The sequence below is a fragment of the Amblyomma mixtum genome, chromosome 8 (assembly GCF_055824585.1).
Source record: "Amblyomma mixtum isolate Tamu chromosome 8, ASM5582458v1, whole genome shotgun sequence".
Taxonomy (NCBI): domain Eukaryota; kingdom Metazoa; phylum Arthropoda; class Arachnida; order Ixodida; family Ixodidae; genus Amblyomma; species Amblyomma mixtum.
Window position 1 is genome coordinate 77,159,701 of NC_143019.1, and position 64,663 is coordinate 77,224,363.

The 64,663-nt window shown below is 48.1% G+C and overlaps 4 protein-coding genes across 4 annotated transcripts; all 4 read right to left on the bottom strand.

Annotated features, from left to right (window-relative positions):
* Positions 1 to 2,344: 2,344 nt before the first annotated feature.
* Positions 2,345 to 14,076, bottom strand: LOC149333088 (uncharacterized). The gene is made up of 7 exons (XM_089557635.1): positions 13,715 to 14,076; positions 12,374 to 12,509; positions 8,059 to 8,286; positions 6,639 to 6,689; positions 5,848 to 6,186; positions 4,249 to 4,932; positions 2,345 to 3,409 (listed from the first exon to the last, which is right to left on the bottom strand). Exons 1-7 carry the CDS (start codon positions 14,074 to 14,076, stop codon positions 2,345 to 2,347), a joined length of 2,865 nt encoding a protein of 954 aa, XP_089413761.1.
* Positions 14,077 to 18,494: 4,418 nt separating this feature from the next.
* On the bottom strand, positions 18,495 to 34,159 carry LOC149333089 (deoxyribonuclease-2-alpha-like). The gene is made up of 7 exons (XM_089555985.1): positions 33,878 to 34,159; positions 26,982 to 27,204; positions 24,813 to 24,894; positions 23,407 to 23,571; positions 22,190 to 22,387; positions 19,944 to 20,248; positions 18,495 to 18,696 (listed from the first exon to the last, which is right to left on the bottom strand). The coding sequence occupies exons 1-7, from the start codon at positions 34,117 to 34,119 to the stop codon at positions 18,568 to 18,570; spliced, it is 1,344 nt and encodes a 447-aa protein (XP_089412111.1). The 5' UTR covers positions 34,120 to 34,159; the 3' UTR covers positions 18,495 to 18,567.
* A 9,533-nt stretch (positions 34,160 to 43,692) lies between these two features.
* LOC149333090 (uncharacterized) lies at positions 43,693 to 47,788 on the bottom strand. The gene is made up of 3 exons (XM_089557636.1): positions 47,030 to 47,788; positions 46,002 to 46,246; positions 43,693 to 44,053 (listed from the first exon to the last, which is right to left on the bottom strand). The coding sequence occupies exons 1-3, from the start codon at positions 47,786 to 47,788 to the stop codon at positions 43,693 to 43,695; spliced, it is 1,365 nt and encodes a 454-aa protein (XP_089413762.1).
* Positions 47,789 to 54,612: 6,824 nt separating this feature from the next.
* LOC149333091 (uncharacterized) lies at positions 54,613 to 55,880 on the bottom strand. Its single transcript, XM_089557638.1, has 2 exons — positions 55,642 to 55,880; positions 54,613 to 54,973 (listed from the first exon to the last, which is right to left on the bottom strand). Exons 1-2 carry the CDS (start codon positions 55,878 to 55,880, stop codon positions 54,613 to 54,615), a joined length of 600 nt encoding a protein of 199 aa, XP_089413764.1.
* Positions 55,881 to 64,663: the final 8,783 nt, after the last annotated feature.

A 64,663-nucleotide genomic window follows, 5' to 3' on the forward strand; every position in this document is an offset into this window, starting at 1 on the left:
AGAAGCTGCATTCAGTAGAGCGGACTCTCACTGGTTAGGGGATGGGGTTATGGCGTTGTTTTTCTGGCAGGAATATGCAGCATGTGGGGCTTATTCCCCCACGCACATGCGAATGAGGAAGACTATTTTCTGCCTAGGGTATCTGAGAGAAAGGGAGATAAAACTTTGTTGGACGTTCATGTATGCGGAGCCTTTAGTTCAGGGATCCGCTGGCTTGCGCCGGTGTTCAGACCCCTTGAAGGGTCGGACGTTGGTTCTTCAGACTACTGATGGTCAGGGCTACGTTCCACTGCTAGTGTGATGTCAGTGACGATATCAGTGGGTTTTCTACCGCAACTTCGCGAAATATGGAACATCGTGGGCTTGGCGCCGCACTGGGACCTGTGTGGCGATATCTGGAAAGGTGGATGAGGCTCTACAAGTACAGGTGTTGGTCTGTATTCACCTCCTGAATGTGGCTTCTTCTGTGGTGAATTGAATATTGTGAGGCGGATATTTCCTGCGGTCCAGTCTAACGATTTGTAGCCATCCACCATAGTTTGGTGGTAGAAGGGCGAAGTACGGGCAAGGTTCCACTCGGTTTGTTAGCTGGCGAACTAGATCGTTTGCCTCCCCATTGCCTTCAAGCCCTTCATGGCGGGGGTCCACGTAATGCTATGTTAGTGGTATAGAGTGGGTTTAGAACTATTCCTGTCATATAACATTGACATGCTCGCTTCGAATCGTTTACTATATCTGATTACATCTAAACACACAGGTAAAGGCGTGCAAGTGCCTTTGCAATTTTCTTCCTGAACCTTCAAACGCCATGCACTAAAGACAGCGTGCGAGTTTCTTCATAGTTATATGGTTGCAACCGAGAGATTTTTGTGTTAATATTTCTTTGTCTTTAGTTTTCTACCCAAATATTGTTTCTCAAGCCTTGTTTCCTCGATTTCTATCCCTACCAGGCCAAAATCTTTCCAAACTCATTTCTAGTCTTTTCTGATTCCTAGATCTTTATTTATGTACCGTATGGCATAAATTACGGAGAAATTTTCTGCTTGGGCGTGCACCAAACACTCTCTAATCGCTCACCATAGGTATATGCCATTCCTTAAGAGGCAACAAGAACCTTGAAAAGGGCATAACTCTCGTAAAGAGGCCAATTGAGCGCGAGTATCTTGCACAAGACAGCCTAGTTATCTAACAGTAGCTGCTAATCTATAATGCAAAGGAGCTTAAAGCGGTAGGAAGCCTATGCTTCAAACTACGTCTAAGATGCCATGGGCGAACCGTGGGGCATCAGCAGACGTATATGTATTATGTCACAGTCACATGGAACCTACTTGCCTAAGAGCCAATTTTGTGTGAAGGAAAGGCTCATATGTTTCCAAAATGCTTCGAGACTTAGATTATAATGGGTTTATTTTTTCGTCGCTAAGATGGCACACATTCCACAAGAATATAAGTGTGCAACTCAGCCCAAATGTGCATTATTTCGGTGTTTTTTATTATTCGGTAACAAACGAAAACCGAAATCCGCCCGGTATTGCTAGCCAAATATTAGCAACTTAGAAGGCACAAGTGCTTGTTTTTTTGCTCACAGAGCACCAAATAAGGGACGAAAGACGATATAACACGACCAGCTTTCGTCCAGTGTTTGGTGCGCTGTCAACAAAAATGAACACGCACCAACTTGCAAAAATTTCTGCTTCACTGAGCCAATCTGGTAATAAGGACGACCGCTACATCAACTGGGTGTATGTTTCGAAATGTGTAGGCCTTTAGACACAATCGCCTGAAGGTGAAAATGAGTCCGTTGTTAGGGTGCAGGAACCTTGGCCCGAGTTACACAACTGAGCGAGACGAAAGGTACGTCTTACTAGGCAACCTTGACATAAATGCTTTATTGCAGCCGAAACCAAGCTTAAAAAAGCGAACGAAAATTCGCATGTCATTAAAAAATTGTACGCACAAAACCTTAATTACGCGCAAACTCACCGCCCTCGGTCCCTGTTGCAGACAACGGACAATACGTGCGTAGCGATACAGAGCGAATGCCCTTCACTTAAATAACCACATTCAATAGCACGCGTAAATGCACAACGTTAGTCCACAAGGCCACAAGGATAACTTAGGGCATGAGTTGCGCAGGAATAACTTGAGTTCATTATTGCAGTTTCAACGAATGCAGGCAGTTCATTATTGCCGTTTCAACGACTGCAGGAAGAACAGGATGCCAATGTCTCATAAGATATCCCAAGAATCGCAACAATGACATTTGAAATTCTTCGTAGTGGAAGTTGAGAAACGAAGTTGAAGAAATGACACCAAGGAATCCGTCGTGACATGGTAGCGCTATTTATGTCAGCTCGCACTTATTAATAGGGTTCATCGGTGTTCCATGTTGGCAGTCGAAGGTACGAGCAAACTCGGGCATATGCACCAGCGGCAGGTTGCACGCCCAGGGTGGGGTCTTTCCCGCTCCCCTGCCTCTGCACTTCATGAAGCACAGCGCCATGAACAAGAGCTGCCTGCCGGTAAACTCCTCGAGGCCTGGAAGCCGCTTGCTATCACTGCCTTCGTCAGCGACGTGAGCGTCGTACGCGTCTACTAGAGCTCCAAAGGAGACTGCTTCGGCCATAGTCATGAAGACGTTCTGCTCCTCTATTAACGCAGTCGCCAGAAGACAGCCTTCAAGCTTGGTAATCCAGGAGCGCGATGCCTCAAGAGCCCGGTATGCTTCAATGAATAGTTGTCCCAGCACCCTGGCGACTTCGGCTCCCAGTCCTCCGTAGTTGGCGGCGGGTATCAGTTGATAGTCGTAGAGCGGGAACGAGAGGGAGTATGGCATCAAAATGAAGTCGCCTCTCGAGTACAGTGCGGCAGACATGTGAAGCGTGGAAATGCCGACCGACATTGCAGTGGCTTTGACGTCGCTGATGTAATCGCCGTCACCACTTGTCGTTGCGAAATAACTCGTCGCCTTGCGCAAGTTGGTGACCAGAGAATCTTCTGTCATGTCCGGTGACGAACTAGTGACGCGGTCCGTTACGTTACTAATCCCGCCATTGCCGGAAGCACCCGGCGATGTTTTCGAGGGTGGTAGGCGGCCTTCGCTGCCGCCGAATGCTTCGAAGGCAGTGTCCAGGGACGTCCAGTTGGAGACGACCGTGACGTGTTCGTCGAGAGTGTTCCATTGGGCCACTCGCTTCCTGAAGGATTCTCGCACGGCAAGTGTGAGGAGGCCTGCGCTGTACCTCGTGGTGGATCTTAGCGAGTGGCGGCTGTAGCTCGAGAAGACGACGGGACCCGAGACGGCGTACGCCTGCCCCAAGCAGAAGGCAGTGTGCAAGGAAAGAGCGCGTCGGGAGTCGCCGTCATAGAAGTTGACGATGAGCGCTTGGTTGGCGAAGAGAGCGGCGACCTGCAGTGGTTTGGAGAGCGACCGTAGCTGTACATATTTTTCATATTGTAGAACTTTTGTTATCTGACTAATATGAAGTCAGATTTATACTCAAGAGAGCGTTTATCGGGTTTGATTTTTTTCACGTGTCTGACGGAATTTAAGTTTGGCAAGAGAACAAACGCGGGTTATTGACATCCTAGTCGAAATCAGCAAGAAGAAATAGGCTTCGGAAGGACACGTGATGCGAAGGCAAGATAACAGGCTGTATTTCAAGAGAAGGCAGGCGTAGCAAGGAGCAGCAGAAGGTTAGGTAGATGGATAAGATAAAGAAGTTTGCGGGGATACGGTGGCCGCAGCTGGCACAGGACAGGGTTATTTGAAGAGGTATGTGAGAGGCCTTTGTCCTGCAGTGGGAGTAGTCAGGCTGATGAATATGATGATGAAGTTTGTATGCTTCGGATGAAAATGTAGTTCAGAGCAAGAGCCCGCATTTCACATCTCATCATTCATTCATTCATTCATTCATTCATTCATTCATTCATTCATTCATTCATTCATTCATTCATTCATTCATTCATTCATTCATTCATTCATTCATTCATTTCTTTGGTTTTTAGTCTGCGTTACCCTGTATTCCGATCAGGGACAAAACAGCACCACTAACCAGACTTTCCAAATTTGCCATAGTTCATTGGAGAGTTGCTGAAGCTCGCAACATAATGAGCATAGGAAGGAGCAAACAATGAGCCCCACACACATGCAACTTAGTCGGAATGTCAGCTAATTCTCGGCATCGCACAAGGAACAGCAATGTTAATCGCATCATTCATTCAGAAATCAATTATCAGCTGCCTCACCTGGACGGTGTACCAGGAGATGAAAAGATGTGTCCTTGCGTCCCCCAGGCGCTCCCACAGGTGCAGGAATGATTGCACGTACTGCGGGTTTGCTGTGACCATCTCTAAGTGCGCAACTTGTCCGCTGTTGTTAAGGCCCAACATTGCCAGAGTCGTCTCCCAGACGCCGCGAGACAGCCCAAGTTCAGGCGCGTCCACAATCTCTGGTACAGCTACGGGCGGCACGTCCGGTTTGTAGTAGGAACGCCTGAGCGTCGTCGCCGTCTGCTCTTCAACAGCACCGACTTCTTGGAAAGTCACTTCGTCGGCGCCGCTACCAACGCTGCTGATTCCCGGATCCAGCATACTCTCACGGAGGACAGCGAAATAGGTCTGCTTCTTCGACGAAGGCCTGGGATTGGTCGTCTTGTTCAGGACCTCGATGATAGTTCTTCCGGAATTGACGAGCAGGCGGGGATGCGGCGACCAGAGTGGAACGAGGCGGAACAAGACGTCCCAGCCTAGGCGTAGAGATGTGGCCAGGATGGTGTGGAGCACGTTGACCTTGGCTGGACGTCGGGGCCATGTGATTCCGACTTCCTTCAGGGCATCTCTAACGGTTGGCAGGTCGTCGCGACTCCCTATGAGTAGGCTGCTGCAACTGCGGTACACAGCCGCGCCTCGTTCTTCGCTGTTCTGACCAATCTGCGATAGAGGAAGGCGGTATGAGAGAATGAGACCTCGAATACTTTCGGTGTCCGGCAACCAGTGGTTGCTTAGGCTAACAGAATAAATACGCAAGGAAAGAAAACAGCTTCAGGCGGTAACGTGCCGAGTGTGGACATGAGGAAGTAGGCTGGTATAGGATGGCTATGCTTGACACCGCAAAGCGTTAATCGGACGTCAATACAAGATGCATTTATGGAATGGGTCCGTAATATATTTTGACTAGCTGGTGATGGGAGTGATAAGAAAACGATCCGGTGCTCACACAAGCGAAGAAAAAACAATGTTCTTTTGTACAGGCGACGAAATGGCAGTTGAACCAAGTCCTCCACGTAACACATTTTCTCATCATAGCTTTGAGGTGTGCTTCTTTCAGTCGGCGAAAAAAGATCCATTTTCCAAATAACGCACCACATCTGTGAAGCCTGGGAGGGAGAAATTAAACGCGAACGAGCGTGCTGTAACCAAAGATGCGCGCTATATCTCAAGGACATTCCCGATAAGGTGCTGTTTGGTGCAGCTATCTCAGTTGAACGCTCTTTCAATGCTATGACCAAGGTTAAGTTGCTTGCGGCTGATTTCGGAATGAAGTTTCTCGTGATTAATAGCTGGGTATTGGAAGATAGGCTCCACGCAATGCGTGAAACAATTGTTCTTGTGATTACCTATAAGGGACATGGCACGTACCGGCGAAGGGGGAATGGCCAGGCTTCGGTGAGGAGGGCGAAGGGAAAAGAAACTGGTTGCAAGCTAATGAATGTGCTTCGTGCAATCAAATAACGATGAGCGATAGCTGCACGTATACTGCACTACGTTATATTTCACATCCGAGAGCGCTGATGCGCCGCATCACGACTCAGTTTGACTGAGCGCGTAGGTTGAGTGGCGACACACCTTGGGCACGTAGACCATCGTCTGCAGGCGCCCCATAGTCTGCATCGCCTGGGCGACCAGGAGCTCGCGGACGCTGAGCGTGTGTCCAGAGGACCAACCGTCGCACACGAAACGTGTGAAGCTGTCACACGGCTGCACGGACCGGTTGAGAGAGCCGCTCAGGCGCAAGCCGTACTCTCGACACTCCAGCGATAGGCACAGGTTGACGGTGGGATGGTTACGGCGCCTCAGAAGGCCTGCCATAAAGGCCACGCCTACCAGCGTAGCCACGAGCAAGGCAACGGCGATCAGCAGCACGAACGTCCTCGGGCATCGGACGAATTCATTTGCATGGTCTGTCTGCAGTCCCAAGATTGGTGGATTGAACCCTTTCGCTGAGAATTTTCATTCATTCATTCATTCATTCATTCATTCATTCATTCATTCATTCATTCATTCATTCATTCATTCATTCATTCATTCATTCATTCATTCATTCATTCATTCATTCATTCAGTGCCTTAGCAGGCAGTAACAGCAGCGAAAAACGGTACAAAACAACATACTAAGACGCAACTAGCTCCGTCGCGTATGAAACGAAATACAGCAACAAAAATAAAGACGCATTAGAATATACAAACAACCGACTTAAATACATTAAGTTACCCTACATAAGTCGAGCGTATAATACACAGTATATAAAATTAGTCGTGTCAGCTGGTAAGCATGGTAATGAAACAAGAAATGTTTAGTTTAGCAACGTCAATGACCCGACTTGTATAGTCATTTAAGCGCCGCCTTAAGTGCCTTACCTTCACGTCTATGTTGGGCCAACTGAAGTCCAGAGGGCACATGTCTTCTTCCTGTCGTGAGTGCATGAATCAGTTCAAAGAACAGTAAATCAATAGCAAATATATTAGTGACGCATTGTTTGATGAGATAGCCTTTATTAGTCGTGTCACACATCCGTAGCAGCACAGAACGGTAATTGTGTATACGTAACGCAGGAGCAAAAACTGTAAGCAAATTTTTCCACAAAAGGCAGACTGGCAAGAGACATAAAAGCGCAATACGCTGGAGCTTCAGAATATGTTTGGCGGAATTAGGCTAGCAATGGACATAAAAACATAACCGATAAAGAAACGGTGCTGAGCTGGCTAATGGTGATAAAGTGTGTCTAGTTATTTAAAGCGATTGTGTAGGAAATAAAGAAAAATTCGAATAAACTAAGCATGCTTAACTGGGCTGGACATCCGTTGCATATACATTAAGGATGGCCACCTTTAAGACTAAATGGTTGATAGTTGTATTTGTAGCGCAGTGAGTACTGTTGACTGATCATCATCATCATCATCATCAGCCTGACTACACCCACTGCAGGGCAAAGGCATCTCCCATGTCTCTCCAATTAACCCTGTCCTTTGTCAGTTGCAGCCACTGTATCCCCGCAAACTTCTTAATCTCATCCGCTAAAAAAAAGGAGGGCACAGGTTATACTGCTTAAACACATTAGAGTGAAAAAGCAGAAAACAAGCTGTAATGAAAGTTAATAAAGAAACATTCTGAAACAAATTGAACGAAACGAAATTTGCCAAAGAAACCGGAGATTACATTCATGATAAAAAAGTTCAAAAGTCCATTGCGCAAAGAATGCAAATCAGATGACCCGAAAATCGAAAGCGAAAAAGTGCGCACGTAAATTGCGAATGATCTGTTAAAAAGGAGAGCAGATTTGTTCCGGCGTTTACTTAGTTTTGATCTGTGAGAACACCGCTGACAAACACTTAGGGGGAGACTTAATTATCATTACATGCGACAATTTCGACAGCATATAGCGCCTCTGTACGAATGTTACTGTAGTGTCAATATGCCACACAATACATAAATGCACTGCACGCAGATGGGCGCACTATCCGTTTGCGGGGATTTCCCACAACTCGCAAAGGCCCTGCTCTGGCCCCATGCCATAGGATAGCTTGGTACGTCTACACAAGCCTCGACCACCGTGACCCTCCGCTGACCACTTGGTGATCGACATCAGGCGTCTCTCAGCCAATGGGACTTAAGTGACGCAAGATGGTCGCATTTTTTTTTCGCCGATGACGCTTCTATTGCTATGACAAAGAAACTACTCGGAATTATGTTAGCGTAACAAAAAGGATATACACAGTTGACAACTAAAAGAAATCGCTATCGCGTACTCGTGGCTAACGACACTCCGGCCCTCCTTACAATAATCTTCCTAAGCTGATCAGGGTTTGGAGCTTTGCTTCCTTGACTGGAGCTTCTCTCAGCATCGCTCGACGGTTTGGTCGGAGAGAGCGTCGAGCTAGCTTCAACTGCCGCGGATGCTCCGTCATGCGGCTCCTTGACCGAAGACGACGGCGTTCTCTTCTGGCCGGACTCAGGGAGCGGGCCGGAAGGAGCGGACGCTGAGGCCGCTTCGTTGTGCTGTTTAGTCTGCGAAAGGCGTTAAGGGAGTATATACAGCTATCTTTTAAGGCGAAAGCCTTTAATGCCTCATCGTTGTCGGCAGGAGCTTGCCGACAGAAGGTTGTCAGCAGAGGTGTCACGCTTTTCGGTTGGTCGAAATGGTTATGACGTCAGAGTGCGCGGATTTCAAGTAACGAGGTCACCCATCGATGCCTGACGCCCCCTTTTGGAGCAGACGACAACTAATAAGATAGTTGTCGTCTGCTCCGACAGGGGGCTTAAGGCGTCCGTGGGTGAGCACATTACATACCTCATTACTGCGAACAGAGCCATGAATACAACCGAACTCATCGAATCAGAGAGAGAGTCGTGCTAAAGAAGCAGTCAAAGCCGGCAGTCAAAGTGTGTAGTTGTAGTGTGTAGTGAAATAAAGCACTAGTACAGCACAAACACTCTCGCAGTCAATGACAAACTGTGCGCCAGGGAATGCTTTCGCCTTGCAGCACTTTAGAGAGCCCAAGTGGCCCCTGAATGATGCTTGGTTTATTGGGGTTTAACGTCCCGAAGCAACTGAGGCTATGAGGGACGCCGTAGTGAAGGGCTCCGGAAATTTCGACCACCTGGGGTTCTTTAACGTGCACTGACATCGCACAGCACGTGAGTAATTGGTAAACATAGATTACCAGGTCGTATTCTCCTATCACCTCTAAAGGATTTAAAATATAACTTTTTTCGCGTGCTGTCTCGGTTTAAACAACCCAACGATGATTATGACGTCAAAGTTTGCTTACAGGCCACGCGAGACATGAAAAAACTGCGATATAATCACTGCTGCGTGGTTTATAATCACTACTGTGCTAAAGCCAGCCTGCCTTAAGAGCTAGAATGACAAAGAACGTAGAAGCAATGATATCGCAGATTTTTCATGCTTCTAGTGAGCTTTAAGGACACTCACGCCACAGACATCGTTATGCTGTTGAAACCGAAAAACCATGACAGAAGAATCCGATTACAAATTATATACTGGCTGTAGGCGAATACCACATGGCGATTCATGCATTATAGTGTCTTCCGCATCATTGTAGAGAAGAAAACGTGCCACCAAAAATTCAGGCTGGCACTTTGTCGACCTAAAGTGCTGGAGGCGAAAGCCTTTGCGTTTGGGAGGCATCCGTCTAATTCGAAGCCGTTCTGCAAACACTCTCCAGCGTCGTAAACAAGGACAACTACATATGCGTTCGCAGGAAGTAGCGTAGCCATTTGCAAGCTCGACTGCGGAACAGAAGGATGGTGGTTCGAATCCTATCGTTCACCAAGATATTTTTCTGGTCTGACTAGAAAAGCGTGACACCTCTGCTGACAACCTTCTGCTGACAACCTTCTGTCGACAACGATGAGGCATTAAAGGTATTCCGCCTTAAAAATTAGGAGTTAGTACAGCAAGAATGAAACTGTGCCAACAAAGCGTGTGCCTCGAGGCTGAGGTTCGCTAAACACGACGCATTCTTTGGTTTGCTTCAGCAGGTCTGTGACCGCTTTAGGAAGTCACGTAATGGTGACCACACTCTGGAAAGCATCGAAAGGAAGACAATGATTGAACCGATTGAAACTCTTCATTGGGCTGACTTGCACCCGCAAAGAACTGCGCAAATAGGTGGCGGCGATAGCAACAAGTGTGCCGGGCAGTCGTCGAAGAACAAGAACAGCACTGATCTCGGCTGCACTCAACTGAAAGCTGACAGAGAACCTCCGAGACAATGCGCCGAAAGTATCTAGACCATATGGAATGATGCAGAAGCAGTGGGGCGTGACTGAGATTATTCGAGACAAACCTAGCCGCATCTCGCGTTCCAGACAAAGTGATAAAGCCACGCGCAGGCGCCACTGAGCATGAAAAAATAAATATTACAAAAATTCCTTCCAGTAAATCTGGTTGGTTGATTGGTTGGTTTATAGGGTTTAACGTCCCAAAGCGACGAAGGCTATGAGAGACGCCGTAGTGGAGGGTTCCGGAAATTTCGACCACCTGTGGTTCTTTAACGTGCACTGACATCGCACAGTACACGGGCCTCTAGAATTTCTCCTCGAAAGAAATTCAACCGCCGCGGCGGGGATCGAACCCGCGTCTTTCGGGTCAGCAGCCGAGCACCATAACCACTGAGCCACCGCGGCGGCCGTCTCCAGTAAATCTAACCTTGCGGTGATGTCGCGACCCTTACACGGGGTTCATCTCGTAAGGATTCAAAGAGTATTCGAACGAATGAATAAATTTACGGACGAATGAATGAATGAATGAATGAATGAAGGAAGGAAGGAAGGAAGGAAGGAAGTAACATATTCACTCATCAGCTTTTGCAACGGAAGCTTGAGCATGTACTTCGTCTAAAGTGAACGGAGTTGAAGCCTTTCGTGCTAGTACATTCCCGTGTTCACCGGATGTTCAAACATAATGTACAGCCTTTGAAAAAAGTAACCAGGCAGCATGGTTTGCTTCTCATTGGAATGGTAGAGCCCTTATGACTTCCCTAAAGATCAAAATGTTCTTTGAAGGTGAGGACATGGGCTCTCCTTACCATACAGAGATCTAGAGCTTGAGGGCTGGCACAATAGCTTCAATATACGACGGAGGAACAAACCGCATAGCCTGGTTACTTTTGGCAAAGACTACCTGATGTGTCTACGGACCACAAAGGGTCGTGTTGACCGGTAAGCTAGAGGGCAGCTTCCAGTGCGTGCTATCCATGGTCACGTGACCAAGGCGGGTTAAAGAATAGGTGCATTCATGGGGTGATGACGATATTGATTAATGGTTAAAATTTAGTGACTCAAGAGCATACGGGGTGCGGAAAAATTCGTGGTATCCCTTCATCACATCAGAGGGGAGCGAAATATCTGGGAGCTTATAGATGGGAGAACCGATTGGCATTGGTACCGATGCACTGAGCACACAACGATGGCAGTAATATCTACAAAAAACATACCTCCCTCAGAAAGAGGAGCGCTGTGCATATTATTCTGGCCTGCCAAAGCCTCGACGAGGACACAGTGCAGCGCCAGAAGGCAACGACACAACCCGAGTGGAATGGAAAGTGCTGTGTTTATTATTATGCAAACTTACGTTAACGTGCAACATAAAACGTTAACGCACAACATAAAAACGATGTTTATGCTATCCTACGTAAATAGCAATACTAAGCGCGAGCACTGTGGATTGTTATGCGCGTTATGAACTTGTATATTGTGCACTGAGGCTTTCTCAGGTTTTCTTCACCGCAGATTAGTGCGCAGTCGAGCCCGGATATATCGAAACCGGATACTTCGAATTATGGCTATAACGAACACAGATTATCCTCTGCAAATTCTTGTGTGAAAGTATAGTAAAGCAGCGCTGTATATGTTGCACCCCTGCGAGTGACACTTCTCCTTATGGCGCTTTTCGATCACTTTTCGCGCGTGGAGGTAGGCTGCGCAGCTTGGGCAACCGCTTGAAATACTGGTTGATTGGTTTATGGGGTTTAACTTCCCAAAGCGACTCAGGCTATGAGAGACGCCGTATTGAAGGGCTCGGAAATTTCGACCACCAGGGGTTCTGAAAATACTGGAGCGTTGAAATCGCATGACGACTTGAACGTGGAGTGTACTTGAGACTGGTCTTCGGTCTGACAAGGGACGTGAGCACGATTACGAAAGAATTATCTCAGTCCTCTTTGCTTCATTTACTTTACATCACGTGCCATAAAAAAAATTCGCTATGTTCAGATATCGTAATCGCATTTAACTCAAGTTTTAATATATTTTCTTCCACAGCTGAACGTGCGACGTCACGACGTTTTCGACCATTTGGGATTTGCTCGACATCTCAAAGCCAAGAACTACGCCGGTTTCTCCGCTGAACAGGAGCTTAACGCTTTCGTGTGGAACATGACTAGAACAAATGATGAGAACCACACAGCCGCGACAGGCGAAGGCTACAGTGCCTATATACCGGCTAGCTGTCAAGGCCACATTCCTAGTTACGCGCTAATGGGATGCTGATGACCTATAAGGCGACAGTGAACACGGCATGAGTATGGTGTGGTGGCTGACTGAATCAGGCACCACTTAACGTTCTCACCTTGGCGGGCGGTGTAGGTAGCTCAGCTTGGGACACATCTTGCTGCGTCTCGAGAGGCTTGACTTGTTCCTGGTCGACCGCACGGCGTGGCTTACCAGGCTCCTTGACTGTGCCCTCGGAAACTGATTTCTTGGCCCTGCATGTAAAAGAAGAAATGTTGAATTTCCAGGTCAAGTAGGGCTAGTGAGACTGTTTATACAGCCCCTTACTCCTCAAGTCACCGACCAGTGGAAAATGCCGCCACGCGCGACGACTCACAACTGGCATGAATACAAGCTACAAACCTGCTCTCGGGAGAGACTCACTGTTGCAAGGTTTCTAACACTCTCCTTGCAGATGTGAGTTCTCAGTTACGTGGCAAAAAAAAAATGGTTCGTTCTTTGGGCGTGTGTGTCTACCTAAAGTTCGACACGATGTTCACTTTGAGGCGGCGATGAAACTGTTGAGAGGACTAGCCCGCTAAGCACGGAGTAAGCGCTGTATCCAGAAAGGCAATGAACCGTTCTATGAGAGGAGAAACTGAACGACACTTCATCTCAACGCTATAGCTTCTACGTTCTGCACTAGTAGTGAAAACTGTTCCCTGTAAAATAATACCGTGAGGTTTGTCATCCCCCTCCCCTTCTCGGTGCGATGATGCAACTGCTGTAACTAAGATTATAGCCGCGTTCGTCCACAGGCTACAACATCACTCTCTAGTGAATGGAATACAAGGTAAACTTGAATTTGTAATCACAGATGACGCATCGCTGAGGGGTGGAGACTACGGGCCACATGGCTAATGCCAGCAAGAAAGAGAACTGAACATTGGTTTTAAGGAAAGGAACTAGCGTACTAAGTGCCTCACTTCTCAACGAATATCTTAATCGTGCCGTGAAGCAGAAAAGGAAGGTGGGAGTGAATAATAAAGGGAGAAAGAGGCGCTATAGAGAGGTCATCAAATAAATTCGACCACCTGGGCCCCTTTAACGTGCACCGACATCCCACAGCACACGGGCGCCGTTTTGCGTTTCCGGCCTCTGCGGTCAGGTTCGAACTCGCGTACTCCGGCTTGGTAGACGAGTGCTCTAATCACTGAGCCACCGCAGCGGTTACCGCAAGGTTGAGATTCTGCTATAGCAGCAAGAAAAGGTGGCATTTTTGCGGTAAACCTTAATGTGGGGACAGAAACGGTTGCGTCTCTCAGGCAGGAGAAACAGCCTCACGCTGTTATCCCTGGAAAGAATGAGAAAATGTGCAAAACAATCGGCCAAGGTTTGTGTACCTCTTCGGTTCGCCGGAACAGCACTTGGAAGGCCAATTTTCTAAGGATGCAGCAAGCGCAAGCGACAAGCGACTTGCCGTTTCCTGTCCTGTAGGTGGACGACTTCACCGCGGACATCGCAAGAGGTCGCCACGGGCGGTAGCTCGGGACCCGCGTTCTGCTGCAAGCCTTGGCCATCTTGAACGGGCTCCTCTGGGGCTGGTTCGAGGCGTTCCTGGCTTTTCTCCGCTTTCTTCCGATGTCGCCCAGACGACCGCGACGACTGCGAGGGCCTGCGGGCCTTGTTGCTCGAGCGTCGGCTGGACTGAGAAGTGTCCTTCTCGGCTGGGACGTTCCCCGCCACGGGGATAGAGGTCGCGGTGGCGAAGGAAGTGCCGCTGCTGCTCGACAGCTTGCCAGTAGAAGAGGCCGCCGTGATGTCTGAGCCCTGCTTTTTCATGACGGCTGAGGCAATGAGCAGTGCAGCACTGGTCCTTGGTAAGGCGGGCTGAACGCTAGAGGAAGTCAATGGTGCCGCACCGTTACTATGAAGGCTCGAATTGGAACGGGCGTGGCGGGGGCTCGAGGGCAAAGCGTGGCTCGTGATCGAACCGTGCAGTGCGCGGACAGTCGAAAAAGAAGTTGGTTGAAACATGGCATAAAGAAGTTCCGGCCGAAAACCTAAAAGGAAACTTATTTTTCGCCTCATGTGCGAGCCTACGCCACCCCCGGGATGGACAGAATAAACGGCAAATTATGAGGAATTCAGATAACACGACACTCAAGAAAGTTACTGAGGTTTTCAATTCATGCTTGGAATTTGGACCAACACCGTACAGCTGGAGGATAGCTGAAGTTCGGTTTATTCCAAAACTCAAGGAGCCCATTAATACGGGGAATCTTACGCTGATTTCCCTTACGCCATCCGTTGGGAAATTCTTTGAGAGAGTGATTAACGCCTGAGTTTAAAGGTAGCTCGGTATAGAGGGCGTTTTTGGGTTCAGAGCACACGTCTAAATTCAGGACATTATGATGCAACTTCAGAAGGAAGTGCTAGAACATCCGAACAAGGAGCAACTCAGATGAATCCTTGCGCTAGAACCTAGGGCTGCGTTAGTCAATTTGAGCCAACACAGTATTCTATTCTGTCCAGAACGCATTGGCTGTGGTAGACTGTGGTAACTGTATAATGAACAGATATTTTCTGCCCTTACATAAGTTGTCTAACCGTTAATTTTGTGCATGTAAGAAAAATATCGGTTATGAATGAGCAGTAAACATAGTTTGAATTGTGCGCGCAAAACAATTACACGTGGTGACGTCACTCGACAACTAATTGAACTGACAAGTTAACACTTTGTCCATGGATGGTGCTACTTAAAAAATGAATTTGAACAGCGGATCACTAAAAAAATAAAGCATGATTCATTTAGGGAATTTATAGAAAAATTACGAAGTGGCGTCTCTGGATAAGTGTCAAAAATATAAATTTTGCTTTTAGTCTACAGATAGCAGTGGATAAACGTTATTTACAAGTTTTTTTTGAAGCAGGGACAACTGCCCTCTGACAAGTAAATAATGCAGTTGTTTTATTTTTTCGCACTTTTTAAACATTTGCCCATATTCTGGTTTGTTACTGTTCAAACGTTTTTATTTTTATGTTCGGTGCTCCATTATTTTGTTTTCTGTGACGGTTCGCAAAAATTTTTTCATGCAGCTTTGACGCCCCCGATACTCTAGTGTACGTTTTCTTGTCTATAGTTGAGACGCATTAATATTGTCTAAATTTTCCTGAAAGCCCGCAGCATCGGGAAGGCTGATTATGCGCTCCTTGATAGCTAGATGTGTAGCTATGCAGTCTTTCAGAACATGTTTACTGTTTTCTGCGCTGCTTTTACTGCTTCTAAATACTTTATTGGTTGAACGAGACGTTCAATCCTACGGGTTCCCGTTCTTCCTCGGGGAGTGGCCCTCGGTCCAGGGCTGTAGTGGACTCTACGGTGCAGTACTCGGAGGAGGAAATGACTTTATTGTAGAGAAGGGGAGAGGGAAGCCAGGCCAGGGGAGGCTAGGTCGGGATCCAAGAGGTCGCAACGGCCGAAACCTTCGGTCATGGAGGAAAGAAAAATTTTCCTTTCTCCGTGCCTTCGGCGATCATTCCGCTAAACTTGTAGCGCCACCAAAATTCTGAGCGTCATCTGTGTAGAATGAGTGAAATTAGTACTTGGAGCGTATTCCGGTAGGTGACATCGCACGTTACGCGGCAAACTCAAACGTTTGAGGTGACGTTTCCAACGCTCGCCTTAACCGCTTTCGCAGCTCAGTTAGGTAAGGTGGGCAGAATGTTTTACAACTACCTTCTGTGTACATCCCCTGCTTACATGATGTTACGTGTATAACGGGTGTTTCCCCGTACACTTTCGAGTGGTCCTAAAAACCGGGTCTTCGAAATAGAAAGATTATCTTTTCAAAAAAAAAAAAAAAAACTATCAGCGGCAGACGTCAGCTAATATAAAGATAATCTTAATTAGGCATCTAATTAATTAAAATAACTACTTAAATTTTAATGAAGTTTGGCCGGTAATTCCTACGGGGAGTTCGATGCGATGTGCAAGACGATGCTATTATGAGTTTTTGACACGAAGAAAGTGCCGATCTCTAAATCTTTGAAGCGGCATTATATGCGTCTCTTGTTTGCCGCTAAAAACCGGAACTGAGCGCACGAAGCGTGTAGGAAGCTGGGTGGAAACGCAATATCCGTTGATGAAGCGTTACAACGGCGGCGGTGCCAAATTCGAACTTTCCGCACCATTGTACCACCGCACACACCTTTCTTTGCACCGTATCTCATAAAAACAGCGACAAGATACTTGTCGACGATTATCATTTTTCTTGCTCTAAATGTCGAAGCAAAAGAATGTGCACCACGTGCTACATTATCGCAAGCAATTCGAACTGCAGCCGTCGAAGATAAGAATCTCTGTCCTCAAGGCATTGTTGGATATAAAGGCGCTAATAAACAAACCCTGAAGATAAGGCGTCTACATCACCTACGATTATCTCGGACATAATAGAGACAGTGCACCTGCAATCTTTCCTGAGAAATCTTGTTGCATGTGGCGTGACGTACAAAATGATAAGAAGCATGCTAGCGGCCTTGAGCAAGGACAATTGCAAAGGTTCGCGGAAGTGTATCGGCGAGTACTTCAAGGAAAGCAAGGTGGTATGCTTCTTTGTCGAGTGTTGTGTCGCCATTACAAAGCGTTCGAGGACGCATCTAAAGCCAAAGTAGGCTGCATGGAACTGTACGGCGATAATGAATATGGTTTGAAGGACGAGAAGCTGACCTCAGTCACGACGTCCAGAGTATATATGTATCTGCTGCTTGCTGGGGCACATTGTGGGACTGCGGCGCTTCGTGATCGAAGACTATACTCGACTAATCTCTAGGTCATAGTGGCATTCGTGGTGGTGAACGTCATTGATTACAGGCCCGCGAGCTGCGTGTTCACACCAGAGTGGACATTTCGTGAAGTGTCAGCGATGAAAACGGCACCGTGAACTTTATCCGGTCTTGCGAGAAGCATTGTGACCGCATGAACCACGCGGAGCTGATACACCCCGAATATCCAGGGCAGGCACACACTATCAAGAGCCGCTGCCATATAACGACCGCCGCGATGTTTAGAAAGATTGTGGAAAGTGGTTAACAGCTTTTACTCTATGGAATCAGTATATTAACTCCTTGGTTTCCCTTATGTGGCTCATGTGGTTCCATTTCCTACCGACACGGAGATGAATTTGGGAGTTATCGGTCCCACTAGGTTTGCCGCAGAGAAAGTTACATGTATAAAACAGCTCTCTTACTAAAAAGCATTGCTGACTATGCAAAAGACGAACGACATCACTGACATTGCCTTTGTAAGTTACTCGGGGGGGGGGGGGGGGGGGGGGGGGGGGATGAAGGTTAATGAATAAGGACTGAAAGCATAATGGCGTTAAAAACTTAGTATAAATTAAGCTATCGTAACAAGAGCATTATGGCAAGCGAGTGAAAGACTATGATAGGTAACGAGCCATTGGTTAAAGGAAGGGAATGCTCTATTTGAGACAGGTAGTGACAGTAGATCCGGTTTATGAGAGGTAACTATATAGCTCAGGGATTAGAAATGGGGCGCACTGCATCTGAACAGGTGCTCTCAGGTTATGAACATCACCTTACACGTATCCCTTAAGACGAAAGTATATAATAGTTGAATGTTCTCAGTGCTCATCTCTTGGGCAGAAAATTGAGGGGCTAACGAAAAGACGTGAACTTGAATTGAGGACCACGCATCAAGCTATGGGAAGGAAAATTGTTGGTACAATGCTAAGGGACAGGAAGAGTGCTATCCTACTTCAAGCCAAGGAGGAGGAATGGGCATGGACAGAATGTTTAATGCGAAGGCAAGGAAAACGATTGGCCCTTAAGTTAACGGAGTCTATTCCAAGTGGGAACAAGTGTAGCAGGGCACGACAGATAGTACATAGCCTCGAATTCTGGGCAAGCGCTTCTAGTTCTCTTGATTGCCCCGTTGTGCATCTATTTGTGCATTCAGAAATAGTGCGTTGACATCTGTGACGTAAGAAAGAAAGATTGTGACCGAGCGGCTGGAGAACAGAACGTGAGAGGCCTCTAGGCTTAGCGGCACTGGCTGGGTACTGTCCCGAATTCCTCGTAATAGTGAGTGAGGCGGGCAATTGAGATGGCGTATTTGCGGATGCCCCGGGTTGGCGCAGTACAAGAGAAACTGGAGATCAGTGGAGGGAGGCTTTCTGCTTCAGTGGGCGTAGATGCGCTGACAGTCATTGCAAAATAACACACGAGGACGACCCGGGTAGGTTTGTGCCTCAACACCATTTATTCATTTCATTCTCGATGGCTGTTTCGGAAAAGATTTTTTTCGGAACATCAGGCTGCAGCGGCCGCTGCCGCCGTCCTCGGACACGTGTCGTGAGAGACGACGCTTCCTAGAAGCAAACTATGCAGCATGGTGTTGCGGAAGCAGAGTGTTTCGCCGCCTCTCGGTAGTTGAGATTGCTGCACAGAACACAGAACAGAACAGCGGAAAAATGATGAAAATGCAACGGGCGGCATACCGTCACATGCTTAAATTCCTATGCTCATTCAACCCGCCCTGTATAGCGCTTGAAGTTACCGTTCATCCTCAGCTGCCAAGGTTAAGAGTTTTAACCTATTCATATAACTTTTCTGCATTTATTGTAATTAACAAGTGTACCGTAGTTTGTAAATTTTATTCACATACTAGTTTTGTGCTCATGATGTACGTCTCAAATGTCCGTTATATCGCCAGCTGGCCACGCCTCTCCTTGAGCTGCGCATAGAGTACATAAAACTTGAGAAAAATGAATTATAAAAGACCTAACGACGGTGCAAATAAACAGCAGACTGTCAGAGAATAAGTAAAGTGTCATGGTCTGGATTTTACCAAGGCAATGGTGGTCTTCCCGTTGTTTCAGTTTTTTTTTCCGATAAACATAATACCCCCCCCCCCCCCCCCCTCCCCCTTTCGTTACTACATAACAAGAAAAACCGTTGAAGCTGCACCGTGATTTTCAAGATGCGTGAATTCACCCTGAACAATGTTGAATTGGGTCTCGACCGCTTTCAGTGGTAGAGCCGCGTTGGGGATGTAATGTTAGACAAATATTAGCGCTAACGGCTTCACAGCCGAAAGCCGTAACAGAAGCGCACAGTGGGTGATAATAGATCTGGCACACACATTCTGAGCGAAAGATCGTTTGTAGCTGCATCACCGAAGTAATTTCCTGCCTCCGTTTACTTTATGAGTTTTTACGAGAGCGGCATCGCTACGAATGGGTGGGACACACGAAACTAAGACAGTCAGAATGGTTAAGCGCAGCAAATGGGAATAACCGCTCCTGTTTATTTTCATCAAGTTGTCCGGGGTCAATCCAAGCATCGCAGCTCCAGTAAAAATTAAGCTCCAGCTAGCCTAATTCCAAGCATTTCTTCATGTTTCAGGTTCACTGCTAAATTCCACCGATAGAAAAGGACATGAAAGAATGTAGTAAATGATGTCCCTTCGTGTGCGGACATCTTGCAAAAAGGCGTGACTCATTTACTTGTGCAGTTATAGTGGATTGCTGGGATTGACACTGCCGTAGTAGACACCAACGTCAAAAGAATTTCAGGGAAAGATAAAATGATGCGCCACTGGGGAACCGACACTGCCGTAATGAGCCATGCGAATTGTTTACGCATAGAGACATCTCTGGGTAACAGACAGCATTATGTTCACTCACCATGCGGTTTAGTGAGCCGACGCACACATATCCCTGGTCCTCCCCGTCTCGGTCCCGAGATGGCGCTTCTTGAGAAGGAGGCAGGCCGGGCAGAGAGACGGCCCACTTGCTGTGGTCCTCCGAGTTGTCGAAGGCGAGCGAGGCGTTACCCTCGGCCTGGTCGAAGCGCATCTGCAGTACGTCCAGTACCCGGGGCCCGGCCTCACCGTTGCAGGCCGGCGGGAGCCTGCCACCCCGGCCGTTGCGCCACGTCGAAGCCAGCACGTCCGTCCGTAGCGTCACCCCCAAAGCAGCCTCGTACACGTCTGCGGAAGCGGTATATGTATTATTGTATTAATATGTAGAACGCTGCGAGCAGAGCTCTTTCATTACAAAAAAAATCGAATATTCTCACAAGCCCCATTTGTTGACTACAAAGGGTCTGATTGGACGATAATTCGGAGTTTTGCTGACTGCTGTGATGCTTGTGGGTAGTAACGTAAACTGCGTCCAAGTCACAAACTCTCACATGGTTCACGATCGCAGTAGTGCCTAGCGATGAAATTTATGGAACGGATGCGGCAAAACAAACTGATAGCGCGACAGGTTATTTGGAAGCTCATACTGCCAGTACATTCCGTAAAGATGAGTTGAGTCCACAAACCATGTTACCTCTTTTATGAAAGTTTCCGTGCATACTTCGCTCCAAGTGAAAGCCTTCTCTGAGGCTGCTGCGTGTACCCGGCTCATTGCCACGAGTGACGTCAGTATCGTAATACTGATTCGCTGGTCAGTGCACTTTGGGCAACCTTCGAACGGGTCGCCTCGTGCCTTCTATATGCCCTCATTTTACAAACAAACAGAAGGTGGTGAGCAGAGCAGGAAAGCCATATATCGTCATCATCATCCTGAATACGCCCAGTGCAGGGCAAAGGCCTCTCCAATGTCTCCCCATTTTTGACAATTGCGGCCATCTTATCCCCGCAAACTTCTTAATATCATGCGGCCACCAAACGTTCTGCCGCCCCCTGCTACGCCTGCCTCCTCTTGGAATCCACTCCGTTACCTTTAAGGACCAGCGGTTATCAGCCGCATGTGACAGGGAGCATGTTATGTAAAACACAGCTGAACGGCTGTACTTTGTTATGCTTCATTCCTTTTTAGTCTTTTTGCGAGGATGACGTCAACCGTGACGAAAGCGACAGGAGGCGGTGGAAGCAAACGACCAATCACCGGCATGACTGGTCTGGATGCCTTGTCGCGTGTAGCCGCAATACTTTCGCCGCATTCAGTCCGGCCGTGTCACAGGAACCACGTTGCGCCAATTCGGAGCACAGCCACCGCATAGTTTCTTTCCCGAGACAGAAGTAGACGTCACGTCAGGCACGTCAGATCACGTGAAGCGCGTCAGGTACGTCATCCATCAGTGTCTGCACTGGTTGGCACGGGCGTGGGACAAGTTTAAGCGAGCAACTGGTATTGTGGAGCTATTTCTGACACGACCAGCATGACGTCACCGCCCGCGATCTGCTTCCCCGGAAGCAGCGACCAATGGCAGAAGAAGAAGCGAAATGAAATGTTGCGAAATACGGTCTGAGATCGCAATTATCGTCATCCTCTCGTTGAGGGATGTTAAGTGTCAAGCCTCCGAGGCGTCGTGGTTGTAAGGTATGTACTTCTCTCGATACAACTACCGTATTTTCGGCACTGTAGTCTGCACCTGGCATATAAGTACACATCAACGGATTTCAGCTGTAAATGAGTTTTTTTTGCATTGTACGCATGGATAATGCATTTGATAAGCAAAATTTGCATTACCAAGGAGTAAAACTGTAGTCTTTCAGTTCGAAGTCAGATCGCAACCGTTATTCAAAATAAACTGCGCTGTCCCTGGCGTTACATGAACATTTATGCGTTACCGTCTCTACTGATTTATTTAATTTGCCGAAGTGTTCCGCATGTGCTCACGAATACAAACACTGAAAAGCAGCCACTCTAAGTAAAGCGAGCAGCATTCGCTTGTATATCAAAACTGACTACATATGGGAACTACGTCCGCTGTGTGACTTAGCACGGCAAAAAGTCGAAGGCGCAGTCGGGCTACGAATATTTTTAACTTTGACAGCAGCGCTTGGCTTTTTTTGGTTTTGACAAACGACTTAAAAAACTTTATTCTTGTAGTGCCCGCATGAAATTTCAGCTTTTAAGCATGTATACACCCCGGAAACTACGATACATTGAATGATATGTCTTTATCGTGTACCGACCCTGTTCGAAGTGTCCGTTCTTGGCGAAGCTGACGAAGGTGGTGTTTTCCGCTGTCCTCAGCTTGGCCGTCAGCAGCCACGGCTCGGTGTTGATGAAGTGCTTCTGCAGGAGCAGCGCCAGTTGAGGGTGCTGGGTGAGCAAGCTCTGCGGGGCGTAGCTGTCGTAGATGTGGGGGTGCTGTAGCCGAAGGTGCATTGCTGCGAAAGACAGTAGCCCGCGAATGATAATGGACAGCGTCTAGAGCAGTTGCCTGTGTATGCAGTTGCAGTATCGGCAGTCTTTACGTTTTCTGTGTAGGGGCTTTAGTACAGAGCTTCTATTCAGCTCCCCTCCCCGTTACCTCTCTCCCTATTCTTCTGGAACCTCGCCTGGAACGCGTGGCACAATTGGAAAGTAAATGAAGTAAAAAAATTGACGAATAGTATAGTCGGTAATGAGAGCGTGTTACGCTGCTGGCCACCCCCGGGGTCTTCCCGGTCTTCCCGTGGCAGCCTCTTTTAAAGTGGCTTTTCGCTCTTCTACTTCAACAACCGGTTACGCTAACGACGATGCGGAATGCGCGAACGGGAGCCTAAAAGCTGCGCTCTAAAAAGAATGCTTGCGCTGAGACGCCGATAACAAGTGGTGATTCTAAGCGGACATGACTTAACGCCACGCCGTCGCTGTATGCTTGCAAGTGACAACGAAAGCAGCGCATAAATTTTTCTTTAGTGACAGCCTTCCTTCAGTATGCATGAGACGAAAACATTCGCCAGCGCGCAGGCATTTCTGCAGTGGGGTAATCTAGGCGTAGGAAGAGGCAAATCAGCCTAAAATTAACAAGGACTATTGAAGAAAGGCAAGCACACGCGCTGACTACTATGAACTGAAAACGGTGCGCATGTTTGTGTGTGAAAAAGGGCGTGTGTGTGAAAAGCGCGTGTGTTTCTCTTTCTTCAGTCGTCCGTGTTGCGCTGCTTTGCCTCTTCCTAATGAACCAGTAGCCCAAACTGTCGCTCTTCATCAATCTAGGCGTAGCACGAATTACGCTGCTAGTTTGTCTTTAGGGGTAGGTTATGAGGCACATTCTCCGCTGTCGCTGCCACACCTGTGCACCCGTGGGGACACGGAGCTGTCTAGGAGTGCCATTTGGGTGACACCTTTGCAGCGACCGATACTGGTGAGGAGTGGCCACCCACCTACGCGTGTCCTAGGAATGGGCAAATGGCCTACGTACCGATCGTGTCCAGCTCTCCGGTGGGGAAGGAGACGCACAGCGCCACCTGTCCGTACTCGAGGCCCGTGTCAGGGTACGCGTAACGGCCGCCATGCAGGGAGCCCGGGAACTCGGGGACGCTATGCACCAGCCACGCGCCCGATGCCTCGTCGAACAGGATCACGCCTGCGGAGGATGTGCAACGTAGACACAAATATCAGGAAAGCATTGTCATCTGGCGGGCAGTAATTGTAAGAGTGACATTACACCACACGGCGTTTCTGACGTTCCGGTGCATGGTAGTGCAGTTGTTTTATTTAACGAACCGGACATAAGAGGAGAAATTTTTTGAGAAAGAGCAAGACGTATCAGTGTCCCCCGCCAGAGGGACCCTGATCAGCTGGTTTGCGAGGACCGCCTGGATGGATGGAAGGTAGGAGCGTCTTCTTTGAAACAGTGGTGGTAGTTTCCACCGTTCTCGGCTTTTTTATTTAGTTTTGTTTAACTGTAGTGTAAACTGTTATTAAAATTCGCCATTTTCTTTCAATACTTTCTCCTACACTTCTAATCTTATGTCACTTGGCAGAATCAATAATGCAGAGGAATGGGAGACCATACTCAGAAGTGCCGACCTTAGCATACAACGATACACTACCCGCCTGGCAGCAGAAGCTGCGCGACTATACCGTTGCTAGTCTTCCAGCTGCGACGCTGCCCCTCCCCGGACGCCTGCGTGCGGACCCGGAGGGGCACGGGTCTTCTTCTGGCGGAAATAAAGTTTCTTCACTCACTCACTCCCTGCTTTTGTGTCACCAATCTTACAATCGCTTTTTGCTAACCCCACCGCAGATTTATTTACATGACCATTGTTACCTCTATACCGTAGGGCCGCAGGACGAGTGACTGGGCCTGGATCGACATCCGATCGAAGCCAACCACACCCTCTACGGCAGATGCAAAAAAAGACTTCTTTATATTTGCGTATGAAGCCACCCCACAATTGCCTTTGCAAAGAACAAGAACAAACCTCCTTGGTCAGCTTAGTGAACCCCCTCTCTCTCCAGCGCTTGTGCGCCTCTACCTTTAGCGATTTCAACTCTCCTGTCCCAACATTTGATATCGTTATCATTACTCTGGGTTGACCGTGGACCGGCGGACTTCTAGCCCGCACGCTGATTGTAGGAAATATTTTTGTCGGTCTTATTCGACTTGCTCGTATCAGTGGCGTCAGGTTCTTAAACGCGATTAGTTGTAACAACTGCTGGCCTAGTTTTGCTGTCGCCCCTAATGTATGAAACCGAGAAACGCAAGCATGCTTTGCTGCGCATAGGCTCCGATTGTTTTGTTTTTGTTTATAAAACGCGACGCGCCCTGTAGCATTGTCGCTGATCAGGTCTTCGGTCAGGAAGTTTTTGTGAGTAATTTACCCTTTGTGTGGCCGTAGGTGTCGACAGTGGTGCTCTCACTGTTGTCCGGGGGTTGGTCGTTGAACGCCACGTAGGCCAAGTTCTGTGAAGGAAAGAAAATGGTGTAAAGCTTGTCCTTTAACATAATACTTTTCGGGAAGAATTGTGATTGCACATTCAAATTTCCCACGGTTCATTAGCACAATACTAAAACGTTACTAAAGCCCACTTTTTTTTCCGCCCTGTATTTAACCAAGCGTAGGAATAGCTTTTTTTGCCTTTCCCGCATTAACTACTACAATATAAGCTCAGTGCATTTAGTTGAACATTTTGTACAGGCTGCAATGTTACCAACACCCCTTCCAGTATTTTCCGAGGTGACCTACTTGGCAACAGTTTTCGGGCAGCCTTAACTCCTCTGGCATGTTGTGCGCCTGTGTAACCGTATACATGGAGCTCACAAATTGGGATTCAGACCAGCTCTCTAAAACCTGGTACTCACTTAAAAAAGAATAAATAGGTTCCTATTTGTAGGAACCTATTTATAGGAAAATAGGTTTAGCATCTGTTTACTCCTTTTAAAATTCCTTGTCTAAGGAGTGAAATGCCCTCTTCGGCAGAGTAAATTGCCCACGCAATCTCTCTACTAGTGAAGGGAGTTGTAGGATGACGCTAGATTCATCGCTTGCATGATGCAGCAGATATATATGGCGACCTGTGATCTGTCTCTGTCGAAAATTACGCCTGTCACTAAATCCTCTGAACGTTAAAATGATCACTCCTTCTGAGTGACAACAAGGAAGTGATCTAGCTCTACAAAGGCTTTCAATAAGTGCCTATGAGTTATGGCATGCATTTGCATTCCGTAAGTTTGAAAAGAGACTGTCTCCTAACAGTTGCAGTTTCTGTGAAATACTGACAGCTCTATCACTAAGATGGAAGATTTTGTTCCATTGGAGGACGACGTTCATGTTTTAGTGCGTCTGTTTCAAAACATCGATCCTCCGAGGCAATAGGCTTTGCAGAAACGAGTGACCCTTTGCTCAAACAAAAGGCTTGCGCGAACTCCTTGTAAATTTACGTGATTCGCCACGAAACATCAATCTCAATTGAATACTTTGTTTTGCTGAGGTACAGCACTCTAAACAGAGAGGATTAAAAGGGGAGTTAAGCAGTGTTTTAGTGCACTCCCCTTTATAGAAAGGGAACTGAACACTGAAACCACAGCGTTCAGAACACTAGGGGCTATAGAAACGGAGCCCGTGTCCACAAGACCGGAGGTCCATTTCAAAAATGTTATCCGCCTTAATAACTACACAACGACATTGGGTAATCACGATCATATGCTGGCTCCAGTTTCAGCTTGTAAGAGCGGACAAGGATAAAGCTTTTTAATAGCTTTGGGAAGACTGTACTTTGGTCCTTTAGAAAACGATGGAGCTTACTGCTTTACTGTAGATGCTCTTGAAGTGCTCCAATCTTCGTTTATCTGGCAGCCTGTGAACTTAGCTCAGCACAGATGATGTTACAGAAACATCCTAATGTAGATATAGAAAGCAATTCTCGATGCATCCCCTAACGTATGACTGCGGCATGACGATGAAAATATAGTTTGAAAATAACAAACGTGTTTCTCAATAGCTATTCGATTTTTAAAGACTGCTGACACCCCGAATGTCTTTACATAAGGGAATGGAAGGAATACGTCATCGCTTCTGTAGTACTTTCCGCCTAGGCAGTAGCTATACTAATTAGGAGCGCGAAAGTTCAAGCATGCCTACAGTTTTTCTGCACACGCTCGCAGTTCGGTTTCTGTTCTCTGACCAGAAAAGCCAATAAATTAATCTTCAAATGGGACTGCCTCTTGCTAATTGTTGCCAGCAGCTGAACTTTCCTTTGCACAAAAAGGATACATGTTCAAGGCCGCCGCGGTGGCTGAGTGGTTATGGCGCTCGCCTGCTAACCCGAAAAACGCGCGTTCAATCCCGGCCGTGGCGGTCTAATTTCAATAGAGGCGAAATTCTAGAGTCCCGTGTACTGTGGGATGTCAGTGCACCTTAAAGAACCCCAGGTGGTCGAAATTTCCGGTGCCCTTCACTACGGCGTCCCTCATAGCCTTAGTCGCTTTGGGACGTTAAATCCCCATAAACCCATAAAACCCATAAACATAGGTTCAAGAACCTGTCTCACCGAGCCGGACTTGTTCGTCACGTATAGTGGGGCCAGGGTGTTGGCGAGTGCGCCGCCTTCTTGAGTCACTGAGTGAGTGGACAGAGGCCACTTGGAGGTCGACGCCGGTGTCCGCGCGTCCACGTAAAAGTACTCATCCCCTCCTCGCACTGTGTTCGACACCTTGTTGAACACTACCGAGGCCGCCTGGGAGGCCTCTTTGGGCATCTTGTACATGAAGAACCTGCGACGCATGTGTGCGAAACCACGTGGTTGACAATGCAACAAAGTTCTATCAGACTTGCCCTTTTACGGCAAGAAGTGAGGCTAATAGTTGTTTGCCTACTTCTCTTCCCTTCCAAGGGAGAGATAGTGAGCGAGAGAATATGTGCGGATGGATATGTCATGCACTGGGTGCAACTGCTTCGGAAATTCATGCCCACAACTTGCTTCACACGTTCACATAATCATGGGTAACCGGTGCGTCACATCATTTATGTTTGAGTTTTGACAACGAATACTGTGTCACACGATGAAGCCATTGGTCAGCTTTTATTGTGAGGTCTGAAAGGAGGGCCTCACAAAAAACACTGACCAACTGCTTTATCAAGTGACACAGTATTCTAGGCCACGCAACGTGAATAAATGAAGCGACTCACCGGTGACCCACGGCGCAGTGAACGAGTTAAAGGATGAGGTGCACCGCTCAAACGCACTAGAAGAAGAGGGGTCAAGGCAGAGAGCAAAGAGTTAGCATGTACAAAATTAAGCTTATGCTAGTTGTATGGTTTTCTTTTTATAAGGAGTGATAAAAAATATGCATAAAAATTACCAAGTAAGAGCAATATCAAAGACAAGATAGCCCATTCATGAACCTGAAAGACGCGGGTTTGATCCCGGCCGCGGCGGTCGAATTTCGATGGAGGCGAAACTCTAGGGGCCCGTGCACTGTGCGATGTCAGTGCACGTTAAAGAACCCCAGGTGGTTGAAATTTCCGGATCCCTGCTCTATACGGCGTCCCCCATAGCCTGAGTCGCTTTGGGACGCTAAACCTCTATACAACAAACCTAAACTGAACCCGTAATCGATTACTATCCTTTCCCTTATGCTGCAGCCATAAAAGAAATCCGCCTTATCTCACGTCAGCATCATCGAGGAAACGGTAATGGATTACCAGGCTCCCGTACATGCCATCGCGTATGCCTAGTAGATTATTTTTTCATTTGTATCGTAAGAACCACCGATTATAATGGTTTCGGTTAGTCACCGCTGATGTGAATTTATTGGCGCAAAGGTTTCAGAAATGTGTCTGTATTCGCGCACAAAATGCAAGAAAAGCGCTGTCTCTGATTTTTTGATGCTGAGATACATACGCACATGATGCACCCTGGCCATACCAGTTGGCTGTTGGTTGGTTGGTTTATAGAGTTTGACATACCAAAGTGACTCAGGCTATGAGGAACGCCGTCTTGGAGGGCTCCAGAAAATTTCTGCCATCTGGAGTTCTTCAACGTGGAATGACATCGCGCAGTACGCGAGCCAGCAGCATTTTGCCTCCATCGAAGGGTGGCCGCCGCGGCCAGGATTGAACCAGCGTCTTCCATATCGCCTGTAGGTGCATGTCGGCATGGCAGACCCCAGAAACAGCTGGAACAGGCACTCAACAAGAGCGTTTCTTGTTGGAGACCAAGGATTGGACATGTACCAGGTGTAAGGTGAAATACATTGAGAGGATAACCTTACGAAATCATCCATGACCTGCGGAAGGTGCGAGCTCAAGGGGAAAGTCACCTTCAGATAGATATCCTGTATGTTTCTGCGCAGTAGCGAGTTTCTAACATAATTCCCTCAGCACACTGATCCTACAATGTGCCACTTGTCCATATATTATACGGCGGTCTTGAGTGACCCTGTGAGACAGGTATTTAAAAGAAGGAAAGCACGAAAGAAAGCACGAAAGAACGAAGGAAGTGGTGGAAAAGAAAACACGAATAAATAAGAGATAATTCTCAGCGCAAACACGCCCGTATACGGGGGGATGCTCGTTGTCGTTATCGACAGCCTGGCAACTGCTGCTTCCTCTCGGCTTCGCAAATCGAAGTACTCCCAGCGCTCTTTGCTCCCAGCTTGTCTTCCTTCGCGCACTCCGTGTCGAGATGGCGGGTCCATTTCAACCGCACGTGCCCGCCCTCACTTGCTGGGATGCCGGGGGACGTAGCGGGAGCAGCAAAAAAAATGCAAATGCTTCTAGACGAGAGGAAAGGCAAAGCAATTTTTCACACTTTCGGCTGACACCCGAACCGTGGCATGGAAGAAAATATCTAGTATAAAGTAGAAATTAGCTTTGGTTCAATATGGCTGAGCCTAGCAAGACGAACGAAAGCTCTGTGAAGTAGAGGTCATCAGATTCCGCTTGACGCCGACGATATCGTCGAAACACTAGTTCCGGCACATTGACCATGCATGGTTTTGTGTGAAGGTAAGCACACGACACACGCTTTCAAGCATCGAACGGCGCGTTGCGCGATTTCCGGCAGTTGCCATAGTGCCGTCGGCTCCGCAGACGCAGCTGTGGCGAGGCGCAGCGAGTCACGTGATTCGGTAAACACAAAACAGAAAGGAGTAAAAAGGGAATAAACTGTCCTCTAGCTCACACTCTTTTACAAGGGCGCCATCGGCTCAACGCGCGCAGCTCTGGCGAAACGTGGCGAGTCACGTGGCATGACGTCAGAGCCAAGCCTCCGCTCCTCCTGGCTTGAAGGTCAAATTTCATATCCACATGACCTCAGCTTTGTACCGGAGGAGTAGAGCTTTCGCTCTTAAAGAAGGTACACAGAATAACGCGCCGCTGTGAAGAGCTCCGGAGTTATATTTGTCCGCGGGGCTCTTTAAAGCGCGCTGACATCGAACCGCTAAGGTAAGTTTTTGCTTTTAGCCTCCACCGAAATGTGAACCGCCGCCGCTGCATTGATTGTTTCGGGGGCAAGCAGGTACAGGAGATGGAACTTGAGGCCTTACAAAGCAAGGCTTCTATTTTACTCAGCGTCCGTGTTCGTACCATATTACTCTCGCAGGTGCACCACGCGATAACCGCGGGGACGGCAGCAATGCCCCCATAAGTTAGATGCAAGCTCAGGGCGCCCCCTAAAGGCTTGGAAGAAAGAGTAGACCGTTACTGCTCTGCTATTTTTCTCATGTCCAATATCTATAAACGGAAAATGCACTCTTAATAAGTATTATAGCTCACACAGCCATCCCATTAATAGGCCACCATAGCCAGGGAGACGAAATTCGTCTTAGCAGTTAATCAGTATTGCATACCGCCCTCCACCTCCATACAAGCGCGTCAGCTGAGCTATAAGGAGAACAACTTACTCGAAAGTAGGGCGTGAAATTGTCTTTTTTTTGTGAGGCACAAGAAAAATGTTATAATTATGTTCATTTGAAATCTGTGGTTAGGAAGAAAGAAATGTAGTCTGGGTGGCTTGAATGGTCCGCACCTGCGGTTATGTGGGTGGTGACGAAAAGAGAGCAACCGGGCATTAACAAACAAGAGGGGTGATACAAAGCAAGTGATTGAACATAACAAGAATGCTGCATGCATCGCTGGTGCGGGTACACACATCGCATTGTAGCGAACAATATTTGATGATGATGATGACGGTCGTACATCTATCGCTCAAAAATGCAAGGGTCTTGACGCAGTGAAACCAAGTAGGCGTGGGAAAGCATGCGTTTAGTCTCATGGGCTCAAAGTTTTGCTTTGCTGGGTCGTCGGCACATATGGCGACGATATTAGACTCAGGTTAAGTTCTGATCGAGGTTAAGGCGATATATGTTTGCGCCGCAGGTGGGGGAAGTTCATGAAGACGACGATGTGAAATGCACACCGCGAGAGTGTGTTGGAGTGTAACACGGGGCGTGATCGGTTGCGGCGATAGCATAGTGCTCTCGTGCAGTGGCCAGTGAAGCTGATCTTTTCGTGCAGCCATGGCTTCCAATCCCTGTCGCGGCGATATATGTTTTATTTATTTATTTATTCATTCATTCAAGGTCCAGCCTATAGGGATGGCCCGGTTTTTACAGCTAAGGTCTTGACGTGGAGCTTTTGCTCTAAAACAGGAGGTTCTTGGCGGGAGCGATTTAAGACGCGCGATCCCGTATACAATCCAAAGCAAAAGAGTGTAGGGATCAAGTCCTCTGACCTCAACTGCAAGAAAGTAAAGTCGTCTTATGACGATGGTTGTGACAATAATGATAAAATTCGGGGGGGGGGGGGGGGGGGGGGGGGGAGGGGCGGCACTTTGTTGACCTAAAGTGCAGTGAGGCGAAAGCCTTTAGCGTTGTGTTGCTGCTTGTGTCACTGATGTGTGGCTAAGATGTTAATTGAGTACAAAGTTATTTGTGAATCTTGAATGCTGGAGACACTGGAAGGCGTTTGGGAGGCATCCGTCTGATTCGACGCCTTTCTGTAAACACTCTCCAGCGTCCTAGACAAGGAGAACTACATATGCATTGGCAGGAAGTAGGAAGTAGGTTGGAATCCCATCGTGCACAAAGATTTTTCTTCTGGTCGGACCAGAGAAAGCGTGACACGTCTGCTGTCAACCTTCTGCTACCAACCTTCTGTCGACAACGATGAGGCATTAATGGCTTTCGCCTTAATAATAATGATTATAATGAGGATTATGCAGGATATCGCAGTGATGGGGCTTAGGCAAGAACTGCCCAAAGATGCTACAGTTCTTTCAGCGGCAAAGAGGCACCGGAAGATGACTAACCGCGGCTCTTGAGGGCGTAGTACGGAGTGCGTATTTACTCTGAGCTCACGTGTCCGTTCCGATAAGCGGGCTACCTCATTTCAGCACAGCCGCGTTTCTATAAACGTCACCCACGTGTTTAGAGACACTCGTCTGGTGTCGAAAGCCGTTTACGTTGGGCGCGGAGATAACTGGGCCCTCAGATTCAAGCCACTCTCGAGATGGCTGCAGTGGTCGCGTATGTTACAAGGTGGTACTCCGTGGCTTATGCGTGTACATTTATACGAACAAAACAAAACCACTGCGCTCATAAACGTGCTGATAATAAACCATCACACGCCTCCAACCCAAACTTCTTAATTTGAAAGACGCTAGACACAGCCTCCAGTCATCCCTAAAGGAGGAGCCGAGCTGACTTCGAAGAGTTGTGTTCTCAAATTAGAACGTTTTGTTTGAAGAAGTCTCATAGTGTATTTCAAGTCAGCAAATGAAACCAGCCAGGTAATTCTGCCCAAATGCTTAATTTTCTGTCTAAACGTGCTGCTACGATATTATGTCGTAGCTGGAATGCCTAGCGGTTAGTGTGGCGTTTTTAAGCCATTGTGTAAAGCTGAAACTCGGGCGAGTTGGTTCGCATTCATTGTAGGGGAACAGCCGCTGGAGTGCTATTCCGCTACAGTGAGTGTTTAAGCCATTCCTTACTCCCTGTCTCTTATAGCCTTCATCCAGAATTATTGCTTCCAACTTTGGTTATGCGCAGTAACACACAGCTGCTCTCTAACACCAACCAAAGCTCGTTTTTGGCCACTATGGCCCCGAAAGCAAAATATGCTGTTTCTGGTGGCACACTGTTTGTGCGCTCAATGAGCGAAGTCTGCCGCAAACTGCCAGCTTTTGATTAGTAGTGTTAGTTTAGGAGGCAGAAAAGAATGGAAAAAAGTGGCCACATAGCGTGTTACAATGCGCCTACCGATGCTAAGCGAGTCCAATCATAAAACGCACTTCTCTCATAGAGTACAACTTAATCTTATGTTTGCGTAAGAGATGCATTCTAAAGGTTACGTTTTTGAGAATGCATCTTTCTGGCCTCCGTGCATAAATGCTAAGACGAACAAAAGCGTCCAATCCCATTTGAATAGGCCTGATTTTTGAAATTATTCACTGCCTGAAAATGTGATTGTCGGTGCATGTTTTATCCGAAAGTCCAAAACGACTTCAATTAAACGCCGCCATATTAATGCTCTCATTTGTAGCACGAAGGCTGCGGAAGATTCATTTATTTCCGAAGTACTTTCCGGGCTTGTGCACACAGCTTTAGGTTTGAATTTGTACCAATTCTAAAGGTACCAAAAGCATGCCAGATGGTGTCAAACACAGCACACGATTTTAAAGTCGTACCTTATACTAATCACTGTGCTCAACGATCCACACTACTTTCAACCCAGTGTCCGTATGTGGACCTGACGTGGCGTATAAATAAGTAGAACGGAAGTGCGATTATGTTCCGAAAATCGTAACCAATAGGAAGCAAGAAAAAGTGCGTTGACTCAACTTGTGTTAAGGCTTGGACGACTACATAAACGGACAGGCGCGTACTTCTCTAAAGATAGATCAGGAAGTGCTCAGCAACATGAAATAATGCTCGTCCGCTGGCATACAGAAACAGATTTTTCGCCCTACTTTATGTCCGACCGACGCACCGACGTGGTTTCGTTCATTAAAGTTTCTTACTATTCGATATTGTTTGCAGCCAAGCAACCTACTGATATCTGAGTACGAGCAAGCCAGCGCATTCAACAATAATGGCATAGCCTGTAAAATGTATGGCTCCCCACCCATGGAGTGGCAGAAAGACTAGAGGCAGCAAGACTATAGAGCAAGGCTAAAGGAAGAGCCCATAGCAGAAACTGGTAAAGGCCTTTTATTGTGCGATAAGCGAACCCCTCCACACTCAGACAAAGAACGCATGCGGAACCGAGAAGCTGAGTTCTTGATTATATTTCTCCGCGGTGGCTGTGTGTTTGCGGCTTCGCTAATCTCAAGGAAGCCTGTAAACATTTTTGCGTTTCGCTTCGATGAACACTTCAGAAATGCACTCTTTATGTATTCGAGTATCTAAAACGACGGTAGAAACTTTGGGAAGTATCCGCACTCACCATTCGACGTCCTGATTTTGTTCATCCTTGCAGGACATACTCTGCGTAGCTGGCGCTACTAGCAACGTGAACAGTAGCGAGAACACCGGCCATGAAAGAAGCGACATCCGTGCACTCTTTGGCCGACCGCTGGCGTCCATCGTGCCGCTGGCGCAGAGGAGGACGCGCGCTGGCTCTTTCGGGTTACTTTGCGAGCACGGTTTATCGTGCGGCGACTTCGCGGTCGGCTCGCGATAGAACATCGAGTGTCCCCGCGCCCAAGTCGTGCCAGACTGGGGGCAGCCGGAGAGGGCGGAGTGATAATGCTGCACCAGATGGGGCTTTCCCCGCTAGCACTCGAGATTCCGCCGCTTGAAGAGAGAGTGCGCGAGATTACATCAGAGTGGGCCCCGCCGCTGTGGCACATTTATTAAGGCGCTCGGCTGCTTAGCCACAGGACACGGGTTCGACCCTCACGACGGCCGCGTTTCGATGGAGGCGAAACGCAAAGCGCCCGTGTACTTTTCGATATCAGTGCACGGTAAAGAGCTGAAGGTGCTTTGAGAAACAGATTCACACAGCGCAACGGAACGAGGATAACAAGGAACACGAAACACAGGACGGGCGCTGTTTCTTAAAGCATGAACCAACTAGCCCGTACCAGAATCTTCTTAGAACTGAAGGTGGTCGAAATTATTCCAGAGCCCTCTAAAACGGCGTCCCTCATAGCTCACGTTGTTTTGGGACGTTAAGCTCCACTCACCCTATAACTTATACCATACACAGTATACGATGCATCAGAGTTGAGTTGCCGCCTTTGAAGATAATGTCGCGTGGCGGTGACGACAGTCCGGCAAACAGAGAAAAAGCGAAATGCTTCTAAAATGAACTCTTTTTTTCTTTATTGGGCTACTTGCGCCGGAACTAAAGAACATGGCGGCGGCGCTATTCTCAAGTGTGCTCGGCGGTCAGCGAAGAGCAGAATTGCCGCCGCTCTCGGCCATGCCCCATTTAAAGCTAGCGAAGAAGCTGCAAGATAAAGCGCGTAAAACACCTACGATAATATTGAACAACGGCTGCTCGTGGCTATAAACATTTCAGATAAATCTCGTTGCATCTCTTGTATCGATGAATCCGCAAGCCGGCGGCGTTGAGCACGAACAAACTTCACAAAGCTTGGCAGCATAACCCGCCTCTTGAAGAAACATCGACTGGGCATCGGCGTAATGCCTTAGAGCGAACAAATAAGGTGGACAAAAATAAACAGTGCAAACACAAAGCTCCATTACCGCGAGTAAAATGGCTTTGGACGCACGACATGCAGCACTTCTGATCGTGCGGTGCGTTGTTGGGATGCTGTTGCTCCATCAGGAAATACCTTATAGTCCAGGTAACCTAGTCGGCGAAGGATCTTGTTCGGCCAAAACAGCTGCGCAAAATTTTTTTGCTGAGCCGACGGCTGCGAATGGCCGCCCAGACCCACATACGGCCACTTGGTTTCTATTCCATGCTGCTTCGGCGTAGATTGTAGTGCTGAGCTTTGGTAGGCTGTTGGTCTTTACGGCGTAGCCAGTCAAGTCGTCGGGCTTCGGCTATTTTCCCCGTCCCCAATCCAACCCGGGAGGACTGGGAGGCGACCCTGCTCAGCTGCCACGACTTACAGGCCCAACAAGCCTTAGTCGGGCGCGCCCGGGCGGCGGCCACCGCCACTGTGGTCCCATATATATACTAGGGACCTCCACCTAGTGCTTGTAAGGATCGGTCCCTTACGGGCTGATCCAAACATACCTCCTGTTCCTTCCAAATAAATGTTTTCACCACCAACCGCGCTGCTGGCAGGTGGTGATGTTAAAGTTCTGGTAAGTGATGCAACATACGAGATTGAATAGAGTTTACGTTGACCCCTGGACGGTTGTGAAAGATCACGCAGGGTAAGATGCTGTTCCAGGTCGTGTATTCGGCGTCGACATACATAGAAAGCATATCCGTGGTGGTTTTGTTCAGACACTGATTAAGTCCGATGGCGTGGCGATATTATGCAGTTTTTCGCCGGTGGCTTCTGCAGCTTTTGTTCAGACTGGCTTGGGTATATTCGGCCGCAAATGCTGTTCCCCTATACGTGATGAGAAATTCTGGCTCCGTGGCACAAAAGGATCTGCTCGATGAAAACTTTTACGACTTCCGTAGCAGAGCCATTTGCCGTGCCTTTTCCTTCGGAGTAGCGGGTCAAGTATTCAGTCGCCATCTTGATTAGTTTTCTTGTCTGATTTTGACGGTGGGAAGGGGTCGAGAAGATCCATTCAATTCAAGTGAAAGGGCTTGCTCGGTTGTGGTGTCGGGTTCAGTAGTCAAGTTGGCGTGATTGGTGGCATCTTTCGTCGATGACTCTCATGGAAGGTTTTGACGTAAAGTCGACAGCTAACCTAGGCGAGCGTAGATGCCTTGGATTAGGCGGAACGTGCGCATGAAGTCTTGATGTCCTGCTGGTGGGACGCCGTGTGCAGCGAGCAGGATTTCATCCTGTTGTACCCGGGGAGCGACCTCTACCTGTCTTATGGCCCAAGTGCTTCGCCCAAGGCGGCAATAAACAGCTCTCGCGCAGCGGATCCCCTCCAGCCTAAGTTTCGTGGCTTAATGGCTTCTGCGCGATCCCGACCGAGACGAGAGACTGAGCAGTGAGCGACGGTCGCACAAGCACTTTGTTTACAGCTTGCATTCCGGCTGCTCTGCTCCATTTTGTTCGTGCCACGGCCGAGACGTGACTCCGGGGCCATCTTCCCAGCGGCGGAAAGAACGCGACCGACTCCGCGGTCTGTTCCCAGAAGCTCGGATTCAACCTCCGACGAGCCGCGCCGCTTGCGTGGCTCATAAACAAACCCGCGTCAAGCTGCCCTTCGACCCTATGGGCGGTCCTCCGAACCGTCAGCCACGACTACGTAACGTGACGTGAAAACATAGGGACAATGTGTGGGGACCTGGGGAACTTTTACTCTACTTATAGAGAGCACCACCATGTATCAGACTCTCTTGTAGACAACCTGCAACATGTAACCTTTTGTATAAAGCTCTTCGTCTTCCCGCAACTTCGCATCTCTGTTGACTCGGACCCGACACCACGCCGGAGGCGCCGATGTCGCTGACCAAGTCCCAACAATCCCGAGACTTGTAGGCACACGAAGAAGGTACGCGGTCTCGTTAGGTGCAGAGTTCACCACGAGGATGCTGTTCTCTAAAAACAGTGACGACAATTGGCCCGGGAACGAGCTCGGGACGAGGTGACCTTGCCTTCCTGGTACTTGACAAGCCGTTGCAGCTCATTGTCCGAGCGCTGCTCTGGTTCGAAATCGCTGGCGCTTAACCCTTTAAGCCCTGGAAATGTTATTTAGGTCGAAGTTTTTTCTTTACAAAGAGTACAACGTCACCTAGATACACGAGACTGGTTTTCCACTTGATGCACGCCAAAACAGCGCACATTACTCGTTGAAAAGTTGTTGCTGTAGAACAAGTCCAACTCGCATGGCATCGAACTGGTGTAACAAAGCAGGCTTTTCGTGGTCTCTTTCGTAGACTTCAGTCTGCCAGTGCCCGCTCGTCAGATCGATGACGAGAATTACTTGGTGTGTCAAAGTCGCTCTAACCAGACTACCCTGATCCTCCAGCCGGTGTCTCGTGAGGGTGAGAGGAGTCCGGCAGATATAAAAGAGTGAAAGGCTTCAAAAAATTTTATTGAGGTGACTTTCGCCAACAGAAAACTGACCTCGGTGGCGGCGATAGCGTCAAGAATGGTCGGCAGTCTTTAAAGAACCGAATCGCCGCAGCTCTCAGCCGCACTCAAGTTAAAGCTGACGAAGTTGTTTCGAGATAAGGCCCGTGAAGCACCTATGATACTTTAAGCAACGTAGGTGCACGTACGCGTGGCTACAAATTTTACTGATAAATCTAGTCTCATCTCTTGTCGCAAATGAAGACATGTGTCGGTGGCTTTGAGCATGTACAAAGAAACATTACAAAGCCATGTGTCCCAATAGAGGTGTGCGGGAAGGATAGGTAAAATAGTTTTGCTCCATGACGCCCACTGCGGTGCTGTTTCAGCTAGTTCGAATTTCGCCCAGATTTACAATTCACCTTCGAATTCTGACAAGCGGCCAGGTACGCATAGTTGTTATAAGACGCGCTTCCACATCTCCGCAGAGCTGTGGAAGGAGAGATGAAAAGAGGAAGTGGTTCTTGAAGGAAAAAGAAAGCTGAATGAGCGTTGTAGTTATAAGGGAGAATGCTTCTTCTGCTTGGGTATACACCAAACCCTGACCAATCTTCCAAAGTGGGTACGTGCCATTCCTGCCACGCGTCAACAAGAACCGAGCTCAGCGTGGGTATGTGTCATTCCTGCAAAAACAATCGAGCTAAGTGTTTTATCCACCCCCCCCCTCCCTGGGTTCAAGCTCAAACAGATGTTCATAATATTGTCGCATAGCGAGTTTTCGAGTTTTTCGCGCCAATTGCTGGAGCCGGGAGCCGGCGAGAAGAGTGCGTTCTTGGTGCCATCGGTTTTAGTAAAGTTGCGGCCCTCTTGTTGCGAGAAAGACACAGCTCCCCTGTGGAGCGCTCCCGCGTGCGTCCCCCACTTCCTTTCGCTAGGCGCGGTCGGATCAGGTTACAGAGTCGGTGTTTTGCTGTGGATTCCCGACCGCTTTCTGGCGCCGTTTCTCGGGTCTTGCCGTGCGGGGGGATATCTGGCCGCGTTCCGCGGTATGCGTTTGGGCAGGTCCGTCGTCGCCCGGTTTGCGCACAACACACATACACAAACGCGCAAGCATTCCGTCCCTACTCGTACAAGGTTGCGAGCTGGCGCACACTGGGTGTTTTTGTGTATTTTAGTCTGAGAAAGTGTATGAGTTTGCCTTCGGCATGTCTTGAAAGGATGTGTTCTGAATTGTTCCGGTAGCGGCTTTCCTCATTGGTCTAATTGGTCCCAAAAAGGGTCCTCAGAATGCTGCCGGAGCTCCTCTGGTTGGCTCCGGTAACGGCATTTTTGATTGGTCGAGAAAAGGGTCGCCAGAATGCTGGTGAAGTGTACTTAAGAGCGGGTTTCTCAACAACAAGGGGTCTCGAGAGAGGACCTGCTGCCTCCTGGCTGCTGCTCGGGACCTCCGCTCCAAAGATGCTGCACGGCCAGGGGTATGACTGACTGTTTTACTATGTGACCTGTTATATTTTTGCCTCAGTTTCTATGTTTAACCAGTGATTCGCGGCGGAGCTCTCGTCCCGGCACGGAAGCACGCTTCGCTACAATATCGCAGCTGACATGCTATCTCGCTTAGCAGACGGCGAACTCCCCCTGTCCGCTTGCCACCACATACACTTCTGACATATTTAACATCTTCAGCCTCAATCAGGCAGCGTACACGTGCTCGTATTCCCTAGTGTACCTAGGCCCTTCCCCCCCAACCTATTACGCGTGGAGGAGGCGGCTGCGGGTCGGAGTGGCCCTTACGCCTGCAGTTCGCAACCAGTGGTGAAGTGAGAAGATTCCTGCGCCGGAAATATGCCCTCACTTCGAAGCACCCACTTCCGACATCACTGCCCATCAGCTGTTGTCGACATGCCTAAGAACTTCGCTGGTGCGCGCTAGTGTCCTTAAAGTGGCAGGCCTGTCTTTAAATACTGACTCGAATTTCCACTTGCGGTTGACGAAAAAGATTTACGACCGAAGTTTATGTTACTTTTTATACATAACCGGTCTTCATGCTCTTTCGTAGCATTTCATAGCGTTCATTACTGACATCACGTTTTATGCCGCGTGACACCTTTAGCGTCACAAATAATAAGTTTTGTTCATGGTTTATGAAGTTTAAAATTCGAAAGCAATTTAGGCTATGAGGGACGCCGTAGTAGAGGACTCTGGATGATTTCGACCATCTGGGATTCTTCAACGTGCACTGACACCGCACAGTACACGGGCCTTTAGCATTTTGACTCAGTGGAAATACAACCGTCGCGATCAGGATTGAGACCGCGCCCTTCGGACCAACAACCGAGCACCATAACCACTGAGCCGCCACGGCGATCGAGCTGAGTGGTATCACCGCAACTGCGCAAGGAATAAGGAATAGGGTGGTGGTGGTGAAAAACATTTATAATACAATAAATATTTACAGAGAGGTGATTGGGGTAGGCCCTATTGGCCCTTTCCCCTAACAATACTAGGTGGAGCCCCTATTCCGGGGCCCCATTGGCAAGCAACGCCGCCCGCGTCCGGTGAACCAAGGCCTTTTGGGTCTTTAGGTCCTGACAGCCGAGCAGGGCCGCCTCCCAGTCCTCTCTGGTGGGGTTGGGGTTGGGGGGGATAGATGGGTTTGACTGACACGCCCAAACCATGTGGAAGGTGTCAGCCACCTCCCCACAGAACTGGCACGCGCCATCAAAGGATGTATTGAAATGTTTAAGCACCGCCGGGCACAGTACAGTGTTAGTAAGAATTTTGATGAGGAGGCGCTCGTCAGCGCGATCCAGACCCTTACAAGGGGCCGGGTAGCGCCGGTGCTCCTCCTTGTAGTAATCGGTGATTTGTTTGAATGTAATGGCCAGATTGTCTGATTGGGAGTACCCTTCCAAGGACAGGGAGATAGCCCGGGGAGAGAGTGCGCGGGCGGCCTGATCGGCCTGTTCGTTTCCCTGGAGCCCCTGGTGACCGGGGGCCCAAATCAGGTTGCGTGGAGTTGGATCTTCAGATCGACAGCTATATTCCAGTATGCGCCAGGCAAGCGGGGGAGCCCAGCCCAACTCGTAGTTCCGACAGGCCCCTCGCGAGTCGGTGATGATGTGTTTCGACTTAGGAGTAGTGAGAGCAAGAGCAATGGCAATCTCCTCCGCGTGTGTTGCGCTGTAGGCTTTGAAAGTGAGCCCGTTGACTGTGTTTGTGTTGTGTACGACTGCGGCCGTGTACCACACCCCGTGGTGTGGGCCGGCAACGTCTACGTAATACACATGTTCTTGGTTACCATAGTATCGCGCCAACGCTTCCGCGCGCGCCTGGCGACGACCGCTATGGTCTTCTCTGGACATGTTGCGGGGAAGGGGTCGGACCCGGAGGGCGCGTCTCCAGGGTTCTGGCGCTCTCTCCCTTTCCTCAATATGGTAGTCATGTTTGATGTGTAGCCGGTCCAAGAGGCGGCGACCGGACGTGGTCTGTGCAAGACGCGTGTATTGGTTGACTAAGTGGGCCTCTCGAAGCTCCCGAAATGTGTTCACCACGCCCAAGGCCAGAAGTCGCTGGTTGGACGTGGTGACCGGGAGGTCGAGAGCCCGCTTGATGACTTTCCGGTGGATGACCTCCAGTTGGTCATCATCATGTTTGCGCAGGTGCAAGTAGGGGGTTGAGTAGAGGATTCTACTCGTTACGAAAGCATGGGCAAGCCGCAGTGCATCCTTGCTTCGTAATCCGCCCCGCTTGTTGGAGACCCGGCGGACCATGCCGCCCACCTGGTCTCCCACCGTGCCAAGTTTGGCTAGGGTGGTGTCGACTCTGTGTTGGTGGTGTATGAAGAGACCAAGGACGCGGATCTCCTTGGACTCTCGGATCGGTCCCGAGGGGAGACTGATGCAAAGCGGAGTTGTGTCCCGAGGGGAGGGACGTATGTGCACAAATTCTGATTTAGACGGGGCGCACTGGAGTCCGCAGTAGGCCGCGTAGTCGTCGACTAGGGTTGCCGCTGCTTGCAGGCAGGATTCCATGTGGCCCAGGTTACCTTGCGTGGCCCAGATTGTAATGTCATCCGCATAAAGAGCGTGATGTATCCCGGGCAAAGAGGACAATTTGGAGGGAAGATGAAGCATTGCCAAATTGAAGAGGAGGGGAGACAGGACCGCGCCTTGAGGTGTTCCCCTCGAGCCGATGGTGTATGGCCCGTGTTCCGCATCTTGTATGCGTATGTAGGCTTGACGGTCTGCAAGAAATTGTTTTATGTAGTTGAATGTTTTGTGGCCACAGTTGGTGTTACTGAGGTTGTCCAGGATTACTTCGTGTTTGACGTTGTCGAATGCGCCTTTAAGGGTAAATGATGAAAGGGGTTACGATGGAAAGACGCGAGAGGCGCGAGACGCGGGGAATCGCATAAGTGACCGCAGAGGCGCAGCACAGTGGGGGCTGATATCTTGCTCGAGATACGTGAAGTCGGAACGAAGCTGCGGAAGATAGTTAGTTGGACTATATTAGAGTGTATAGCCCAGCGAATTCGCGAAAATGGAACTCCGGCCCATGAACCGAGCCACCAGCCGCTTTGGTTTGTCCTATGAAACCCATTGTTAGGGTGTTCTCTCTTGCCCACAAGAATGAATGCTAACAACTGTATTTGGTTGGATCTTCGATGTAGCGTTCCTTTGAAATCGTTTCCCCTTGAAACTAGAGAGATAGGGAAAGCCGTGCAATCTGTTCTCAAGTACTGATATAAAATTTGATGCGTGGAGATAGGGAAAGCCGTGCAATCTGTTCTCAAGTACTGATATAAAATTCTAGAGGTCCGTGCACTGTGCGATGTCAGTGCACGTAAAAGAACCCCAGGTGGTCGAAATTTCCGGAGCCCTCCACTACGGCGTCTCTCATAGCCTTAGTCGCTTTGGGACGTTAAACCCCATAAACCAAACCAAACCTAAACCAGATGCGTGGAGACATCCTCAGCGTCACTGGGCAAGTGTCCAGGCTGCATGGAGGCTCAAGGCAAAGAATACTGGTCCTTACTGGACAATATTGGTCATTAGAAGGCGGTGTTGCCGACCGACGCGGCACTGTGTCTAATACAAACTTATCGCCGATTAACCGATGCCCTTCAATAGCAAGTTTTCAAGATGCTGCGTGGGAGACACTAAGTTTGCTGCTGTTATTTTCTTAGAGCGTAGCCAGCCCCAACTTTGTGAGCTGGACTAAACATTGGGCGCCGTCAGATACCGCTTCGTGCGCGCCAAGCGAAGAGGGGATTTTTCGCTCACGGGCAACGCCGCCGTCGACGACGGCATTGGCTTTTCTGAGCCACGGGGCCCTTAACGATATCGCGCTAAAATCTGCTCTGACAGAGCCGCCGCATCTAGTGCAGGATAGTGTTAATTAAAGACTAGGTGGTGCAAGAAAGACTTCATTTTATTAATGTCTCCTGCGGTCACTGTGGCCTCAGAAAATTTTCTAAGTCCTAAAGGGTAGCTGCCAGAAAGCATATCTCCAGAGAAAGGACCAGAGAGTTGTTAGAAAAAATTCAAATTTAACTAGAAAGAGAATAATCTGATGAACAGCGTTACTTGATCAGTCTTGACGGGGTCTATATCTTAACGTTAACTGTAGTTTCTTGAAAGTACATATTTGCGTGATGAAGGCACGGACGAAAGAAGATAACTAATGGCATGTAAAGCACGCAACCTGACACTGTTTTATTCATTTTGCCTCATTCTGGTCCACTTTCTGCGCAGTGTTTAATTCATGTTAACGGCAGCGTCACAGGTGCATTACCACAGTTAGAGCAGGTGAAAAAGTATATCTAAGGAGAGAAACCCCTTTCACCCAGGAAAACAAATAGAAGATAGAACACCCCAAACTAACAAATGAAGCGGTTTCAGTTCCTATAACCACACCGTTGTCACCCCTGTGGGGCATTTTCTACTTTCGGTGATTAGTCTCTCTGAAGACTCTGAAGGTTGCACAGTGATATTTCGTAGGTTTCTCGAAATCACCAAAATGCAAAAAAGAGCACGTTTAATGAATCTGAACGTCTGAAATAGGAGGACGTTTATTCCACTATTCAATACCATCGATGGGATATAAATATTAGGAGGACATTGTGAAGATCCCATTAGAAATGAACGCAAGCACGTTCGCAACTTGCGATTGAGTCAAACTTGTTTGATCCGATCAAACAGCGCCGTGTACGGAGCGCTCGTTGCGAAGTCATGACGCAGCGTGCGCTGCCTTCGAGCCGCATGTCCGCGAAGTATGGGTACTTGATCTGCTCCGGGCTGCACGTGGCGGTGACGGGGGCATCGCACTGGTGGACGTATGCAGTGTCGTTTCGCTTCGGGCGAAGGCACTCCGCGTCGCACTCTCGGCGGGAGCGAAACACCCGTCTGCTTTGAGACGGGCAGTTGCCCAGTGGGAAGTTCCACTTCGTGCAAGTCGATCCGTCAAAAAACCACCACGACTCCACCACGTCCAGCCTGTGAACGCAAACAGCAGTAATGAAATAGGCACAATTCTCCTCAACTGTAAAGTTTTTTCGGATTTAGTAGGATACAACTTTAAGAACAGCAGTTGTAAACACTGGGCCTCGGTCCGCGGCGTCTTGTATTACTCCGCTGGCCAATCGCAAACTGTAAACGAAACCAATTTTTTAATGTTTGACTTCATCAAACAATCGACGAATCAAAATTCTAGAGTTCATAATTTTTTTTCTTGTGCTAAGCTTCTTGTTTACGTGACAAGAAACGTTTAAGCAACGGGCTACTTTTTTGTTATGGAGTAATTCTGTGCGCGGAGGCTGAATGTGGGCGGAACTTCACTGCAGACTTAAGTTGTATCCGACTATAGTAAGATTCTGCTGCAACTACTACCGATGCTGAAAATATTCTGTGGCAAATTTAAGCGCATTTTACTCTAGTTGCTCACTGTTTTTCTTCGTTACCACGCCCGTGCGTTCGCCACAGTATTTTTCATGCTTTTTGTGAGAACATAGCGAACTTTGACCGATAAAACTTTCTACTGAGCGCACTGTCCGTGTGAAATTAAACACGACCCTGGGTCATATGAAACTTCAAGCCGCCACGGTGGCCAAGTGGTTATGATGCTCGACTGCTGACCCAAAAGACGCGGGTTCGGTCTTGGCCGCGTTGATCGCATTTCGATAGAGGCGAAACGCCCGAGGCCTGTGTACTGTGCGGTATCAGTGCATCTCAGAAAAACTGCAGGTGGTCTAAATTATCCGGAGCCTTCCGCTACAGTGCACCACGTAACCCAAATCTTCTTGGAACGCGAAACCTTATAGAAATCAAAGATAACATCGTAAGCGGGACGCAAGAATATAAAGAAAAAATATTACCTCCTGAAAAAGAAATACAGGGACCGTGCTTTAATACCTCTATGCAGAGGTCTTTGAGCCTGCGCACCGAAAATTGAAAGCATTGGTTTGGTTTATGGGGTTTTAACGTCCCAAAGCGACTAAGGCTATGAGAGACGCCGTAGTGGAGGGCTCCGGAAATTTCGACCACCTGGGGTTCTTTAACGTGCACTGACATCGCACAGTACACGGGCCTCTAGAATTTCTCCTCCAAAGAAATTCCAGCCGCCGCGGCCGGGATCGAACCCGCGTCCTTTGGGTCAGCAGCCGAGCACCATAGCCACTGAGCCACCGCGGCGGCATTGATATTCTGTCTCCTTCGCCTAAAATTTTAATTTCTGACGGAATTTCGGTCTGTTCGCCCTTAATTTTAGGCTGATAGCACGTACAGAGGATATGCAAATAGGCAATAGTCATGGGCAGGCAGTACAAACGAATTGTCACCAATGGTATTGCAATAGATTTTGTGGAAAGATAAACACTACAGAGGCGTAGATTCAGGTGTCTGCCGAGATATGTGAGACAGATACTGCGCCATTTCCTTTCCTCGAAAACCAATTTACCAATTTTATTTATTTACGAAAAGTGGATATGCACATAGGCAATATTCATGGGCGGGCAGTATAAACGAATTGTCGCCAATGGTATTGAAGTAGATGTCATGGGAAGATAAACACCACAGAATCGTAGATTCAGGTTGGTAGCTGAGATCACTAAGTCTGCGGGGATGGGACGGCTGCACCTGGCGGAAGACAGGGTTTATTGAACAGGAGTGCCAGAAGTCCTTGCCCTGCATTGGACGCAATGAGACAGGTTATCCCGCTAACGAAATTAGCCTAGAGGGTTCATTTCATTAATAAACACGTTAGACAACCTTTCGTGCCAATTTTGACCAGACATTCCTGCCTAAAAAAAACCTGTCGCGGAATCAAACCCACATGTCGAAAAACGAAAGGCCTGAAAGATTATTTTTCACGATAAAGGATGCAACGTAGCTATTCGTGTTTTCACATATATGTTCTCCTTTCGTACTGGTGACTCCAGTGCCTCACCAGGAACACTCTGTGAAGAGTGTGTTCTCGTGGCAACGGTCGCGCTCTCGTCCCTTGGCCACACGCACGCAGCTGGACAGGCAGCTGCCAAGGCTCGAGAACCGATTGGCGCCTCGGTTGCACACGCGGACGCTGTCGGCAGCCGTGGACAAGCAGGCGTGCGATGAGGAGCTGTAGAAGGCCTCGTCCTTCTGGCGATGACAGTAGGTGTAGAAGTGGCTGCCACACTGCTGGGGTAACTGCCGCTGAAAGACAACGTCAGTGGTGACAGTGGTCAGGAGACGCGAATCGGGACCCAGAGACGTTGACGACGGTCACGCATTTAAACTTTTTAAACTTCTCCCGAAAAGCCTAGTGCAATTAAGGATCGAATCTCCATTAACGATTCTGGGCAAGGGAAGATGCTTGCTTAGAGGTGTGTTGTAATCAGATTTTTCGCCAACTCCAACTCTATGCCTGAGTCCTTGTACGGAACCATGCAAGACTTCAGTGCATTTTGAATTAATTGAACGCTTGCCTCAGCCACTGAAAAGATTAATTTGCGACGCTAGCTTGTGTTCAGGCCAGCTTTGGGCTTGCAGCAAGGAGGAACGCATTTTATATTTGTAAGCCCCACTTAAAGTACTTACGGGTAGACAGGAGAGATGCCAGAATGCGAATATTTTAACTGGCTAGTATGCGCAGGTGGATCAATGCAGGTTTGTAACATGTTCCTTTTAAGAATGTGCTAACTGCTTGCATCTGTTACGCATGACTGCCAATGACCGCGGTAACTGCCAATATTTGACTCATCCTTGGATGTGCCCCACTGACGATGCTATGTTTCTAAACTGTTGCATGAGAGCATGTGCATGCGAGCCATGCGTTGAGCGACCTCCATCATCTATCTCACTGTTTATGGAGCGGCTCACATTCTCGTTCGCAAGCGTCACAAGCGTCATTCAGCAAATATGGGGTAAACTGAGAAATAAGGAAACAGAGCTTAAAGAATAAACAGAAATGTGTGAAGAGGTCGTTGTGCGACTCACCGTTCGATTTCCGGTGATTCGCTGTAGGCGGCGCTTCGGACTTGCTGGTTTGTCGCGGTGTAGAGCGGTTGGCACAGGGCGTTTTTGAAGCGCCACCCTGCGCGTGCTGGCAGTATAGTGCGGGAGAGCGGCACGTCTACCTCCAGCCGGTTCATTCAGCGGTGAGGCGACCTTAGCGTCGCCCGAATGAACGTGCTCCACCCGAAGTGGCATCACCGAAGTTGCGGGCGGAACGTACGGCGTTTGCAAATCAATGGTCAGCGCTAAGCCGACCAACACGGTGAGCAGCACTACAAGCAGCGCCCCAATGCCCACAGTGCGTAGCAGCACCGACTTCGCACGGTCATCCGATGGCTCTTCTGGGGAGACGTCTGCATCCAGGAAGGGCTCGAAGGTCGTTGACCACGGGGGAGGGCTCATCCAGTGCGGGCGTGGGGGCATCATGAACCGTTGCGTGAACAAACCCGTTGGTGGTGGCAGTGGTGTTCCCATGAGTGCAGCCGTAGAGGCAGCCATGGGCGCGATGATCGGCGCGTAGTGGGGGCGGTTAGGACCCCAGAAGGCACTTCTGACGCCACAGGGTGCCGGCGCAAGCTGCGGGACATATCTCGCAGGGTATGGTACTACCGGCGAGCAAGGCGGGGTTATTTCATCAGTGGTGTCTTCGGTGGCCGGCTCAGCGAAGGACACCCGCCGGTCCCTCGGTTGAGGGGAAGGCGTCGTAGAGGTAGCTTTTCGGTCCTTAGAAGAAGCGATCATGGCTCACCTGGGCGACGTTACTTCTTCCTTTCCGTCGAGATAATGACACTGTTGATGTGGCTTACTGCTTTTACGCGCGAGCATGGCTGGCGAGGAGGCAGAAGTGTCGAAAACAATATTTTGTCGTAATCCTATGAAAATTTCCTTATGTATACCACTGTACCTTGGCCAATCCCCCCACGTGGGTATGTGCCATTATAAAGAGGTGAAGAAGAAGAAGAAGAATATAATTCGTAGCCGCTATGCACCCTGGCCAATCCCCCGCCTTGGGTATGTGCCATTTAGCCTGAGGACATCATCATCATCATCATCAAGGCGCTAATGTTTACTAGGCTGCCTATCCCGTCAACACACTTGTGCGTTATATGAAAGACTCCAAAGCATCTTATCCCTGAAGCGAACCTCGTCATTTGAGGCATCTTGACTGGCTTAAACAAGACGGAAGCACGAGGAAGTACGTGTTGACACATGCTAGAAATGAATTTGCATTTTTAGTTAGCAAAACACTAAAGTCGCAAATCTAAGGTTTCGCCGATGTTCGTTTTTCCGAAGCCTTTGCGGTGGCAACCTGTCAGCAGGCTCTATGGATAACTATGCAAAACACTTTATGGCAGAACACTCTATGCCCGCGAATTGGCTTCGTACCCGTGGCGGCACGAACAGAGCAGCTTGGCTGGCCGCTGCAATAGGCCACTACGTGATCGCCGCAGCTGAATACCTCGCGTGTTTAGCCGGCATTCATTGTGGTCGTTGTTGGCCTAACAAAGATGGACCATACCCTCACTGGTGTGTCGGCCAATAGGGAGGCATAAACGGCTATTCACCTGCACATTTACGGGGTCTAAAAATTTATTAATAGTAAGAAATATATGAATAAGAGCACATGAAACTGCACGCGGGAGTGCAACAGGGGTAGATTCTATTGAGAGCAGGGCGTAGACTTGGAAAGGAAATTATTAAAAAATTATAAACTAATGAATAATGACAATTTAAATCTTTGAAAATGAAACAACAGAAACCGAAAAGAAAATATTATAAGACTTAGCAAGGCAGTCGATGGCATTCGAGGCAGAAATTTTCAACGGCGGAAAAAGCAGATCTGTGGCTGAACCAAAGTACGGTGGCACCAAATGATAGCAACAGCAGACTGCTCGAACTGAGGCCAAGATGCCACAAGGGATCCTGCAGCGATCTTCTTCTGAAATAAGAGAAGGGGCGCCAATAGAGGCAGAAATTGTCGACATATTTGAGTTCATGGAAAAATGTGCAGAAAGGAGAAGGAGATAAACGAGACCGGTGCTGATGGAAATGTAGAGGGGCGATACGGCAACGGGACGTGCGACCTAATTTATTTTTAGCATGGTGTGACCGGGTATTAAGATTAAATGTTTAAGGATTTAATGCTAAGAAAGCAGGGATAAGAATCTGTTTTAAATCGCAGAGTCAACAGGCGAGGAGAGGGAGGAACATGAAGATAAAAAATCAGTGATGACTGCCACTAGAGAAAGTGAGGAGTCTAGATTGCATAAAGGAAGGACTACTGCCAGAAACACTGCTTGTAAAATAGAAGTGAAATCGTGAAGATGCAGAGAAAAGAACACAGAACAGAAGCGGACAGAATATTTCCACGTCCGCCTTTTCGTCGCATTCTGACATGTCAGTTATGGTAGTAGGAAAGGTCCGCAAATTATTTTCTAAGAGTCTATTTACAATGCGGAGCGGTATTTTGTATCGCATTTTGAGAGAAGATATTGTCAGGGAGACAATTGAATTGAGGCCCACTGCTTAAAGCTGAAAGGATGTTACAAATTTGCGCATTTAGAGTTTCAAGCAGGCTTTGCACTAACATTATCGGTTGGGTATGAAAGCGAGGCCAGTGGACATCAAAAAATGTGGATGGCTGGCAACAGAAATTGGTCTGTGAACGCTGACAACGCGATTCACATCCGTCTCGTCCGTGTCTTTTTTAGCGCAGTTCCCTTGTTTAAGTATGTACGACCGACTCGCCCAACAACGTGCTCTCCAGGAATGTGCAACATTTTCGACACGACTAAATGAACTGGAAAATGGCCTGCAACCTGTGCAATAGGTTGGTTGTCTACCCTGTCGTAAGCTTTGTATATGTCTAGCGTCAAGAAAGCAGCGTACCGTTGTAGACGTTAAGCAAGGAGAATTCGATTGTCAAGGTTGACATATGTATCCCACCTGGAACATCGTGGAAGGAGAAAGATTTGGGAGGGACTGAGAGAGAGAGAGAGAAACTTTAATGAATAAAAAATTGGTTGTGGCTTGGCTAAGGTTAAGCCTGGATATCTCGATGTGAAAAGCTCTCGCTGCTTTTCAGCCAACTCCCAAGCTGCCACTTCTGGATCGGTGTTTCTGCGCCGGCCGACTGTTGCTTCTTCTTCTCCTCCCATGGCGAGTGTCTGCGCCTGTTCTATGGGCAAGCGTGTCTTAAATACCCCTCCTTTCAAATGTGCACCTCGCACAGCTGCGGCGAAAGGTCAGACGGTGGCGAGGATAGCCGCCTCTATATGGCCGCCGCCGCCGCTCACGCGTTCTCGCAACGCCTTGCGAAAGAACCTTCTCCTCTTGGGACGGTGGCGGCGACCGCATGGCAACGGCGAAGGGCAAAACGGTGGCGAGGCGGAGAAGCGGCGACGCCCATGCACAGTAGCGCGCGGTGGCGACGAAAGGTCAGACGACGGAGTCAGCGCGCGGCGGCGACGACGGCTGCGGCAGCAGCGGCCACATGCGCTCCGCGTGACGTCACTCGGTTTCGCGCATGCGCAGCTGTGGCAGATTTGTAATGTGGCTCACCCGAAGCGCGGTGTTGACGAGCCTAGTGAAGCTTTTCACTTCAAAAGGAGAGGTCTGCCTGGTTATGCGCCTAGCATGCTACTCCAGGCTGAGAGTAGTGCTGCGGTGCACGAATACTGAAACAGGCATGAGTAAAAACCATTCTATTAACTTTGCCACCTTTTATGCTACAGGAATGGGCCTAATATTATATATTAATACTTCAATCACCTTTGCAAGCTACCAGCCGGAAGATATACGAACGTGCTAGATGGAATAATTTGCCAGGTGTAATGAGGAGTCAGGAGACTCCTCGAACAGAATCTTGAGCATTTTCGAAGTGACGCCATCGGGGCTGGGGAGCAGCCGCGGGCAACCTGTGTACAACTGCACAAAACTCCGATAGATTAACTGAGTGTCGCAATCCACTGGCGTCATTGGAGCGAACAAGACTCGTCGGAAGGGTAGAAGAGGCAAGAAGCGCTTTTCTATTTCCTTGTAAAATGCAGTTCTTCATTTATGATCTCTAAATCGCAATCTGCAGCAAAAAGGAGGTTGTTGCCTAAGGTATAATTTGTCAGCGGGGACCGATCATCATCATCAGCCTGTTTACGTCCACAGCAGGGCAAATGCCTATCCCATATCTCTACTAGTAACCGTCATTTGCCAGCTGAGGCCACCGCATCCCCGCAAACTTAATCTCATCCGCCCACCTAACTTTTTGCCGTCTTCTGTTACGCTTGCTTTCTCTTGGAATCTACTGCGTTACTCTTAAGAACAAGTGGGCACTATGAACATATTAAGTAAGATGATATCAGTATACAGAGAAGTAACAAGCTCTGCAGTTTACGAAGCCCCCCGACTCTAAAGAGGTTGCAGGATTACTTCTAGCTTTCATTTTCCAGGTAACGAAATGTGCTGCAAAACTAGCAATCCAAGAAAATTGCTTAGCATGGAATTATTGTTTGATTCCTATTTCTTTTTGTTTCACTTAAGTAACATTTCATCTACATCCGTTCGTGATGAGCAGTTTAAATCTTGTAGCTGTTTCCTTATTTTTGTGCACTTTTTTAGAAAGAGGTCTTTAAGTATGAATAAACGAAGAAGCGGCGTTAGTTGGCAATAACAAGCGAGCCAACCTTTCCGTCATACAGTTAGCATGCAGTGCTAAAATAGGGAACGGCATCTACAATCTTCGAGCCAAAGTAAAGATAGGGTGTACATAACTGCTTATTGCAAGCAGAAAATTGATGTTATCAACAAAGAAACAAAAGGACGGTTGTTATTTGTTCACATGCAACGCATATCAGCAGCAGAATTGAGAAAACAGAACGGAAATTAAGATCTTGATGACTTGAATATAACAGCGCGTAATCATGAATGCTGCATAAATACGAGCAGTGAATAGTGACAGAGAATGTGTTATACGTAATGTCATTGGCTCAATCAAACTCTAGGAAGTAAGATGCGGTCTAAATATCTAGACCTCCACCCGGACCACTGCTTCGGACTAATTCGAATGAATGACGTCGTCACCATCCACACCACGTAAAGCTCCTCATTAGGGAAGATAAAAATGCGCCGTCGACCAAAACCCAATTTACTACAAGATAGTGACCTAAAGAATACCGCATACCCTGAAAAGTGCGTAACTAGGCGTTAAAATATAAATGCTTTAGTAAAGAGTTTAAAAAATGACTGAGGCTTAGCTAAGGTTAAGCCTAGTCAGATGCGAAGCATATTGATGGCTAGGCTTGGTAATACATGGCTTTCCTTGGTTGAATACTTGGTCATTTTAATACAACCACTAGAAGCCTTCGTCGTGGGAGAAGACAACGGCATGGCTACAGCGGAACGCCGACTAACCCCGAGACGCGCGTTGGGTGAGCGCCTGGATTGCCACGGAAGCCGCGTCCGCCTGCCCGGTGGAGCGAGCGTTTCACCTACACCGAGTGTGAACGCGCTTTCGAAATGCGCGGGAATGCCGCTCGAGGACATTCCGGCGTCTGTGCGATGGCATCGTTCTCCCTCTCCCAGCGCGTGACGGCGATCTGTCGTGACGTCATTGTGTCACGTGGTGTGACGTCACAATACCACGTGGTCTGCACGGCGTGCAACCGCAGCGACGGCACGAGTTGGAGCCCCGTCTCTCATCTGTCGTGATGTCATTGTGTCACGTGGTGTGACGTCACCATACCACGTGGTCTGCACGGCGTGCAACCGCAGCGACGGCACGAGTTGGAGCCCCGTCTATCATCTGCCGTGACGTCATTGTGTCACGTGGTGTGCACGGCGTGTAACCGTCACGAAGGGCTTGGGTTGCCTATTGTAATATGCTTCACATAAAAAAATGCCCAGTATGTATCGTTAAAATTGAGCAAACGAAAAGCTGCGTGTAAGTTGAGCCACAGAACTAAACCTCGCAACGCCAGAACCCTGCCATTGCGCCACACAGATACGAACTGGTTTGGTTTGGTTTATGGGGTTTAACGTCCAAAGCGAACTGTGTAGTTGCTCATCATGAGCTCAACATCCCTTGACGTGCGAGGCTTGCTGTATGCCACTGGGATTGCTGCATTCGCCCCTGTGTTTGAGATGGCTGGTTATCGCACCGCCGGTGAATGGCTTTTGGCATTTTTTCTTATTGCGATGGGATAATGGTCCAGATCAGCAAAAAACAGAGCCGTCTGTCACGAAATTCCTTGATTGGTCGGGAAAGTGTTGACATGACAGGGCCATATCATATGGCCGGTCGCTGACTGGTCGCCGGCACGTGTAAAGTCATGAGACCCCGTGACACGGCCGAGTTCGCAGGCGTGCTGGTCACGTGACGTGATCGAGCGACACATGATACTGGACAGAATAAATGAAACACTTAAAGGCCGCAAGCAGGATTCAACCCTGCGGCGGCACGAACAGAGAAGCTTTGCTGGCCACTGTATTAAACCACTGCGCCACCACCGCAGCTTCAAATTACGGGTGTTAAAATCACTGTCTCTCGAGTTACCCGCGGTCCTCCTCTATCAGACTCATCTACTATCTGTCTCTCGAGTTAAGCTCGTTGTGCCAACCGGTGGTGCGGGTAAGGCACTTTTCTTCTTCTTTCTTTTTCTAGCCCTTTAAAATATATGTCTCTCGAGCTGTGCTTCAGATGTTGCAATTTTCTCAGGTTCCATCTCTGCGCAATCAGTGGTAAACCAGGAGCGCATGCGCACCTGCGCACTGGGGAAAACATTGACGCAGAAAGGAGGTCATTGACGAAATTCGATCCTTCGACATGCATCAAGACATGAAGAATCGTATGAAGATGGAATCTACGTGGGCGCATCCACTCTATGAAGAATGTGTGCGTGCAAAAGAGATTCGATGGCAATGAGCAATGCTTGTGGTGTGCACAGTGGTTGCGAATATAACCGCTCCGCTCTCATCCTGTGGGTCAACTGAGTCCTCGAAGAGGATCGGTTGAGCGGCTGACTACTGTAGGAGTGGCAACACAATTCTCGAATGAACTCACTCTACATACACATAGATAGTAACGGAAACAGTGAGGATCCACAGGCTATCGCAGTTACGCTGTTAAGGTGGCATAAGCATCCCCATAGTTTCTTTTATTGCACGCTGAAGGCTGTGGAATAAGCCCTGGGTAGTTCTGACGCAAATACTTCAAATCAGCAGTTCCAAACTATCAATTCATCGCAAGCCAAAGTGCAATTAGGATAGCAAGATAAACATAAAAGCCCACTGCGCCGTAGCGTTTTCTGCGATGCCGCTGCGAGCGCTTGTTAAACTATCTACGAGTATTTTAAAACTTTAATCAGACGCTTACCTCATCAGTGACGCCAGCGCAGTAATCATGCTATTTAATCCTAGGTCACCCTCGCTTCCAGCTTCCTTTTTCTCCACCCTAATAGTAACGATGAGTCAGTAAATTACCACGAGGAACTTCTGCAGTTGCACCGTTTAATACAGAAATTTCTTAATTTGGCCTTCGTGCTGATAACGAGAGCACGCGTTTGGTAGTGCCCTCACGAATGAGCGCAGACCTGTTCGCAACTTGCGATCGAGTCGAACTGGTTGGAGCCGATCAGACAGCGCCGTTCAAGGAGTGTCTGGTGCGAAGCCATGACGCAGCGGGCGTTGCCTTCGAGCGACATGTCGGCAAAATACGGGTACTTGATCTGCCCGGGACTGCACGTGGCGGTGTCAGGGGCGTCGCACTGGTGATCGTAGGCAGTTTTGTTGTTATCCAGATGCATACACGCCATGGCACACTCTTCCCGGGAGCGGAACACCCGGTTCTCCTCAGAAGGGCAGTTTCCTTGAGGGAAGCTCCATTCCTCGCAAGCCGATCCGTCGAAGAACCACCACTCCTGTACCACGTCCTGGCTGCAGACGGAAGGAGAGGTCGACAAATGCCGCTAATTATCCACAGCTCCGAAGTATTGTGCGTACATCACTTTTGGGTTTGTAAATTACATTCTGGTGCACATAAATAGTGTTCCTCAATTGCGAAGGCTCATTTGTGGACTTAAGGGGCACACTAGCCGAAGGTTTCATTGAAGGGCAGATTTCAGTGGCTAAATCTTTTTGTAGTTCGCCTAAGCGAATTCTGAATTCTGTTCAAAGCGCTGAAGAAATCTGACAAGATGACTAGATCTGGCAAAGCTTTTGATACTGGCATTTGCTCTCCATGAAAATTCAGATCAGCGCTAGTCCCTGTTTTTTTGCGATCAGTGCCAGTTCTGTTATTTGTGTCTTCTCTGCTGTCCCTGTTTTTTGTGCTGTTATTACTTTCCTTAAGCTGGCATTGGCCACAGTTTCTGGAAAGGGATACGTTATTTTCGGAAATGGATATGAAGGTGAAAGTTCGTAAAATGTGCGGCAGTCGTTAAACAAATAGAGTAGTATTCTTTTCTACATTCAGGTCCTACTTCGTGCCAAATATGGCCATCTGGCACATATGAATCTAGAAAATATTTTTTTTTGCAGACGCAAACGACTTTATCTAAGGTCTGCTTATAGCGTGTTTGTTTTTCTAAATTTTTTTTGCTCACCTAGAACAATCGGTAAAGAGTGTGTTCTCGTAGCAGCGGTTATCCTCTCGCCCCTTGACCGTGTGCAAGCAGCTGGACAGGCAGCTGCCGAGGCTCGAAAACCGGTTGGCGCCGCGGTTGCACACACGGACGCTGTCGACAGATGAAGACAAACAGGCGTGTGACGAGGCACTGTAGAAGGCCTGGCTCCTGCTGCGACGGCAGTAGGTGTAGAAGTGGCCGTCGCACTGCTGCGGCATCTGGCGATGAAAGAGAGCACCGGCGGCAGCGTTCGTCAGGATACTTGCAGAGATATCTCTACGAAGCCTGATCAGACTCATCTCCAACCTTTATGGTCAAGAATTTTTAATATATCAATATTCTGAGGTAATGGTACGGTAATATTGAAGGCAATGATGTATTTTTCAGATGTGTAGCAAACTGTTTCTTTTAAAGTTGTTCCATGGCTCGCAAAGAAATGTCGTCTTCCATAAAAAACTAAACTGGAACTTTTTCGACGATTGTACAAACGTTAATAGCAAAAAATGCAAGCCTGTGGACGGGAGATAGTCGGGTATATGGATTGTTACAGCAAAATCTTACAATATATGTAAATTTGCGAAAATTGCGAAAATAGTGAAAACTGAGAAAATTGCGTTCCTGAAATCTTTCCTGTACAAAATGCTTTTTTCCAGAATTGTTGGGTACGTGAACTGTGCAAACTTAGCGTTCCTAAATACGAGACTCTCATCGCTGGCACGACGAGATCATTATAACTCCTTTCGCATGTCAACTCAACGCCTGACATCGTGCGAAAATTTCGCAAGTAAAACTGCTTCACCTTCAAGTGCTCTGGATTTCGCACTTGATCTAAACATTGCGCGAAGCAGCATTTCCGTTGGTACGCAAGTGAGAGAGACAGCAAAGCTAATTCAACGTTGTCAGTTGTGTAAGATAGTTGAAGATGACTAGAAAGGCAGTTTCCGTAAGGTCATTTTGAAATTCTTGTTCCTGGGTTAGTGGGCTTGGGCCCTCAAAAAAAGATTTAGCTCGATTCCTTTGGGCCGTATACAAAGAAGACAAGAGTGCTGACCCCGTTTATTCCTTTGTTTTCCCTCATTGTGTAACGTATGCGAAATTTTAAGTTTCACATTTATATATGCAAACGTCTGGCGGCTAGTTGCGGCTCGCGAAAACCTATTCGAGAAGGCAGTCTTGGTTCCTGCTAGTGATCAGCGCGGAACCTCCTCCTCAAGCTAAGGAAGTACGCGCATGGCTGCTGATTTTAAAAATAGAGGAGTCCTCTTTAGGCGACAAACTCGGCTGACAAAGTGCCTTTCTCACCCACCGTGAACAATCACTCAATGACACATTGGAGACTACGGCTCTGCCCGTGGGCTCTTTTGGACGAATTCCACGTAATTGAAGCAAAGCAAGCGGCACGTTTGCGGCCATGAATTGCTTTTATAAAAATTACATGTGTGTTAATGGTCGCGATCAAGCGCGTTTAGGTTCAAGTGGACAAAGTCGAATGGTGAGAGAAGTAAATGAAGCTGAAGTATAGAAGCGAGATGAGTAGCTCACCGTATTGTTCCTAGAGACCTGCCGAGGTCGATGATCTGGTGTAGTAGGTCTACTGGACTGCACTGCGGTACGTGCAGGTCTTCTCTGGTGCGTTGTGCGAGAGGCTGTGACGACGGGACGCAAAGTGGCACTCAGTATGCCCCTGGCAGGAGCTCTCCGTGGGTGCAGCGGCACAGCCATCTCCACTTCGCCTGAGTCGACGGGCTCCGCCAGCAAAGGCATGGCCGATGTTCCAGAGGGAGCTTCCAAGTCCAAAATGAGTGCTGTGGCGATCGCCGCGGCAGCGAGTGCTGCTAGCAACAATCCGGTTCCTGCGACACGCAACATCGGTGACTTGCGGCGGTCATCTGGTGAAGCTTCACAGGAGGAATGAGCGTTTAGGAACGGCTCGAAGACATTGGAGCACGGCGGTGGCCTCGTCCAGTAAGTGCGGGGGGGCATCCCTGGTCGCTGTGTCAACAAGTCTGTTGACGGTGACAGGGGTGTGCGGATCAGCGCGCCCGTAGGCGCAGTCATGAGTGAGATAACTGGCCCGTAACGCGGGCGGTTGATGCCCCGTAAAGCAGACCTGACGCCATACGACACCGGCGCCAGCTGTGAGGCAGCCCTAGGCGGACAAGGAGGTGCATCCGAGGAACTCTGGCTGGTTTCATTCGTGCTGTCTTCAATTAAGGACTCTGCGAATGAGACTCGCCGCTCCCTGGCTGGAAGAAAATGCGGCGCTGGAGAAGGGTGTTGGCGCTTCGAGGTAGGAATCATGGTTTGGGCAGGCAATTTTCTTCCTTCTCTCAAGCAAGGTAATGACAGTGACGATGTCGCTTGCAGCTGGCAGATAATAATGAGGCTGTAAATTTAATACAGAAAAAGTGACTAAAGTTAATAATTATAGGTTAATGGTAAGTTAACTATTGCAAAGGCAATAAAGCATAATCTGTGTGGCTAAGAAGTTCCGAATTGTCCCATTTGAGGTGGCATTGGTTCCGCATCACTTTGCTCTGGGAAAGATAGTAAAGTGTTTAATGATGATTACTGATCATCATCATCAGTCTGACTGCGCCAACTGCACGGCAAAGGCCTCTTCTATATCCCTCCAATTAACCCTACCCTGTGCCAGCTGCGGCCATCCTATCCTCCCCCCCCCCCCCCCCCCCCGAAACTTCTTAAACTCATCCGCCGACCTAACTTGCTGCCATCCCGTGCTACGCTTACCTTCCTTTGGATCCGACCTGTTATCTTACATTCGCATTAGATGCCCTGTTCAAACCCCATGTCTTCCTCTTGATTTTGACCAGGGTCTAATTAACCGGTGTTTGATCCCTGACCTACTCTAGCTTCTTCCGATCTCCTAACGTTACACCCACCATTCTCCTTTCTATAGCTCATTGCGCTGTACTTAACTAAAGATGAGCCCTTTTCGTTAGCCTCCTCGTTTCTGTCGCATAGGTGAGTACGGGTAACATACAGCTGTTATATACTCTTCTCTTGAGTCATACTGGTTAGCCTGCCATTCATGATCCGAGAGAACCTGCCGTGTGCGCGTATGCGCTCCACTCCATTATTAATATTCTAGTTATTTCAGTCTCGTGATTCCGACCAGCAGTCAGAAACCTGTCCTGTAGATGGATTCCCTTACCACTTGCAGCACCTCGTTACCAATTGTATACTGCTGTTTCCTTCCGAGACTGTTGAACATTACTTCGGTTTCTGCACGTTAATTTTTAGACCCACAGTACTGCTCTAGCTGTAACTCATTGATCATCTTTCTTGTTTATCTCCCGAGTGACTTAGCAAGGCAATGTTACCAGAACGTTACATGTTACTAAGGTCTACATCATTAACTCTTTTTTCGACTTGTTCCCGATCTAGGCCTCTGAATAGCTACTGCAAACAGGCGGTGAATAGCACTGACGAGGTCGTGTCTCCCTGCCTGACACCCTTCCTTAGTGGAATTTTATTGCTTCTTCCCTACCTTGGCATTGAAGTCGCCCATCAGTATAGTGCAGTGTTTTTTCCTTGCTCACTACCGATTCCACGTCCGCATAGCAGCTTTCTACGACCTGGTCATTACAGCTAGATGTAGGCGCGTAGGCCTGTAGCACGTTCAGTTTATGTCTCTTATTAAGCGTAATTACGATAGCAGCCACCGTATCGTCAAGAGAGAGAGAGATACTCTTTAAGGAAATACAGAGAATTTAGCCGGCGTTTCAATATCGCTGGCATGCTACTCTGCGTAGGGAGGGGAATTTGGGAGATAGACAGAAGGAGAACAGCGTGGAAGAGGGAAAAGAAAAAAAAAACGAAGATAAAATGCGGCCATGAAATGGGTACTAAGGATGCAATGGCGAGTATTTATGTAACCAATGGAATGATGGAGTGCATAGTCTGACAATGGGCTGACGAAGTTCACTGCATGAAGAATGCATGAAGGTAACGTGCAAGTGAATTTAGAGCTTATTGAGACTACTGAATTCCTCTATGTTGCCAGCTATATCATGACTGATGAGTACCGCACCTAGTTCAAGTTTTTCTGCTAATCCACGATGGCATAGTACGCTACGCCAAATGCACAAAAACCAGTCATTAAGTCAACAACAGTTATTGAAGGTGACAATCAGTGCCAGATATTTAAATTGAGAGTCTTGAGATAACAAAAGCGGCAGAATAAAGTTAGCTAAACCCATACAGGAATTGCTTGCTGCGGCAAAGTGTTTGAAGGCGCATGTTGAGAGCCCACTGGTTATTCGGCTCAAAAATATAATAAGCATATACAAAATGCAATGAAAAACTGTATACAACCTCTTTTATTTAGCTCTACATTTATGCGCGTATACAGAGAAGCCACCAACATTATTTTAAGAAAAACGAAGACAGACGACAAAAAGATTAGGTACAGCAGGGCTTAAAAGCGGGAAGTAGCAAAAAATGAGCAACGCGAAGCAAAACACCGCATCCACATCAAATCCTGTTGTGTCGTGCATTACGCAAAAAATACCCTTACGATTATCCCGCTAACATGCTTTCGATTCTAACGTGCCCCTCATCGGCGCGGCGCTGACATGACCGAACAGCAATCACTCCGCATTTGTCGCTTTCAGGTTAAGAATTGGAACTGTGACGGCACAGTCATGCTACGTCCACGCTTGCGCAGGTCATCATTAAGGCAAAGTTTCATTTTCGTAATGAACTACCTGCCGCGTTTAGGGAGATGTTATACGCACACGTATTCGTCCAAGTACTCGCAAAATTTTAACATAGCTAGGAGCACATGTCTGGCATATGCAGAAGCCAGGGAGCGCTCTCTCATTACGAGGCATTGCGTGCTATATTTGAAACTGTTCTCGTCAAGGCGGCGCCAAACATATTGAAAGTCTAAGCTAGTTTATATTTCACGCCGTGAAGAGGAAGTTGCCTACAGCCCTCACTAAGCGTGACATCGTGACTAGGAGCCGTAGAGAACCAATCACACTTCTGTTGAGAATAATTTTGTCGAAACAAAAGCGGTGCCTATCGTGAAAAAAGAGCTTCATACAGGCACTGGGGTTCGATCAACACAATGTGTTAAGGCCGTTTCTGTGGTTCTCGGGCTCGAGCGGCAAGCACACACAGAATCCGCGGCGATGGGAGATTCGTGCTTGTGAATGAGTTCATGGTCTAAGATGTTACTTTCTTTGTGCCAACGACCTCTGTGGACAGATGGGATTTCGTGTGCGCGCTTCAATACAGTGACACCCAAAGAAGAAGCGCGAAGAAATTTTGTGCGTTAAAAAAACAGCTGCCGGGAGAGCACTTTGTCGATGAAGAGATCTATGCGCCAAGTTGCGTAGACCTGTTCAAAATAGAAAAGAGATAAAAAAAGCAAGAAGACAAAAATTAGAATCACTTATTTGCAGCACAGGAGAAGTAATCTTCATTATTAGCAGCCTAACTGCATTCACTTTAGGACAAAGGCCTCTCCAATATCCCTCTGGTTAACCCTTTCCTGTGCATGCTACATCGCCCTATCCCCAACAACTAATCAGCGCTAGTTGTGTCGCGAAATGATTAAATAAATGGTGAAGTCAGGCATGACTGCTACTGATACTCAATTCGCACTAATAAAACACAAATGGCCACCGTAGTCCATTCTTGATATGGTGCTTTCGTGGCTGAGGGAAAGTGTAACTTGCATGACTGTCTTGGTTAGGCTACCCGACGTAAATTGGACGGTCCAACCTGGCTTTTGTCAAAGGGTGGAGACCAGTACAGAGGCGCAGCTCCCCCGAGCTGGTAGCTCTGTACTATCAGGTCGCATAGAAAGTCAAACAGGGAATTTAGCATTTTTCTATGGTACACCTAGGCATTCCTTTGAACTTGGTTCACGAATATGTTCTTCGTTGGCTGAATTACACAGAAACATGCTTCACACTAGTTCTCTACTGTAGCTGATAGTGTGAAGGCAAACTGTTGTGGTTTGCTCATAGGCGCTGTCCGTGTTTCCTTCAGTCCTTATAATGGGCATGAGCATAGGTGCCTGTGTCTTTCCGTTCAGTCCTTTCTCTTACGCCGGGTGTAGAGAACGAAGGCAGGACCAGGACACTGACGACGACGCGATACCGAAGGAAGTAGCGTAATACAGGTAAATGCGTAAAAATAGTGGCTTAGCACCTCTAGAGGAACTCCAGCCACCACCCACCCGTGCTTACCCTCTGGAAAGCTCCACCCACGTGAAGGCCAAGAGAGGAGCTCGCATCTATCCTATCATTAGGTTAGGTAGGAAACGCGAAACGAAGGTTTTCCGAAGGCGGCGTGTTTTAAAACCCAGTCTGCAGAACACTTACGTCCATGATCAGAATGGTCATCTCCATGAAGAGGTAGGACATGTGGTAGAACTGCGGAATTGTGAGAAAGAAAAAGAGAGAAAGAGAACAATAAGCCGGTCAACCATACGGGGAGCTAACCTGGCGTTGACCGCGCCCGAGGCATAGCAGCCAGTGTGAGCTAATTCTTTCTGAACCCTCAACATCATCATCATCATCGGCCTGACAACTCCCACTGCAGGGCAAAGGCCTCTTTCATGTCTCTTTAATTAACCATGCCCTTTCTCAGCTGCCGCCACCGTATCCTCGCAAAGTTGTTAATCTCATCCGCCCAACTAACTTTCATCTGCCCCCTGCTACGCTTGGCTTTTGTTGGAATCCACTCTGCTGCCTTTAAGGATCAGCGGTTATCTTGCCTTCGCGTTACATGCCCCGCTTAAGCCCTATTCTACCTCTTGATTTCGTCTAGGATGCAATTAACCTTCGTGTGTTCGTTTATCCACTGTGCCCCCTTCCAGTCCTCATAACCCTCATAATATCACAAATATAACCCTCATAATTCTAGAGATCCTACTGTCTCTCTGTTTTACGCTGTTTTTGTATAGCATTTCTGAAGTATCAGCGAAGCCTTGCCTCTGAAATCGCTGCATGTTGTCAGGCCCGTTGGCGAGGCGGCTGACAATAGCACCGAAAGAAAGAATAGTTATACAATAGAAGCCCGTGTGGCCCATATTGTTCCCCACTGGCTAAACAGCGGAATTTTTTCCGCTCCGAAAGTGCCGCGAAGATGTCGGTTATCCACAAACTCCCACACATGCGTTGAATGCATAAGCTGGCGCCTTCGAGGAATCACCCTCCTTCTACTTCTTGCCAGCTGTTCTACTTCTTTTCAACTTTTCTATGGAGGAACCATGGAGTTTATTGCAAAGTAAATGAACATGGAGAAAGGTCAGTGTTCTTGAAAGTCGCCAGCACGACGTGAACGCTGAACTGATTACAACAACAGAGTCCTATATAGGTATCCACAGTGTCCCTTCAAAAGGCGGCAGCTAAATTTCCAATTTAGTTGCATGAACAACGCTCGAACATAAAGAAGTAAAATAATTCTGCTTGAATCATCATTTAAGAGCGCGGTTTAGTATAGCTGTTGAAGAAAGCGTAGTGCTGTACATAAAATTTAATAAGAGCTCTGGGTAACAACAAGAAAACCCTGTGTTCCTGTATGATGGACCTGCGCTCCTGCAAAAAACCTGGCATACCGCAGAGCGATCTGGCGTCGCTAGAGTATGATAACGCATTAATGACACTGTTAGTCACTCCTTGCGGCAAAATTCACAGTCCAGATCGAGATGCCTTAGTGATAAAAAGTTATAAAAAGGGTTTTATCTCGAACCGGTTAGTGGGCATATTGTAGAGGCTATCAGCGAGTTAAGACAGACGTGCCATTGACGAAGTAATGAGTTAAAAGAAAAATACGAGCGCTAGAAAGGGGCTAATAACACAAACTGGCGGGCTAGTTGGTGGGAATCCATACGATTTCAGCAGCGCGATCACGGTTAGGAAAAGACAGAAGGCGGACAGGACAGAGCGCTGAACTATCAACTTTATTTCAAGAATGCCCAAGGCACCGCTCTTAAATACACACGCCACAGAAAACGCCCACCTGGGGAACTTATCTAAGCACAACACAATCAGAGCGCGAACGAGTATATTATCACTTTTTCCCGGGTTATCAAGGATACAACGAGCATGAGTGCTAACAAAGAAAAGACTAAAAACCAGTGAAAGACATGTAAAAAGGATGGAACAACAGGGCTGAGGGTGCATGAATGTCTGAAGAAAACACAAGCAAAAAAAAAGCTAAAAACGCAGGAATGACATTGCTACAACACGATGGGATGACAAAGCCGAGGAAGCGGAGGTTGTTAAGTGAAATGGCGAAAAACTGCTAAAAAGGTTAACAAAGGATGAACGCAACCAACTAACACGGCTAAAACGTCAGACACGATGTAAAGGATGCTACTAAAAACGGGTGAATTCAAATAAAACCAAAGAGAAAGGCGACTTCTTTTTTGGACAGGGAGATTGAAGGAGTGCTAACACAACCATCCCTAGACTTCCTGATGTAGGCAGCTTCAACAATTTCGCGCGTCAACTGGTTTTTATGCTTTTTTAGTACAGACGTTCTTTTGAAACGGGGAACACGTTTCTTATTGCTATCACATCCCTGACAGTGGGCGGGTAGATTCGTTGTGAGGAACCTGATAAATCGTTGCTGTGCTCCATTAACCTTTCGTTGAGGCATCTTCCCGTATGGCATATGTAGGCCTTGCCACAGGTCAACGGAATCTTATACACAACACCCTCTGCACAAGCAACTGGCATGTGGCGTGTGTATTTAAGAGCGGGGCCTTGGGCATTCTTGAAATAAAGTTGATAGTTCAGCGCTCTGTCCTGTCCGCCTTTTGTCTTTTCTTAACCGTGTTCGCGCTGCTGAAATCGTATAGAAAGGGGCGCCATCTGAACTTTCTGCTGAGATGGAGCGCTTTGTCTATGAACTACAGAATGGTTACAGGAAACAAAACGGAGACCTTGAGAACAAAGCGTCCACTGACAAGAAAACACTCTTCATACTGCAAAGCGTTTCTCTTTATACGATGATT

Excerpts from the sequence above, each read along its gene's own strand:
- LOC149333088 (XM_089557635.1), bottom strand. The coding sequence starts at position 14,076 with ATGAAAAAGCAGGGCTCAGACATCACGGCGGCCTCTTCTACTGGCAAG. Across the intron at positions 12,510-13,714 it reads CACCTACAGGACAGGAAACG|GGCCAAGAAATCAGTTTCCG; the intron begins GCAAGTCGCTTG and ends TTTTACATGCAG. Across the intron at positions 8,287-12,373 it reads TACCTACACCGCCCGCCAAG|ACTAAACAGCACAACGAAGC; the intron begins GTGAGAACGTTA and ends CGCCTTTCGCAG.
- LOC149333089 (XM_089555985.1), bottom strand. The coding sequence starts at position 34,119 with ATGTTCTATCGCGAGCCGACCGCGAAGTCGCCGCACGATAAACCGTGC. Across the intron at positions 27,205-33,877 it reads CAAAATCAGGACGTCGAATG|GTTCTTCATGTACAAGATGC; the intron begins GTGAGTGCGGAT and ends CATGCGTCGCAG. Across the intron at positions 23,572-24,812 it reads CACCTACGGCCACACAAAGG|GCGTGATCCTGTTCGACGAG; the intron begins GTAAATTACTCA and ends CATCCTCCGCAG.
- LOC149333090 (XM_089557636.1), bottom strand. The coding sequence starts at position 47,788 with ATGATCGCTTCTTCTAAGGACCGAAAAGCTACCTCTACGACGCCTTCC. Across the intron at positions 46,247-47,029 it reads GAATCACCGGAAATCGAACG|CGGCAGTTACCCCAGCAGTG; the intron begins GTGAGTCGCACA and ends GTTGTCTTTCAG. Across the intron at positions 44,054-46,001 it reads CTCTTCACAGAGTGTTCCTG|GCTGGACGTGGTGGAGTCGT; the intron begins GTGAGGCACTGG and ends TTGCGTTCACAG.
- LOC149333091 (XM_089557638.1), bottom strand. The coding sequence starts at position 55,880 with ATGCCGCAGCAGTGCGACGGCCACTTCTACACCTACTGCCGTCGCAGC. Across the intron at positions 54,974-55,641 it reads CTCTTTACCGATTGTTCTAG|CCAGGACGTGGTACAGGAGT; the intron begins GTGAGCAAAAAA and ends TTCCGTCTGCAG.